The 72089-nt window shown below is 36.0% G+C and overlaps 1 protein-coding gene across 7 annotated transcripts; it reads right to left on the bottom strand.

The window, feature by feature from the left end:
* Positions 1–19790: 19790 nt before the first annotated feature.
* Positions 19791–57505, bottom strand: PGR3 (proton gradient regulation 3). 7 transcript variants are annotated; one of them, XR_016433238.1, is made up of 5 exons: positions 53950–57505; positions 49115–49242; positions 48734–49027; positions 48410–48477; positions 19791–20221 (listed from the first exon to the last, which is right to left on the bottom strand). XR_016433238.1 is itself a non-coding variant. In XM_090013509.1 (2 exons), the coding sequence occupies exon 1, from the start codon at positions 57417–57419 to the stop codon at positions 53994–53996; it is 3426 nt and encodes a 1141-aa protein (XP_089869635.1). In that variant the 5' UTR covers positions 57420–57505; the 3' UTR covers positions 19791–20221; positions 53950–53993. The 7 variants fall into 7 exon arrangements, 1 of the variants encoding a protein (XP_089869635.1); XR_016433239.1 differs by lacking the exon at positions 48410–48477 and having other exon boundaries at positions 48726–49027; XR_016433242.1 differs by lacking the exon at positions 48410–48477 and having other exon boundaries at positions 19791–20281.
* Positions 57506–72089: the final 14584 nt, after the last annotated feature.

Raw genomic sequence — 72089 nt, 5'->3', positions numbered from 1 at the left:
TGGTACCAAAAAGGACCTTGACTTTGACTTCAAACCCAACTAGGTTCAAGTCAAGTCAACTGGATTTAGACCAGGTCAAGTGGGTTCAGACCAGGTCAGGTGAGCTAAGACCAGGTCAGGCAGGCTCAGGTGGGCTAGGCTAGGTAGGAAAGGTTTGGAAAAGGAAGAGAGAGAGAGGGCTAGACGATTTTTCAAAGGAGGGGGGCTCCTTTATTTATAGATTCTGAAACTTGAGCACCAAGTTTTAGAATCTCCTTTTTGCCCTTGGCTCCGACGAGGGTGGAGGTAGAAGGGAGAGGATTTAACACAGAAATTGCGCCTCCAGGCCTTCGGTGATGCTGCTAACATGCTTCCCTTGCTAATCTAATGTTAGAAACCTAATAAATTTCTAAAAATCAAAATTAGAATGCCTACATAAATTGGAAAAAGACAACTATGCCCCCGTGCAACCCTAAACCCTAAATTATGATAGACTTCTAGAAAATGAACAGTGGACTACTCAACCAGAGTCCGATTGAAATGATTTTGGTGTTGTTGGATTCCTGACTTGATCACGAATCCAACGCAACTTTTGGATTACGAATATCAATCTGGGATCTCTGGACATGAGCGTCACAAATACAATGAAAAAGCATGAGATAGTCCTATAAAAAAATAAAAATCGCAAAGGGCAAAAACCACGATTAATTAAACACTAAACGGTTGCTGAAATCTAACTATACTCTGTATGATACTAAACACTCACTAACTGTAATTGAAACAGCTAAGAACACGAATCTAACAGCAAACTCTCAATCCTAGAAGACCCTTCAATCGACTAGACTAAATCTAGTCGATTTTTGGCCTTTGAACACGGAGAGGGCAACAAAATTAGGCTAACAATTACTCAAAATGACTAACCTCCATATCCAAACTAATTGACCTACTGTAGGCTGACCAATGAAACCTAAACACATGCTTCAGCTATAAATCTAATAGAGAATTAATAAAGCTAATTAGCTACACCATGCTAACCTCAAATATCTAAAAATCAATTCTAATCAAAGCTAATGTAGGAACTAGACTAATCACCCCTAGATACAACTCAGCCATCGGATGCTAACCTACTTTGAACCACTGTATTGACAACAAGTAAATGAACACACTAATTCTGAAAAAACAAGAATTAAAATCTTATCTCCTCTACCTAAGCACAATCCACAGATTAATTCATCTAAGAGGAAATTAATTAACCCGACGTAACATTAGAACTAAAGTTAATCTAAACTCCAAACAACAATCATAAAATTGAATTCACATCCTACTGAAATAATTGACTAATTAACTGTTTAAAACATCTAACTCTACTTCTAATACAACAAATCACACATCAATCACACTGTGCGTATTATAATGCACCAATCGGGTAGAGGACATCTACCCAATTTGTGGGCCTTTTTCATACATGCTAGAAGCAAAACATTGACCAGACTTTATACAGAACTAGAGCTAATTTGAGCACCCAGAAAATGCACTAATATATGTTATTTTACTAGACTAAAATCCAAAATAAAGTAGCTCCAGCCGGCTAACAGGGGATCTTCAAAACAGCAAATATAAACTAATACTAACTTGCTCAGATCTATACAAAACTACAGAAATTACAAAATCAAACATCTAGACTAAACTATTTATGCTAAATAACTAAACTAATGGATTAAAAGGGATTGCATCAGTCGGCTAGAGAGTAAACAATGCTATTATCGACTAGAATGCAATCAATAAAAATAAAAATACAAAAAAGAGATATACCTAAACTAGATTTTGGTGCTGGCTAATGCACCAACAGTTATGCTAAGGCTGAAGCATAATACATTCAGAAAAAGACGCAAAAACAGAAAACAACACACATGTATATTGGGTTTTATACTAGAAGAAGAGATGAGATGAAGACACACCTAACTTTGGCCGTCCGACGAGGGTGGAGGTAGAAGGGATAGGATTTAACACAAAAATTGCGCCTCCAGGCCTTCGATGATGCTGCTAACATGCTACCCTTGCTATGCTCTGATGTAGTGGGAAGAATGGGAGTGCATCGATTGGTGAATGCAAGAACCAAATGCCTCGGGTGGAAAGAAGGCCGGATGGAGGTGGAGCCGGCTTACCTTGGTGGGGCAGACAGCACCCCAGTCATGGTAGATGCCTCTATCTCATTTCCACACCTGCAAAACATCAACAGCATAAGTTAATACGCAGCAAAGAAGAAAAGCAATGGAAGATGTGAAGAAAAGAGATAAATTCGGGGAAGAGAGGGGCGATTAGGGTAAAGACGCCATGGAAGCCATGGGGAACCCAAGGAGGAAGGGGTGAGGCATGGTGGCTGGGAGGAGAAATCGTGAAAGAGGAGGTAAGTCAGAACTTGGGGGCACAAATCCCTATGAAAACCGAGTTTTAGGGGTTTTGAAACTCATTTTTATAAGCTTTAACTCATATTTTGGTTATTTCCCAAAAAAGGATTAAAACAGAAATATATGCTAGGCACCTACTTTGGAGGGGTTTTTGGCAAAGGTTTTCCAAATTCGAATTTAGGTTGATGTGGGTTGGATTTGGTATGTTTTACCCAGATCCAAGACCCAAAATGGGCATTTGAATCCGTTTTGACCCGTATTGTCCTGAGGTCTGACACGTTTCACTAAAAATACGACATCTTTCTCGTTTTAAGTCTGATTTGAATGACCGTAGCTCAATCATACCTAAATGCATCTAAGTGTGGGTTTTAAACCTATAAATGATATGTTTATGCAATAAAAATATATTATATTTATGAGTAATTAACGCATCATCAAATACCGCCATGCTAGAATAATTGCTAGTCCCTAGCAATACACCCTACCCTTGCGATGAAGATATGGACTACCCGAATAAAATACAAATTTTATTAAACAACTAACTCACTTTCGTAGGAATCACGGTTGCATTTAGCACATGTAACAAGCCCTTTAAACCCCTGGGTTACGTCAGTGGACGAGCGAGGTCTCGTGAGGGTTTGCAGAGATGCTACCCACAAACATAAAAAATAATGCAAAATTTCAACATTTTCTTATAAAATGCTAGGTGATTCCAGAAATCAAATTTAGCAGACATTTCATGTAATTTTTCACTTCTCAAAACATAATTAGAAATTTTATGCCTCCACGATAAAAATTTTCCTTTCACTCTTCTAAAAATCGCATTTATCTATGATTGTTTCTCAAAAGATCGTATATTGTCATGCTATTGTTCATTTTTCATCACTTGTATCTTTTTCTGCACAGTTTTTCATTCTACTTCTAAGTAATGAATTTTTTTTTTCATTAAGCTCTCAGTTTCTTTTTCATTGGATTTTCAATTTTTCCAATCTTTTAGATTCTTTTCTTTTCTTTTCTTTTCATTTGATAGCTTGCGTGTGGTCTGTTTTTGTGCCCTATGGAATGTTAATGCCTTCTTATACCACTATCTGTATGTTGAGGGCATTAACTAGGCACAAAAGTGACTTCCTTCATTTACCTTTTCGACATTCAGACACTTCAACTTGTATCTGGTCTCAGCTTCCGAGGCTCACAAAGTTTTCACTCTCCTTTTTGGGTGAAATTCAAACGCTTTAACTAACGTCTGAACTCATCTTACTCGGAATTGTGAAATCATCCAAACAACCTAACGTAGGCTCTTTTCTTTTGAGCTTGAGCTTTTTCTTAATGTTTTTCATTTACTTAGTAATTTATTTCAGACTGTGCTTACTTATACTTTGTGATTCAAAATTATCTTTTTATATTCGAATACAGTCTTTTCTTTGAACTTTACATAAACACTCACTCTTTTTAGCTTTGTTCAGAAACAATTTTCCTTATGGGGCTTCTAAAAATTTCTAACATGTCAGAATATGTCAAAAACATTCATATATGCTAAAAAAATTTTTGAAACGCCTAATTTATGAGTTTTAGTTCCTAATTTACAAGTTTTAGTTATCGAAATATGAAAAACATGACAAAATAGTGTGTATCTACTAACCCCCCCCAATGCTTGAATCACACTGTCCCTAGTGGCATACAAAGATATAAAAATGCAATGTAGATGCCCACTAACAAAACTTGAAATCAAGACAGGAGAACGGATAGATACAACCTAATATGCGGGGCCTCTTGAGTTGATTCTTGACTGGATCATGCTCCACCACTAAACATACACTGATGTTTAGTTTTTAGTTGACCTTGCCACTTATCTGCTTTGAAGGCCGTGTCCTGAATCTAGTGACCTATACTCACACATTGAATGTCAGATGAACCTGCATGAATCAAAGCAATTGTAAGCTCATATGAAATCAAATGACTGAACAAAAATAAATGCTACAACTGAAAAACCTAATTCTATTATCTATATATGATACATTTTTTTCGCTCAGACCCTATTCTTTTGCGAGATCCCAGACCTCGCACTCACCGGCCTGTAAGGTATCTGAAATGTAGGTCATCAATCTTTGCCCATTCACCTTGAATGTGCCTCTAGTACATGGGTAGAATAGCGTCACTGCCCCATGCAGAAATACTTCTCTCACAATGTAAGGTCCATCCCATCTTGACCTTAATTTACTTGGGAACATATGCAAACGAGAATTGAACAACCAAACTTTCTGATTCAGCTCAAACACTTTTCTGATAATGTGCTTATCATGAAAGGCCTTAGTGCGAGCTTTATATAACTTGGCATTCTCGTATGCATCATTCCTGAGCTCTTCTAGCTCAGTGAGTTGCAATGATCGCTCTTTGCCAGCCTGGGTGATGTCAAAATTAAACTTCTTGATTGCCCAGTAAGCCCTGTGTTTCAACTCGACAGGGAGGTGGCACGTTTTCCTGAAAATAACACGATACGGGGACATGCCAATGGGGGTTTTAAACACAGTTCTATATGCCCAAAGAGCATCATCTAAGCATTGGGTCCAAACCTTGCGGTCCAGGCGGACTATCTTTTCTAAGATCCGCTTGATTTCCCTATTAGAGACCTTGACTTGTCCACTGGTCTGCGGATGATAAGGAGTGGTGAACCGATGATTGACAAAATACAAAAATTTCTTGTTGATCTTATCCAGATGACTCACTGATCTTATCCAGATGAGTCACTGATCTTATCCAGATGACTCACTGATCTTATCCAGATGAGTCATTGATCTTATCATATGGGCCCCACCAGATATTTTCATGGGACATTTTGTGGGTCCCACCGGATATTTTTTGAGGAATATTTCTGTGGGTCCCACCAACATTTATGTGGGTCGCACAAAATTTTCTGGTTTTTGGCAATTTTTTTTCTGAAAAATTCTGAGTACGTCATTCCCTTCGTATTGACGTAACTAAGAAAGTTGGATCATGGAAATCTCTTGATTTCGTCCAGGTAGGAAGTTATGACTTCCAGAGTGTTTGAGCATATATTCGCAAAGCGACGAATATCCTAAGTATAATTGGTTCATAGAAATTGATTTGTTTCACATTCTGAGTGAAAATGTTATTTTTATCTATAAATGCCTCATAAATTTTATTCAGAACTTGTTTGAAAAATTACGGTTCTTACAAACCCGAGCTCCAAACCTTTGAGTGACGAGAGGTCCCTTGAACTCTTTGGTAAATAACATCATACAGGTTACTCAAGGTGGTACCATCACCGTCGTGCTACGGTGAACGCAAGTCCTTAAGGGGTTCGACGACATAATCTTTTTTATTAGGACGTTGAGTGCCATATAGGCAATCCAGTGCAATCTACACCAAGGAAATATGTTCCCCAAACCCCACTCAGTGTTTTGAAGCATGGGTCACCCGTGTGGTCCAACACTACAAGAAAAATGTTAATTAGCGACAAAAATTTATGACAGAAATAATTTGTCACAAATTTGTGATGGATTAGCTAGAGAAAACTAGTTGTCCCTAAAAATTGGAATTAGTTGCGGAATTAAGGACAAAGAAATTTTGTCTCAAAATTCGTTGCTAATTAGCGATGGAAACATTCTGTCTCACACTCTGTCGCAACTTCATGATGGATGAGCGACAAAATTTTTTCATCGCTATGCCATCATTAATTTGTGACAGAGTTTGAGACAGAATGTTTTCATCGCTAATTCATCACTATGTTTTGATAAAACCCCCCTTAAAACCCTAATGTGAGCCCCTTTTTGTTTCATCTCTCGCATGCAGTCGCCGCCCACCGCCCGTTGCTCGAGTTCTCTCCTTCACCTCTTCCTTCTCTCACTCCATCTCTCTCGCCACCGCTGAGAGCCCCGTCTGCGGTGCCACCTCCTCCCTCTTCGCTTTTTCCTTTCCCTGTATGCGGCCTCACTAGAGCAGCAGCATCCTTCCTTCCCCATTTGCCGATCGGCTGGAGCCGCAGTGCCAATGTGACCACCACCGTCTGCACGCCAGAGATCTCCTTCCTCTCCTCCACCCCTTCCCTCTCTACTCTCAGGACCAAGCCCTCTGGCTTCCGATGCTCCGTCTTCGCCGCTCTGGCGAGGGCCATGAAGAACAGCGCCGTGAAGTCTCACAGTGAAGTCTATGTACGCCATCACCATTATCACACACAGTGAAGCCACCGACCACCCCTCCGAACACCACCATCGTCTCCTTCTTCCATGCTGCCACCGACAACCACCGACTGTCGGCTACCCCCTCATCGATCGGACCCCCGAACCCTCTCCCTCGCTCGACTCTCATAGTCGAACCCTCACTCACCTTGCTTGTTGCCTACACCTGATGTTGGTGCTCTCCCTCTCGCTGACCCCTTTTTAGGTAACCTCTCACCCCCTCTCTCTTTCTTTTGTGTCTTCTTCTTCTTCTCCATCTTTTTCTTTTCTGGCGATCGGCAGAGGCCTGTCGTTCTTCTTTTTTGGCAAACCATGGCCTGCCGACAGGGGCTAAAGCCCCTGGCAGTTTTTTTGACAGGTCGGCAGGGGAGACACCCCCTGCCCCGTGTGACAAAAGAATAAGATAGGGGCTTTAGGTCCCTGCCTCGTTCCTTCCGGTCGACAGGGGCTTTGCCTCTATTGCCTGGGTTACGAGGGAGGGGTTTGGCCCCTCCCCCGTTCCTTCTTTGTTTTCATTCGGTTGGTAGAGGCGGAGCCCCCTGTCCTTGGTTCTTTCAGTCGACAGGGGGTGGAGCTCCTTCGCCCCCTGTCCATTTTGTTTCTTCGACCAACAGAGGCGCTGCCTCCCTATTGTTGTCTTTTCTCATCGGACAGGGAGGGCGAAGCCCCTACCTGAGTGGTTCTTCTGCCGACAAGGGGAGGGGGCTCTACTCATGGTCCCCTTTCATCAGGCAGGGTGGGGCGAAGCCTCCTGCCTGTGTCTTTGTCTTTGGCCAGCAGTCTTTGTCATTGCAGGTGCGTAGTAGAGCAAAATGCGCGATGCGTAATGCTAAGCATCGCATGCGGCTTAAAATGACATGCGAAAAGAAACAAGAAAACTGCAAATGCAAAAGCATGCAAATCGGGTAAATACCTGTGGTAAGTAAGTGATGCAAGCGCATCACATGTTATTTACTTTCTTAGATGCAATATTTTCTTGCTCACATACTCACTTAGTTGTGGATATCTAGAACTGTTTTGCTAGAGTTTGAAGATCATGTTGAGCATGATTTGAATGTATGGGAATAGAAGTGCTCTTATTTTTGTAGTTCGGAGACCATGCTAGTAATGGTTGTAGCTAGCAGAATATTGGAGTGTGTTTGTTGCAGGTACATGTTTGACATTATTGTGATATGAATGATTTTAATGTATTGCAATGTTTGACATGACTATCCATGCTTGTATGAAATTATTTTTTATTTGATTATGTATTCCATGTGAAATTGTATCATAAAAATATGCTTAAAATGAATATATCGTGTTTGTGAATGTGATTTCATCTTTTTAAATATCATTGTGATATGTGTAAATATGATGTGATGGTGTTACACACAAAAATATTAAATTATCAATGCATGCGTTCATGGAATTGCATTTTATGTTAAGAATGTTTGTGGTAGAGAGAGAAAGGAAATTTATGCATTAACTGAAACAAAAAAAAATGCTCACCAACAATCACCAAACAAGAATTATTAGAAAAATTAGATATTTTTTTCATCATAGCATTATTATGATTCTCTTTTAACTAGTTAAGATAATATCCGTAACATTATAGGATGTGATAGCTGTAAACCGTGAATGGATGTACCATAAATCAAGGTTTGGAACATATGAACCATTCATATTAGCATCGCAAGATCAACAAGTTTACTATACTTTATATCTGAATACAAGGAAATCAGATAGAAATGAATTATGAGTGGTTTGCAAGGTGAAGTCTAAACTATACCCCAAGTATTATCAGTTACAAGAAGACAAGATTGTTGAAGAGGGTGATTACTATCAATCAGATGGTATGTATGACTTCTCTTATAGTCACGATGTCACGCATGGTCTGCATGTCACATCTTTATTATTTGATGGCACACGTACGGAAGAATGTGATCCAAATAATATACCAAGTGGATGGCCGCCCAATGAAGAAAAAGACGAAGAAGAGGAGGAAGAAGAAGAATATGAAAGTCAAACAAGTGATGAGTAAGCATACTCGAGCTAGTGAAATACATCTTGTAATACATACTACATCACTTTCTCATATGCACCATCTATTTTAACATTATATCTTGCATATCATGTTACATTCCATGCAAACTTAGTATATACATGCACAATTCATGCATAGTTATAAAACGGATTCATGTAGGACCTTTAAATCTTTACATTTCATGCATATGTCATGTTCATGTTAAGATCAAAAGTTATGTAACTGATCCAAATAACATTTTTATTTGTTAGAATATGGTTCCTAGAGGTCACAGTGGTCGAGGACCAAGTGGAGGTCGTGGGACAGCATTAGGTAGATGTCTTTGTATTATATTTAAATATAGGCATTCATTATGTTTTTGCTTATATGTTGATATAAAAATTATTACTTGTTAATCGTTTTTATACGATCCCAGCTCAGTGATAGTCAGTCTCAGCCTTCGTCTTCACGTAATGCTTCAATAGGTATATCATTTAAATAATTATATACTTGATTAGTTTAAATGTGCATTGTGTGAATTTATAACTCATTATTTCATAGATGATGTTTCGCCTGCACATGACCCACCTATACCAGCTACTCCTACACATCACAAGACAACGCCGAATGTTGGGTCTTCTCAGTCTAACACACGATGCCTCATTGAAATAGTATATATCGATAGTCGACTGTAAGTATTTCATTGTCACTTGTCCAATACTTATCTTATAAATAGTGTATATCAATAGTCGATTGTTAATGTGTATCAATTCATATGCAGCACAAGGTTCGAGCTACAAGAAGTGATTCGAGAAATTAGGAAGTCACTAGTTCAACATCTTTCAGGACCGGTCACTCAATGGAAAGAGTACCCGAAGGAGGTGTTGGATAGATTATGGTTCTCATTCATGGTATATAATTATTTATCATAGCTAATGTGTTTCATATTTAATTTTTTGTTATAGTCATGTGTACTAACTTTCTGAAATTATTTGTAGGCTTCAAATCACTTCGCGACTGCGAAGGAGGAATAGGACACGAGGCTAGTGTGGCAAAAGGTGGTTGTCAGTCAATTTTTCAACATGCTTCATAATATAAAGAATGTAGCAATAAAAGCAGTTGGTGGGATAGATGATCCACTGCAGTGGAAGGGTCATGGTTCTTCTACTATCAGGTTAGATTATTGGGATGCAATGTGTGACAAGTAGGCGAGCCATGAATTTCGAAATCGCTCATTAAAGGTTGCACAAAATCGAGTGAAGATGCTCGATGCCCATCTACACACAGGTGGTTCTAGGACTTTTGGGAGCCACCAAAAGAAAATGGTAACTCATCAATATATATATATATATTCATTATCAAATTTATAAGTATTTTTACATACTTTCTAATTATTATTTTTATCATTTAACCTTGCAGGAAGCAGAAAAAGGAGGCCCTGTGCATTACAAAGATGTGTTTGTTGAAACACATAAATGTAAGAGCATGGAAGAGTTCGTATCAGAGAAGGTGAGAGCGACAACGGTATGTATTTATTGTATTAATAAACATTGTAATATATAAGTTACCATGAATTACATTATCATAAACATTGGAATTCTTAATTATTAATTCATACTGTAATCATTACTTTGTAAGAGTCATACGAGCAGCAGATGGTAGAGCGATATGGCGATGACTCTACTCAGCATCCACCTTTTGATCGTGCAGCTTGGGTGACTGCAACTGGTGAACCCAAAAAAGCTCGTGTGTTCGGGTTTGAGAGTAATATGAACACCATAGCAGTTGCTGCCTTCTGCAACCAGGGCTCTAAGAGTTCTCCCACCAGCATCAACTCCCAGTGTCTGATTGACCCTGCTATTTCTTGGGATGGTGTCTGCCAGCTTCTTCAAGACACAATGCGTGACTTTTAGCATAAAGTCATTCCCAACCTTTTTCATAATGAGTTATGCAACTTTTTTCGGGACAGAAGAACTTCGTCTGCCTTCAACATGAGCTCTGGTGCTCGTCAGGTATAAAGTTTCATGTCATTAGTTTCATGTTGTTAGATTTCAATACGTATATGCATGATTGAATACAAATATGTATGATTGAATCACTATGAAATTTTATTGATAGCATTAGAACACATGTATGCATGATTAAATCACTATAAAAAAAATTTAACAGCCTTAGAACACATATATGCATGATTGAATCACTATGAATTTTTTTGACAACCTTAGAACACATATTTGCATAATTGAATCACTATGAACTTTTATTGACAACCTTAGAACACATATATGCATGATTGAATCACTATGAAATGTATTTGATAGCCTTAAAAAACATATATGCATGCTTGAATCACTATGACAATTTTTTGACAACCTTAGAACACATATCTGCATGATTGAATCACTATGGATTTTATTTCACAACCTTAGAACACATATATGCATGATTGAATCACTATGAAATTTTTTTGACAACCTTAAAACACATATATGCATGATTGAATCACCATAAATTTTTTTACACCTTTTGAATACATATATGCATGATTGAATCACTATAAATTTTTTTGACACCTTTTGAATACATATATGCATGATTGAATCACTCAAAAAAATTTAGGACACCCTTAGAACACATATATACATGATTGAATCACAATGGATTTTATTTGACAACCTTAGAACACATATATGCATGATTGAATCACTATGAAATTTTTTTGACAACCTTAGAACACATATATGCATGATTGAATCACTATAAATTTTTTTGACACCTTTTGAACACATATATGCATGATTGAATCACTATAAAATTTTTAGGACACCCTTAGAACACATATATGCATGATTGAATCACTATAATTTTTTTTGACAACCTTAAAACACATATGTACATGATTGAATCACTATGTAATTTTTTTGACAACCTTACAATACATATATGCATGATCAAATCACTATGAACTTTTATTGACAACCTTAGAACATATATATGCATGATTGAATTACTATGAAATTTATTTGACAGCCTTAAAAAACCTATATACATGCTTGAATCACTATGACATTTTTTTGACAACCTTAAAACACATATTTGCATGATTGAATCACTATGAAATTATTTTGACAACCTTAGAACACATATATGCATGTCACTCTAAATTTTTTTGGCACCTTTTGAATACATATATGCATGATTGAATCACTATAAAAAATTTAGGACACCCTTAGAACACATATATGCATGATTGAATCACTATGGATTTTATTTGACAACCTTAGAACACATATATGCATGATTTAATCACTATGAATTTTTTTTGACAACCTTAGAACACATATATGCATGATTGAATCACTATAAATTTTTTTGACACCTTTTGAACACATATATGCATGATTGAATCACTATAAAATTTTTAGGACACCCTTAGAACACATATATGCATGATTGAATCACAGTGATTTTTTTTTTTTACTACCTTAGAACACATATATGCATGATTGAATCACTATATAATTTTTTTGATAACCTTACAACATATATATGCATGATTGAATCACTATGAACTTTTATTGACAGCCTTAGAACACATATATGCATGATTGAATCACTATGAAATTTATTTGACAGCCTTACAAAACATATATGCATGCTTGAATCACTATGACATTTTTTTGACAACCTTAGAACACATATCTGCATGATTGAATCACTATGAATTTTTTTTGTCAGCCTTAGAACAAATATATAAATGATTGAATCAATATAAAAGTTTTTTGACAACCTTAGAACACATATAAGCATGATTGAATCACTATACATTTTTTTTGACAACCCTAGAACACATATATGCATGATTGAATCACTATAATTTTTTTTTTACTGCCTTATAACACATATATGCATGATTGATTCACTATAATTTTTTTTTTACTGCCTTATAACACATATATGCATGATTGAATCACTATGAAAGTTTTTTGACAACCTTAGAACACATATAAGCATGATTTCATCACTATGATTTTTTTTTTACAACCTCTGAATTCTGTTAATGTCCTTCACTTTAATGTTAGTCCATGTGTCATTCAGCCATGTTACTTTGATTGCTTTAGATTAGGTGCATTGCATATAATTTATTTCATTATATTTTGTTTATCAATACTAACATTTTGGTTCTCTTGTAGGATGTTGGAGATGATCAGCGTAGAGGAGCCGATGGAGGCATGGATAGAGGGGCAAATTGTGACAATGAAGAGCTTCATGTGTTGAATTTATTTCACGTACTTGTTGTTTCAAATGAAACTCTTTGTATATGTTCACTTGTAACTAATTAGAACTTGGTGACGATTATACTGGGTTGTTAAATTTGTTTCACTTGTAACTTGTGTTAAATTTGTTTCACCTACTTTGTATATGTATTTTTTATGTGTACTTTGTTTTTTATACACATGTTATATAAATTGTATAACGAGAAATTTTTTCTCGATATTTATATTTCAAACAAAATTATTTTATTTTTTTTAAACTTTGTGATGGATATTATCTGTCGCTAATATTCAGCGATGGATTTTTCGAAGCAATTCAGTCGTAAAATGGCAACGATATTTGGCGATAAATAATATATGTCACCAATTTAGCGATGGATTAGGGATGGATATTTATCTGTCTCAAAAACTGAATCAGACGATGTTTTGTGATGGAATATAATTCATCTATAATTTGTCGCTAAATTGGCAACGAATATTAGAGACGAATACGTATTCGTCATTAAATTTTAGCGACGGATTAGCGATGGATATGTATCTGTCGCAAAACCAAATCAGTGCTTATTTAGCAACGGATTAGCGACAAATCATGGCATTCGCTAATCTATCGTGAATTAGCAACGAAAGTAGTGCCAGATCAGTTTAGTCGCTAATTAGCGACCAAGAAATTATGATGGATGCAATCCATCTCTAAATCGTTGCCAATCCGTCGCTAAACAATTCAACGACGGATTTGTGATAGATTACTGTCGGATAGCGTCCGTCGCTAATCTGCATAATTCTTATAGTGCAAGGACTATCGTTATGTTTTATTCATATGCATGCAGGATCTCGCTCTCAGCATCTATGGCCTTCATGAGCGTTTCACCCCTTTCGGGTGGACAACTAATTTTGGCACAACGGCCCTTACGAGTCTTATTGTAGAATAGTGTTTCACATGGGCATGCATAGACAACAATCACTTTGGATCGGTTGCTTGGCATATGTAGCCACAATGAGCACTGGCTTAATCAAGGTGCAACGACTACTCTGGCATATCAACCTTTACAAGTATGGTGCCCTTGTAGGTGGAAGTGGAACGAGCCATCCAAGTAGGGTTTCGATAATGAGGGCATAATCGTAACATTCATACTAGCTTAGGCAAGTATTTTGCCAAAATTTTTGGCAGTACTTCTTTTATTTGATGAAGAAAGCATGACATTTCTTTTTACTATGAAAGGTAATTTATCAGAATTTTGGCAGCACCTCTGTTGGATGGAGAAAGTGTTACGCTCTTTTAAGCTTAGTGACCATCTTTTAAGAAAATTTGGCAGCACCTCCTCTCTTTGATGGAGAAAGTTCTATGCACTTTTAAGCTCAGTGAGTATCTTTTCAAAAAATTTGGCAGCACCACCTCTCTTAGATGAAGAAAGTACTACGTTTATTGAGAGATAGATGCACATTGTTGTACATACTTTGCATCAACCATAGTTTGTTGGGAATCCAGGTCTTAGTTAGGCCATACGTAAGTGACTTAGATGTTTACAAAAAAATAGTTTTTTACAAATAGCAAAACCTTTCTAATAGGAGTTTCTTCAGCAAACGTCTTGAACGAGAATGGATATTTAGAATTGCTTTGGCGATAGGGAGCAGATCTCTATTTCTGTGCTTGCTTATGCGCAACTATATATAGTAAAGTGGGAACCTGTGCACAATATAGCGCATCATCAATATAAAAATATAAGGCTCGACGAGTAAAACTAGACTAATTAACTTGCAGAAAGCAGGAGTCTTGGCACCATTCGGTGCGATGACAATCTTAAATGCATAAGCAAAGTACATAAATAAATTGCAAAAAGTAGGAGCCTTGGCACTATTTGGTGCGATGTCAATAAAAAATACATAAGCAAATACATATATATTATGGAAAGCAGGAGCCTTTGCACCGTTTGGCGTAATAACAATACAAAATGCATAAGCAAATACGTATATATTAAGAAAAAGTAGGAGTTTTAGCACCGTTCGGCGTGATGGCAATACAAAATGCATAAGCAAATATGTATATATTGCAGAAAGCTAGAGCTTTGACACCGTTCGATGCGATGACAATCTTAAATGTATAAGCAAAGCATCTATCGAGAAAAGCAAGAGCTTTGACACTATTTGGTGTGCAAACCTACCAAGGCTAGGCAGTAGTGGCTCAACGAAGCATTGAGGCACTCCCAGGTCATGGCTGACACATCCTTTACAGTCACAACTAACAGTATCTCTTGCAGGATTCAAAGGTGCAGCGATATGATGAGGTTTAGACCAAAACTGGATTGGACCTAGTTTAGGTCCAACTGGGTTCGAACCTACCTGAGGTGCACTAGGCTAGGTCAGATGGGTTAGACCTAGTCAAGAAAATGGTATAGTAGGTCAAGCAGTCAGGGCTAAGGGGTTTTTCCACAACTGGGTTTAGTCTATGTAAGACCCACAATTTTTTCAGCAAGTTTCTTAATAAATCAACGAGGCATTTTCATGTGCAAATAGCATATGAACCTGAAATGTGAATTGAATTGATTTCTACGAACCAGTTATTTGTTCAATTGTTTCAACAATAATATGAATTATATACTTTTTGGATGTATTATTTATTAAACGATTGCAACGGGAACCATTTGTTAGATGGTTGTCTTTCATACATGATTCAGTTTTGAGATTATTTGATCAACTTTAATGTTATCTAGTCATGTTTTATTTTGTCAATGATAATATAAATTTTATATTTTGATAAATTAAAAAATATACATTTTCGCTTCATTTTTTTTTCCTACTCACTTTCCTTTCACTTTTCACTCGAATCTTAGGTCACTTCCTTCTTTATTTTCCCTTTGAATCCTTGTTTGCTTCTCGTTTGCTTCTGGTTTGCTTTCTAGGTCACTTCCAGTTTGCTTCCTCTCTCGCTTCCGAGACGATTCTCAAATTACTTCTAAGTCATACTACGCTTCCCACTTCTTAAAAATTTAGAAGTACCTCGCTTTTCGCTCCCGCTTCTTCAACTGGTAACTCTGGTTGAACACATGTTTGCGACGAGTGGAGCATCTGTTTATTATTATTGTTGTTATTGTTTTGTTCATAGTGTTGCATTGCACTTAATTTGTGATTCTGCCTTTGTTTGGAAGGGAGGTGGATTTTTCATTCCTTTGTTTAGGCGTTCAAAAATTTAGTTGACAAATAGCTCTTTAGAGAGAAGGTATTTGTTAATTCTAAGTTTTTTGGCAGAAACTCCACAATTCCCTTCTCCTCTTGGTTCTCAAGCATAGCCTTAGGGAACTCCAAAAGTATCCCTAAAAGTTTTCAAATTTTGCATAAGGCACATTTTCCTTTTTTTTTCCTTTTTTTGGAGAAATCACTGATATAGTTTAGACATCTCATTATGGGTTGAGAGGTGTCACGTTGACGATGCACCTAAGTCAGTATCTACAATGAAAAACTCCACGGGTACTCCCCTCTTGCCCACTGATAGGGCTGGTATACGATCAGCGTTTGTCCCATTTGAGTTTGGCTTGTTAAGAGTGAACCTCTGCTTAAGCTCGGCTTGTGAGTTCATCATGATCCAAGACATGGTCGAGCTTGTTGTGGCACATGCCTTACGTGCTGATCATGAGCTGGCCTATTTTCTTAAAAATTATTATTTTAAGAGTTTTTTATTTTATAATATATATATATATATATATATATATATATATATATATATTATACATGTGTTTTATAATTGTATTTATATAAATATTATTTATTTTTTTAAAGGCAAGCTGGGGTTAGGCAGACCCCACCAGTTATTAATCAACGTACCACTGGGGTTTGAACCTGCAACATCCCACCACACGGAAACATGCACTGACAGCTCCTACCAACTATACGGAGACCCGTTGGTAAATATGCAATATAAGTTATAAAGCCTAAACAAGCTGAGTTGAGCCAAGCTTTCCTTGTTCATTCCTGTCTCAGTTACCTAAATGAGCTGGTTCCTGGTTGGGGCTCAGGGAGACAAATACCGAGCTACTTTCCCAGCCCAACCCACTGAGAATAGTTTTTCATTTGGCTTATGCCTCGCGGCAAGGGACGCTTACCCTGAGTATCCAACTATCGACCTCCTGAACAAAAAATTCAAAACAAAAACCGGTTATTTAAAACAAAAACAAAAAGATTGAAATTCTTGGGGCCTGGATTCACCACTTTTAAAAATCAATTTTACAACGATGTGATTCTAATCGATCGATTCAAGCAGATGCAATTTGCTTTGGATTACGTTAGCAAGGACGCCAAAATGCCACACTATGTGTCTACTATAAAAAGCTAGGGGTGGTAAATGAATTGAGCAGCTCATGATTCGACTCATCACGACGTGATCGGTTCGTAAGCTGGTGAGCTTAGCCATCAGCAGCTTGTTTAGCATAAACAAGTCAAGCCTGAACACAAGGTGTTTGGCTCAGCTTGGTTTGGGAGAGCTCGTATAGATAAAAAATATATTTTCTTTATGTAAAATATATATTTTAAATATAATATATAAAAAATGCATAAAATATATATACAAAGAGAATGATGCATAGAAAATATATGAATAAAATATGTACTATTAAGTATAATATATAAAACATATATATCTTATTGTAATATTGATGCAGGGTTGGAGCAACATGCAATCTGGGTTTAAGGATCCATTTGGATGCAATTTTTAGTTTAGTTTTTTTTATTTGAGTTTTTTTTTTTTAATCTTTTCTATTGTAATGGTTTCATCTCAAGTCCAATTTAGAATCAAGGTTTTTGTTATTCTTTAGAAATACTCGCTATAGAGACTTTTGTAGAGGAATGGATGTGATTCTTCATAAAACCCTTTCTTTTCTATTTTCCCTATTGCCTATTTCCTTCTTGTTATTATTATTGTCTTCTTTAATTTATTGAATTTCTTGTTTCGTAGCATAATCATAGTATAGTTCCGTGAGTCCGGTGATGGATTTGCATCAAATATATAAGAAAAATATATATTCTATGTATAAATAACATGAAATGTTTTTACACGAGTCAGCTCATGCTCGGTCTCATTTATGGACAAGCTGAACCTGAGCTTGGCTCGGTTAAACAAGAACACAAGCCCAGTCATGAGCTCAATCAACTGGTAAATGAGTCGAGCCAGAACATGCCCCTATTCGGTTCGTTAGGCTCGTTTACCAGCCCTATCTCACCTTTTTCAGTCCAAACAAATGCATTCTAAAAGCGGGTTTGCCTGCCCGCATTAGAAAGGGAAGAAGGCCTTGCGTGGTTTTCTACTTTCCTTATTCTGCATGAAGTACTAGAATTTTCAATGTGTGGTGGCTACGTGAAAAAGGGGATATGTGGCTGCCGTATCCCTTCTTGGTAACACGATGCCTCTTATCTGCGTTTGGCTTGAATGACAATGTCTTTGCAAGAGCTCCATGTATTCGCACAGTTTCAGTTCGTACATTATCTTCCCATTAGTTAGCGAGCTTGGCCTGTGTCACAATAACACGCCATTTAGGGGGCATCTCATGGGTGACACGAGTCTGACACACTATGACATAACGATGCAACTATAGCACATACAAACATTAATTTAATATTTTAGAATATTATTTTAACTTTTAATAATAATTCAGCAAAAATAAAAAATAGTTTTTTAATGATTAAAATATTAAAACATCCGTGTCAATGTATCTTATTTTTGAAAAAAAAAATAATACGTATCAAACTTGAGTCACATGTCGCGTTGTAGCCCTATCTTTGTGACATAGATCTTGGCTTAGCGATCCTTTCTTTCGTGAAACACTTCTACCATGTTGGCAGCAGTTGTACATTTTGTCTCCTTAAACCAAGGAGACCACGTTCAACTGCTTTTAACCCTTGAAATTAAGGATGTAAACAGTTAGCATTCAAATCAGATGGGGCCAATACCATATTCAACTAATCAGATGTTGACTAAATGGATTAGGACTGAAATGGTGAAACGTTCATACCAAATCTGTTTTTAACATGTAAATGGATTCGGATATCCATCAAATTCAGATACAAAAATCAAAACCATATGTGCATCTCATTATAATGAATCATATGGTTTTGGCTTACCAAATGCAATTAAAAGGAATCAAATTTGGTCAGATATATTCATTGACATCCCTACCTGGAATACCAGAGACCAAACATAGGCTAATTAATAAGGCACATATTCCAACACTTTGTGCAAGTCCCAATTTCTGAAATTCAGAAGTACTGTGCAAAACAAGTCCAAGGATCCGCTCAACAAAAGAAAATATGGTTCTAGCTCAGCTCCGTCATGGCTCGCCATCTACAAGCTGAGACCGACGAGCTGTGAGACCTTGATTTGAACTAATAAAACCCAGCCAGGTTCAAGCCCAACATGCCTGGATTGAGCTCATCAAGAATGAAAGGAGACAGCATGCCCTTAAATTAGTTTAGTTTACCGGAAATGATGTAGATGATACTCACTTTTGGCTGGCACAATTCATTGTTTTGGCTGAGACTAGAGAAATGTCAGACACGTCCAATTCACAACTAAAAATATGTCAAGCATGGCCACTTGATTTTTTTTCTGCCATTTTAGCATTATGTTGCCTAACAAAATAGGCGTCTTGGACATGTAATTGTAGCCTGAAAAAATCAGGCACCATGTCAGTTATTGCCTAGAAAAATCAGGTGCCATGTCAGTTATTGCCTGGAAAAATCAGGTGCCATGTAGTCGCTTAAAAAATCAGACGCCTAAATTTGTAGGAGACAAAGGGCAAAAGTGTCAAGTAAACAGTAAATGTGCCATCTTCGTTATATTATATAACTTGCAGTTAGCAATGGTATTTCCAATAAAAACGAGGGCCATCTACATCATTGTCCGTAGACAGTTCAGAAAGGTACTTCTAAATGCAGAAAAAGCAGATTATCAAAATCCATAGTCTTGGAGAGTTTTTTCAAATAAAGAAAATTCACAAGATCAAAGATGCCTATAAGAAAAACTGACAAAAAGAAATGAAAATGAAGTCACCAGATAATCAAATTTGAAGAGGTTTTAACTGGATCTTGCACATCACCTACCTGAAGATCTCATGCGGCTTAGGTCCCTCTTTTCTCAGAACTGCACCGTTTTAATTACAAGTTCTCTCATTTTGACGAGCTCTTCACATTCTTGATTCCTCCGCCACTTTAACAGCAATGTTGCTAGATTCCAATGCATATATCATGTATCAACAGTTTTTTCACTTCACCAAGGTGATGACAGTGACTCCAGTGCTTTGTTCAGAGAAGTAATCAATTTGCATGTCTGCAATGTTTGAAGACAAAGATGTGACAAAGTCCACTCGGCCCTCTGTCAGACTAAACCCGCAAAATGAAACCCAAGTTAGCTTCTAAGAGACTTATCCTTCAGCCACATACCTAACAGAAAACATAGGAAGGATGTGCTCTTAACCAAGCAATGAAGCCAAGAAGTGTTAAGTGGTCAATACAAGCCAAGCATGAATTGGATGTTAAAATATGGGTTTTTATTATATATATTATTATATATATATTTGTGACTAATATGCTTCACCCTCCAGGGGTAATTTTTGTCTTTTGACCATTGTAATAGGTATAGCCCATTAGGGGCCTTTTTTATCTTCTTTATTTTTGTACTTTGTTATGTTGTTAAGGGCATTTTTGTCCTTGACAATGTCATATAGCTTTTGGGAGCTTCCAACGGTTAGATTTCTAGCTGTTGGGGAGCCCCCAACAGCCATATTTGGGGAGTCTCTCACTCCCCTCTTTGTCTATAAATATGGACCTTGAGCCCCTTGTAAACTAATGCATTTTGTGTGCATTTATACTGATAAAGACTATATTTTTACTTATTGTGTATTCTTTATTGGCTCCTTGTGTTCTTTATTGGCCCTTAAGTGGCTCTTGTGTTTTGAACTACTTATTTGTGATTTTGCCTCTTGCTTAGGTGTGTAGTTCTTGGCCCATAAGTGGCTTTTGTTCTTGGAACTACTTGTGTATGATTGTAAGGTGTGTGGAGGTTTCTTGATTTCATTACATAGTATCATAGGCATTGAAATTTTGATCATGGTAAAGCTTGTTCATGTGAATGTGAGATGGTGAACTCGTGGTGCCCAAAAGAACTCCGCTTGCATTCTCTCCTCCTCTATCTCTCTATATTTCTCTCTTTCTCTACTTGTATCTACGGAGGATGTACAAGAAGTGATTGTTACTATGCCCAGGAGACTCAATAACACAAACTATATAATGTGGGCATCCATAGTGAAACACAAAATTTGGGAAAAAGGTCTATAGGGCTTAATGGATGGATCCGAGAAAGAACTAAAGTTTATCCTTACCAAAAATAAAAGCAGCAAAGAAATTACACTAAGGAGAAGAGATGAATAAAGTCATTACTGACTATGAAAATAGATGGAATGAGTGGAGGATGGGTCATTCCAAAATCATAGAATACAACAACAACAAAACAACAACAACTACGCCTTCATCCCAAAACAATTGGGGTCGGCGATATGAACCAACAAAGAAAATCATTATGGGTCTTCCACATTAATCCTTCTCCTCCATTCATTTCTATCCAATGCAATGTCCTCGGTGAGGTTCAAAGCATTCATATCCTTTCTTATCACCTCCATCCATGTCTTCCTAGGCCTACCCCAACCTCTTTTAACTAATATATTTTCCCATTTCTCCATCCTTCTAACTGGAGCATCATTAGGCCTTCGTCGAATATGTCCAAACCACCGTAAACGATTCTCTCTCATCTTATTTTCAATGGGTGCAACGCCTACCTTCTTACGTATCTCCTCGTTCTGAATCTTATCTTTTATTGTATTTCCACAAATCCATCTCAACATACGCATCTCAGCTACACTCATTTTTTGAATATGATGTCTCTTGGCAGCCCAACATTCTGTACTATATAGTAAAGTGGGCCTAATAGTCGTCCTATAAAACTTTCCCTTCAACCGCAATGGCATTCTACGATCGCACAACACTCCAGTTGCACTCTTCCATTTCATCTACCCAACCTTTATCCTATGATTTACATCTCCATCAATTTCTCCATACTTTTGAATGATAGATCTCAAATATTTGAAAGAATCATCCACCGGTATTTCTTGCTCACCAAGCTTCACTACACTCCCATCACTACTTCGTTGCTTACTAAATCGACATTCCATGTATTTTGTCTTACTCTTACTCAACTTAAAACCTCTTGCTTCCAATGTCTGTCTCCATAATTCTAACTTAGCATTAACCCCAACTCTAGACTCATCAATCAAAACAATATCATCAGCAAACAACATACACCACGGCACATTTTCTTGAATTGATCTCGTAAGCTCATCCATCACTATAGCAAATAGGAAAGGGCTTAAAGCAGGTCCTTGATGTAACCCAACCGTTATAGGAAAATTGGTTGTCACCCCTCCACAAGTGCGGACATTGGTTACTACTCCTTCATACATATCTTTAATTATACTAATGTACTTGAGAGAAACACCTTTCTTCATCATTGTCCACCAGAGAACGTCCCTAGGTACTCTATCGTAAGCCTTCTCCAAATCAATAAAAACCATATGCAAATCTTTGTTCCTCTCTCTAAGAATGGCTCATTAATAGTGTAAAAATAAAAAATGTTCTAGTTTAACAAAATTTGAATTTGTGCTTGAAAATATTTTCAAGGTATGTATTCCTTAAAAGATGTAACTCATATATGTAATCTTCAAAAGAAATAAAGGACAATGACCCAAGGAGATATGAGCATAAGAGAATACTACAATGCTCTTTCTCTCATTTGGCATAAATTGTAAGTTTTGCAATGCTCGAGTTCTTCCACTCGTGAAGGGTGAGGAACAGTGGGAGAGAGGAGCTGCAGGAAAAGACGATTCCAATCTTAGGGTCGGCTGCTCTTCTAATTCCTTTATACTTACATACTAATACAAAATTTAGGGTACTAAAATACCCCTATTACAAAGAGAGGAAATTACATAATGTCATTAATGAAATGGCAATGACTATGGGTCTGGATCCCCTGACCCGTGACCCGTGACCCATAACAAGAGATACACGTCTTTTCACCCTCCCTCAAGTTGTGCATGGTCTTGAACCATGAACAACTTGCCTTTTAACATCCACAATTTGTCTTTTGTCAGTCCTTTTGTAAATATATCCGCCACTTGATCTGCAGTTCGTACAAATTCGGGCTCAATCTCCTTCTCTTTTACCTTTTGTCTCATAAAATGCTGATCTATTTCAATATGTTTGGCACGACTGTGATGGATTGGATTAAAAGACATACTAATGGCACTCTGGTTGTCACATAAAAGGAGCGATCGAGAGATCGATTCTCCTACTTCTGTCAGTAAATGCCTAATCCAGGTAGCTTCAGCAGTAGCGGCTGCCATTGACCTGTATTCGGCTTCTGTACTGGATCTAGCAACAGCCTTTTGTTTCTTACTACTCCAGGAAACCAAATTCATCCCAACAAACACACAATAGCCGGATACTGATCTACGTTCATTTGGGTCTCCTGCCCAGTCTACATCAGAATAAACAGTAATCTCATGTGCATTTTGCCCATTAGTCTTTCTCTTATATAAAAGACCATCCCCAACAGTTCCCTTCAGGTACCGAAGTATCTGTTTAACCGCTTCCATATGCCCTTCACATGGTGCATGCATAAACTGAGATACTTGATTCCCAGAGTAAACAATATCAAGTCGACTAAAAGTGAGGTATTGTAACATGCCCACTATGCTACGATATTGTGTGGGATTCTCGTATGGATCTCCATCTTGAAAACTGAGCTTTTGGTGAAGAACACTAAGAGTTCCCAAGGGCTTGCAATCTTTCATACCTGCTATATGGAGGACATCAATGGTATACTTATGTTGAGTGAGAGTCATCTCTTCAAGGGTTCTGTCGACTTCAACTCCAAGAAAGTATCGTAGTTTACCAAGGTCCTTCATTTTGAATCTCTGATTCAAGAGATGTTTGACTTCCTCAATATGCTCGTTGGAATTACCAATGATGATAATATCATCTACATATTTCAACAACAGAGTAACTGTGTCTTGGTTATTGAATATAAACAAGGAATGGTCAAGAAGAGATTTCCTAAAACCATATTTTTGTATTTCAAGAGAGAAACTATCAAACCAAGAACGAGATGCATGTTTCAATCCATATATCGCCCTTTTTAATCTGCATACATATTTTGTAGGATTGCCTTCTGCGTAACCAGTGGGTTGTTCCATGTATACTTCTTCTTTCAAATTTTCATGAAGAAAAGCATTCTTCACATCAAGTTGACTAATAGTCCATTGATGTTCAATAGCTAAAGAAAGTATGACTCTGATTATCCTCATTTTCACCACTGGACTAAAGGTCTCATCATAATCCTGTCCTTGCTCATGTGTAAATCCTTTGGCTACAAGTCTCGCCTTGTATCGCTCTATAGTCCCATCTGGTTTATACTTTATTTTGTACACCCATTTCGAACCAACAACATTTCTGTCAGGTGGTCTTGGTACAACATCCCACGTACCACATTCATGTAGAGCTTCCATTTCTTCATTCATTGCTTCAATTCATCTTCTGGAATTTGATGCTTGAGAAAACATTGTGGGTTCATCTTCCTTGCTCAAAGCTGTTAGGAAAAGTTGAAAGTCCAATGAGAAATTTTCATAGCTGACCCATCTTTCAATCGGATGACGAGAATGAGTGGATCTTCTAGCATCAAAGGTAGAAGTGGATGTAGAGAATGTGTCCATTTCTGGATTAACAATAGTGGGCGCCTCTCTTCCTCGTCGGGTGTAAACAAGACCTTTATACCTTTTTGGGTCCAAAGATGGCTCTGTATTCTCAGGTGCAATCATCTCATCAGCAAGTATAGATTCCTTATTCTTTTGAGCACAATCTGAAGGACAGACATCACTAGTTCCGGAGAAAAGTTCAGAATTCAACCAAGGATAATAAACCACAATTCTGGAATTTGATTCTGAAGGGCTAATGCATCGACAATCAAAATTCAATTCATCGAAGATGACATTTCTTGATATTTTGATGCGCTTGCTCATAGGATCATAGCACCTATATGTTAAAATATAGCTTGCGTATGGATCTGGATCCAGATCCATACGCATGGTATGTTAATGAAACACATGTTGTTTTACTCTCATTAATGGCATCCTTGTAATATCTCTGGTATTACAAGGATAGTTGTATATTTGCTGCATATATATATAAAATGGTTAGGGCTTGGAGGTCGAGCATCGTGAGCCGCCCCAGCCATTGTGTTCTCTCTCTCTCTCTCTCTCTCTCTCTCTCTCTCTCTCTCTCTCTCTCGCCCTGTTTCCTGTAGACGTTGTACCAGATATAAAATCTGATATGGTATCAGAGCACAGGCCATCCTGTGCGTGAAGAATCTTTGAAACAGCAGCAGTGTGTTCTTCCTTTCGCAGATCGTGAACTGCGTGTTCCTCCTTCAGCGTGTTCATCGAGATGGGGTCAGCGTGAACAGCAGAACTCCCTGTGCGTGAAGAAGTTCTGAAACAGCAGATCTCCCCCTTCTGAAACAGCGTACTTTCAGCGTACCAGATATAAAATCTCTGCAACAGCAGCAGCGTGTTCATCCTAACAGCAGATCTCCCCTTCTGAAAGTTGGTACTTTCAGCGTACCAGATATAAAATCTCTGAAACAGCAGCAGCGTGTTCCTACTTTCGCAGATCGTGAACTGCGTGTTCCTCCTTTCAGCGTGTTCCTCCTTCAGTGTGCTCATCGACTGTGTTCATCCTAAGTTCTCTCTTTTCTGTTACTCTATCATCTGTGTTGGTTCCCATTTTATTTTTTAACACATCACTGACTGCTGTTTCTCTTTTTTATTTCAAACCAGTTTTGATTCCACAAGTTTCCTTTCCTTCCTTCATTGCTATTTTAGTGTTCTTTGGGCAACATTTTGGTCGTACAAGTATCTGCCTTATTACAGTTTACTGATTAATTAAGTGATCTCAAATCTGTTTATTTCTTTTCATTCATCTTGTTTGCTTATTCATTATTCTACTGATATGGATTACTCTTTGTCTTCATCATCCGGTCCCTCTGCCAATTTCTTGAATCAGCTTGTTACAGAAAAACTTACTCATTCTAATTTTTTGACGTGGAAAAGGCAAATCCTTCCTTTTATACGGAGTCAGGATCTCGATGAACATTTGGATGGTTTAGTTCCTATACCACCACAGCTTATTTTGCAGGAAACCAAGGATGAGAAAGGTGACACAATTACCATTTCCATTAAGAATCCAGAGTATACAGTTTGGAGGAAGCGGGATTAGTCTTTAGTTGCTTATATTACGTCAACACTCTCTCAAGAAGTGTTGGTTACTCTTTTAGATGATTGCACTGTGGCGGATCTGTGGAGTAAGTTGTCACAGACTTACTCTCAGATATCAGAATCCCGAGTTATGTTCTTAAAAAATGAATTTCAAAGTTTGAAGAAAGGCTCCATGACAGTCATGGAATACATAGGCCGCTTGAAGAGTATTACTGATCAATTGGTTGTTGTTGAAAGTGCTATTGCAGATAAAGATAAAGTTCAACAACTCCTCAATGGATTGGGTCCTGACTTTGACATGTTTACCACAGCTTTATCATGCCTTCCTCACTTGCCCACTTTTGACGACCTCCAAGTGAAACTTCTCCAGCATGAGATGATTATGAAGCAAAGGGCAGAAGGAAATGAATCAGCTCGTCCTCATTCAGTTTTGGCCATGAACACTTCTGTAGGTTTTGGACGATGGAATGGAGGGCATCAAGGAGGCAGAGGCCGCGGACGTTTTGGGCAGGGAGGACATGGTATCTTGCCTACACCTAATATTTCAGGGGGTTTTAACATAGGGAATCAGAGGAGAGTGCCCACTTGTTTCTTATGTAACAAAAGAGGACATGTGAAAGCTGATTGTTGGTTCAATCTACAGAATAGAGGAAAAATAAACAAAATTGAAAATAAATCTGCTACTGCTGTGGACACAAAAGGGTCATCCACAGATGTGCAACAACTTTTGTTATCAGCATTGTCACAGATGACGATCAAGCAAAATGAACAAGGCGAATGGTATGTTGATTCAGGTGCCGCCACGCATGTTACGGGTAATGCGGGTAAATTATCTCACTTATTGCCTTATTTTGAAAAATGTAGTATAGTTACGAGAGATGAAACTTATCACTCCATTAGTCATACTGGCAATGCACATATCCCTATGTCAAAGTCCTCACTTCACTTGTCCAATGTCCTCCTTGCTCCTAATATTAAAAAGAACATTGTTTTTGTAGCTAAACTTGTTGACGATATGAATTCTTCCGTCGAATTTACTTCATCTTCTGTTTATGTTAAGGATCTACGAACGAAAGAGACGTTCGCTAAGGGGGAGCGACAAGGAAACATGTACGTCTTCAAGGAGATTCCTTCAGCGTCTTCGTCTTCAGTCTCAGTCCTCCAGTTGAAGTCGTCCAAGCATTCTTCAGTGTCTTCGCCTTCAGAGTCTTTGTTTTTTCCTTCATTGGCAGTTTTTAATTCATCTCATTGTAATAAGCCAGATATTTGGCATAGTCGTTTGGGACATTGTAATCGAGGTTTCGTTGAAAACCTTGTATCTGATGGTCTCCTTCCAGAGTCTAGTTTATGTTCATTTTCTAATAATAATAAATGTTCCTCATGTGAACTCTGCAAAAGTCATGTTCTTCCTTTTCATATTATAAATAAAAGAGCTTCAAAGCCATTTGAGATTATTTGTTCTGATGTTTGGGGACCTGCACCTATTCCTTCTCTTTCTGGCAGTCGTTACTATGTTATCCTTATTGATTCTTATTCCCGTTATACTTGGATATATTTCTTAAAACACAAGCATGAAGTTTTTCAAATATTTCGGGAATTCCATTCGATGGTCAAAACAAAGTTTGCTTGTGATATTGTGCATTTACAATGTGATGGTGGAGGAGAGTATTCATCGAACGAGTTTATTGCCTTTCTTCGGGATAAAGGAATAAGTCGACAGGTTTCTTGCCCTCATACTCCTCAACAAAAATGGGGTTGCAGAGAGGAAACACAGGCATATTGTTGAGAGCGCGATGAGCATGTTACATGATAGCAATGTGCCCGTTAGTCTCTGGACAGAAGTTTTTCACACATCTGTTCATATCATAAATCGTCTTCCTATGGCACTTTTGGATCGGAAATCTCCCTATTATACTTTATTCGGGCAACATCCCTCTTACGATGAGCTGCGTGTTTTTGGTTGTGTATGTTATGTACATATTGATTCATCTCTGCGAAATAAGTTTCAGGACAAGGCTGTCAAGTGCAAATTTGTTGGGTATGCAGATGAATACAAAGGTTATCGATGCTATGATCCTACTACAAAACGTATTAGGACCTCCAGAAATGTTTTTGACGAACGAAATTTTCAGGTCAATGACTCTGCAGCGTTGCCATCTCGAGAATTAGAAGTATATGATCCATGGATGAGCGCAAATCTTTTTGCTAATACAGGAGAAACATGTCAGACAAATTGTCCTTCCTTCGGCTTGAGTAGGGAGTTGAATGACTCACAAATACATGTTGAATCATCTCAAGTTGAGCCACCCCCAGTAGAACGCTTCTCTGGGCAGGTATACACTAGACAGGACAAAAATACAGAGCCGAGAAATGTGGAAAGCATCGCCAATGATCCGGCTCAAAGGCCGTCACGCATTAAGCATCCTATTCAACGATGGGTGAGTTATGAGACCTTCTCCCTTGATTTCCAGTTGTTTATGTCTCAGCTCACAAAACAGGCTGAACCCACTTGTTTTAATCAAGCTCTTCAATCCCGTCATTGGACTGAAGCTATGAATGAAGAAATGGAAGCCCTTCATGAATGCCAGACTTGAGAAATAATCCCTCGGCCAGAAGGAAAGAATGTAGTTGGCTCAAAATGGGTTTATAAAACAAAGTATAAGCCTGAATGAAGCATTGACAGATATAAGGCACGACTTGTTGCTCGAGGATTCACACAACAATATGGTGAAAACTACGATGAAACTTTTAGTCCGGTAGTCAAAATGGGTATTATTCGTGTCATCATATCCCTAGCAATCGATCGAGGTTGGAGCCTTAGCCAGATGGATGTTAAAAATGCATTTTTGCATGGAACTTTAAAGGAAGAAGTGTATATGGAGCAACCTCCTGGTTATGCCGAGAAGGATCCTACTGCCTGGGTGTGCAAACTAAGGAAATCTCTGTATGGGTTGAAACAGGCGTCCCGTTCCTGGTTTGAAAGTTTCTCTATGCAAATTCAGAGTTATGGTTTTAGAAGATGCTCTCTGGATCACTAACTCTTTATTTGCCAGAAGGCAGACATTGTTACACTTCTTATATATGTTGATGACATTGTGATCACTGGGAGTTCAGATAATCATGTGCAAGACGTGAAGCAGTTTTTAATGAAAACTTTCAAAATGAAAGATTTAGGGGAGTTGAGGTACTTTCTTGGTGTGGAAGTTGACAGACAACAAGACACATTGACACTCATGCAACAAAAATACACTCTTGACCTTCTGGAAAGAGCCGGGATGACGAATTGCAAACCAGTCAGTACTCCTAGTGTATTACATCAAAGGCTGAGCTCTGAAGATGGTCATCTTTGTGTCAACCCTACTATGTATAGAAGTCTCGTGGGAATGTTACAGTACTTGACCTTTACCAGACCTGATATAGTTTATGATGTCAATCAGGTATCCCAGTTTATGCATGCTCCAACGGAGGGTCATATGGAAGCTGTGAAGCGCATTCTACGTTATTTAAAAGGAACTATAGGAGACGGACTTGTTTATCGCAAGAACGATAATTTTCATAGAGGACATGAACTCATCACTTATACAGACGCAGATTGAGCAGGGGATCCAGATGAGAGACGATCTGTCTCTGGATATTGTGTATATATTGGACACAATTTAGTGTCCTAGAGCAGCAGAAAACAAAAGGCAGTGGCACGATCGAGTACAGAGGCTGAATACAGATCGATGGTTGCAGGCACGGCAGAAGCCACATGGATCAGACACTTATTGAGTGATCTTGGGGAGACAATTATTCGATCTTTTCTTCTATGTGACAATCAAAGCGCAATAAACATTGCATGTAATCCTATCCAGCATAGCAGAACGAAGCACATTGAGATTGATCAACATTTCATACGGCAGAAAGTCGAGATGAAGGAGATAGAACTACGTCATGTTCGAACAGAAGATCAAGTGGCAGACTTGTTTACCAAGGGGTTAACAGGACGTCAATTTTGGCTATTGAAGAGCAAGTTGTACATGATCCAAAATCACGTACAACTTGAGGGAGGGTGTTAAAATATAGCTTGCGTATGGATCTGGATCCAGATCTATACGCATGGTATGTTAATGAAACACATGCTGTTTTACTCTCATTAATGGCATCCTTGTAATATCTCGGATATTACAAGGATAGTTGTATATTTTTTGCATATGTATAAAATGGTTAGGGCTTGGAGGTCAAGCATCGTGAGCCGCCCTAGCCATTGTGTTCTCTCTCTCTCTCTCTCTCGCCCTGTTTCCTGTAGACGTTGCACCAGATATAAAATCTGATACTGTACCCTTTATAGTCATCGGCATAGCCCACAAACCTGCACTTCAAGGCCTTGTCCTGAAACTTATGTCTCATTGAACTATCAATATGAGCATAACATAAACAACCAAACACACGCAAATCATGATAGTTGGGATGGACACCAAATAGAGAAAAGTAAGGAGACTTGTTTTCCAAAATAGTCATAGGCAATCGATTTATCACATGGACTGCAGAATGAAAGGCTTATGTCCATAAAGTAATCGGAAGATAACTATCATGCTCGTCGCACTCTCAACAATATGGCGATCCTTCCTTTCAGCAATCCCATTTTTGTTGAGGTGTGTGTCGCAAGACACCCTTCTCCTTATCCCATTACTTTGACGAAAGTTAGTAAGGTCAATGGAAGAAAATTCACCTCCTCCGTCACATTAGAAACAAAGAATGTTTTCAGAAAATTGATTTTTGACAAAGGAATGAAAGTTTTGGAACAACTTGAAGGTCTCAGATTTGTGTTTCATGAAGAAAATCCAAGTATAACGAGAATAACTGTCAACAAATATAAGATAATATCTAGTTCCAGATACAGAAGCAACTGGGGCAGGCCCCCAAACATCAGAACAGATAATCTCAAAAGGTCTTGAAGCTCTTTTATTTATAGAATGAAAAGGTAAAACATGACTCTTACATAAGAGACAACTAGAACATTTGTTGTCATTGACCTTTATTCCTAAACTTGACTTGGGAATGAGGTTATTTGAAACAAGCTTTTCAATGAAACTACTACTGCAATGACCTAGACGACCATGCCAAAGATTTGGTTTATTGATTTCAGAAACACTAAAGACACATAGAATTCTCAGAAGGCAACGATGAAGAGAGCTTCAAGTTTGGGTCTACAGAACGAATATGTGCTGAAGGATCTTCTTGAAAAACATACATATTGCCTTGCCGTTTTCCTTTAGCGAATGTCTCCTTCGTGCAGAGGTCCTTGATAAGAACAGAAGAGGGAGTAAATTCAACTGAGGCATTGATATCATCAACAAGTTTAGAAATCGAAACAATGTTTTTCTTGATGTTAAGGGCATAAAGAACTTTTGAAAGGTTGAGAGAGGATTTCGACAAAGGTATAATGGAGTTTCCAATATGAGAGATAGAATGGTAGGATCAATCCCCAGTAACTATATTACTTCTACCAATGTAAGGAACAATGTTTAGGAGCTTACCAGCATCACCAGTAACGTGAGTCGCTGCACCAGAGTCCACGTACCAAGTACCTTGCTTATTCTGTTTCAGATTCAATCCTGCTAAAGCTGACAACAATAACTCCTTTACTTCTCTGTTGGTCCTTGTATTGTTTGTACCTCTCTTTGCTTAAGCTTGAGTTGATTTTCCTTTATTTAAGGGATTTAACCAACAGTTAGCTTTGATATGCCCATTTTTATTACATAGGAAACAAGTAGGAATTGGCCTCTGTCGTTGTGGATTGGTATATGTGTTGGGTGTAGGCAATAATCCATGGCCTCCTTGACCACTTCTCCCTTGTCCTCCCTTTCCCTTAATATCATAACTTCCTCGCCCTCGTGCATAAGCCATCCCTGTAGCAAGAACTTCTTGCGTCCCTGTATGCATAGATGATTCTTCAGAAAATCCCTTTAGGTTCATCTCATATTGTAATAATTTTGTGCGCAGATCTTCAAAGTTGGGCGGTTCAGGTAAACATAACACGGAAGTAACAATCATATGATAGTCGGGTCCCAATCCACTGAGAGTCTGTTGTACCAAATCTTTATCAGTCACTGCACACCCAACAACTGCTAGCTGATCTGTGATGACCTTCATTTTGTTTAAGTATTCCATGATAGTCATGGAATCCTTTCTTAACATCTGAAACTCTCTTTTAAGAAACATAATCCTGGCCTGAGAAACCTGTGAGTATGTCTAAACAAGTCTGTCCCAAAGTTGCATGGCAGTGCAATCATCTGGGATTGCCACAAGCACCTCTTGTGACAATGTAGATGTAATATAAGCAACTAGCGCCTGGTCTCTTTTCATCCAGGCTACAAATTCAGGATTTCTAACATATACCGTAGTAGATGCTCCTTTGCTGTCCCTTTTTTCTCGTGTTATGAACTCTGGAGGAACTGGAACGGATCCATCCAGATGTCCAGAAAGATCCTGACTCCTAATGAAATGAATGATTTGCCTCTTCCAAGTCAAGAAGTTAGAATTGTTTAATTTTTCAAACACAAGTTGACTGAGGAAGCTTGAAGAAAGAACAGGCTGAGTAGGGAATGAATCCATCTTTCACAATACTAAGAATGTGTCCAACACACAGCCTGTCTACAATTTCTGCAATTTTTTTTTTTGCTGATTGAAAGGTCACGCACCTGACTAATATAACTGTTGCACCTTTTCTCCCTTTTCTTTTCTTTTCTTTTTCTTTTTTTTTGCAGAGAAATACTATATCAGGCTATGTAAATGGCACTAGATAGAGATTTAAGAGAAGAAAACTAATTCGATATCTAATTCAAATCAATATCTGATTTAAAACAAAATATTGAATACCGATCCGATTTTTGATTTTCAGAAGATAATAAATAATAATCACTGAATCCGAAAACCACAACAAAAAAAGAATATGTGAATAGGAAATCACACCCGATATTAATGCAATGCTTTCAAGTATGAAAAGAAACAGAGGTAAGGAGAACGTCAAAAGAAGAATTCAGATCTGAGTCTAGAAGAATTCAGATCTGAGTTTGGTCAGATTTGATCAGGAATATGACTGGATCAACTGACACCGGATTGCGTGACTAGATCACGCTGATCGAAATTGATAAACAAGATATGTTGAGAACAGATTGAAGGAGAATGCTTCGGATCAAGATACCTAGACCGAGATGATTCAGATTTATCAGAAAAGAAAACTTGATCGAGATGCTAAGAGAAATATGGGACGAGATGAGAAGTCTGAGAGAAAGAGTATTGAGAAAAGAAATTTTCTTGACTTAGAAGAGGAAAACAATGGGATTCAGATCTTTCAGACATACCTTTGGAGTCAATTCCAGGTCCTGCTGTAGCGTGGCTCTGATACCATGTAAGTTTTGCAATGCTCGAGTTCTTCCACTCGTAAAGGGTGAGGAACATTGGGAGAGAGAAGGAGTTGCAAGAAAAGCCGATTCCAATCTTAGGGTCAGCTGCTCTTCTAATTCCTTTATACTTACATACTAATACAAAATTTAGGGTACTAAAATACCCCTATTACAAAGAGAGGAAATTACATAATGCCATTAATGAAATGGCAATGACTACGGGTCTGGATCCCCTGACCCGTGACCCATAACAAGAGATACCCGTCTTTTCATAAATTACCTCTCCTAAAACCTAAGTGACATTGTCCACTTGACATAGAGCTTCGAGAAAACAAATCAACTCGGAGTACTTTTATCATTTTATCAATGGAGTTAGACCCAAATTTGAAGGGACTAAATCGACCCTTCTTCATAGAGGAGGTATTCTTTCCATAGTAGAAACTCTAGAAAAACTAACTATGGAAAAAAATATATTGAAGAAAACCTCATCTACTAAAGATGATGAATCGGTGTTGGTTATATCAAGGCCCGGTAATCACACAAGAGCATATAGGCCTCCTCACTTTGGAATAAACAAAAATGATTATGAAATGAGCTCAAATGACTATGGAAAGAGCTCAAATGACTCTGAAAGAAACTCAAGTGACTATGAATATAAAAAAATGGTAAGATAATATGTCACTTTTGCAATGAGCCAGGTCACATTAAACCATTTTGCCCAAAGAGAAGATCAAAGAGATATAAAGAAAGTAGCCTTTATGGAATCATCAAACGAAAGGGGTGGTGTAGACGAAGGTTCTAAAAAAGTCTCATTTGCTCAACTCATGAAAATCCTTCAACCACTACTGAAAGGTCAATCTTCCTTTCGCTCCGGTATAGTCATCTCAACATGCGTGGACCCAGTAAGAACTCTTGGATTCTTGATTCTTGTGTCTTTCCATATGACTCCTAATGATTCCATACTATCTAAATGTCTCATTAACCCCAATGATTCTTATGTTTCATCCACCGATAGAACGTCTTTGAAAATTAAAAAATTTGGTACTTTGAAAAACTCTTCTAAAATTAATCAAATTTTTTATGTCCCAAAACATTAGAGTAGTACCCAAACTTAACCTAAATCTCTTATCCGTTTATCAAACTACCGATCATAGATATAGTCACATTTCATCTAATGATTATTTGGTAGAGGATCTCCAATCCGAGAAGCTGATTGGGTCAGGCCATAGAAGAGGAGACCTTTACTACATGGACAATTTGGAACTATCCAATCAAGTTTTTTGTAATTTTATTGAAAACAAAGATATTGAAAATTGGCATGGGAGATCAGTATGTCAAAAATGTATTTATTCTCCTTTCTTGAAAGTTGTAATGAAAAGGATTTGATTCGTGAATATTGCATTCTTAGAAACATGAAATCATTACCTTTTGGAACTAGCCAATTTGTATCTAAAGAACCATTTGAGTTAATACATTCAGATTAACGGGGACCGACACCGGTTATGTCTAAAGGAAGAGTTTCTTATTATGTAATATTTGTGGATAATTATAATAGGCACACATGGATTTATTTTCTTAGACTCAAATTTGAAGTATTTGAGTGTTTTCAAAAATTTCATAGTTATGTCAAAAATCAATTTAAAGACTCCATTAAAATATTTAGATCTGATTCCAACGAAGAATTTTTATCAGATGCTTTTAAAAAATTTCTTGATCAACAAGGGATTATTCATCAAAAATCTTATCCCTACACCATACAACAAAATGGATTGGCCGAAAGAAAGCATCGGCACATTATTGAAACTATTAGGATTCTTCTAATATCCAAAAATGTTCCTAAAAGCTTTTGGTCAGAAGTCACCCTTATGATGGTTTATTTAATTAATATAATGCCTTCTACCATTCTTGAAAATACTTCTATTGAAAAATTATTTAAAATCTCTCCCGATTATACAAGATTAAGAATCTCTAGTTGTAAATGTTTTATTCTTTCTAACAAAAACGATAAGCTTTCTGCTAAGGCCATTCCTTGTGCTTTCTTAAGCTACGGTGAAAGCCAAAAAGGATTTAAGTGTTATGATATTGAAAAGGACAAATTTTACATTTCAAGGAATGTAACTTTTCTTGAAAAAAATGGTTTTGAAAAAATTGAGTCTAAGAAACCATGTGAGCACTCATTTTTGTTTGATCTAATGCATGAGCATGATAATGATATTGTTGATGAAAGTAATGATATTAAAGAGAATGAAAGTAATGATATTCATGATATGCATGAGTGTCAATGGCAACACTCATGATGCTCGTGAAGGTGATATGCCTATTGTTGAAACTCACAATAAACATCAAACGTATTCTCGTCGTACACAAGGCCAACCACCATGTGCATTAGAAAGGTATTCCCAAAGTCAAAATATAGATCAATCTAGTATTAGAAGATCTACGAGAATATCACAAGCACCTAGTAGATTCGTATCCCGAGTCATTTGAACCCAAGTATATAGTATGTATTATGGCCATTCACTCCTATATCGCGCCATCCTCTTATAGTGAGACCAAAAATCATCATGAATGAATTGAAGCCATGAATAATGAATTAGAAACTTTAGAAAGAACCAAAACTTGGGAGATTCAATCATTACCTATAAGAAAGAAAACCATGGGGTATAGATAAGTAAAATCAAAACAAAAAATGAGGAAACACTAGAAAGATATAAAGTTAGGGTAGTAACTAAAGGGTATAGTCAAGAATATGGAATAACCTATGAGGAAACGTTTGTCGTGGTAGCTAGAATGACTACAGTTAGAACTCTCATCACCATAACATCTATTTGAAAATGACATATCTTTCAAATGGATGTTAAAAATGTCATTCGAAATGAAACCCTTAATGAAAAAGTCTATATGAATCCTCCTCTCAGGTTAGATTTGGCACATGAAAAAGTTTTCCGTTTGTGAAAGACTTTGTATGGTCTAAAACAAGCTCCTAATGCTTGGTATGATTGTTTTAGCAATGTGATGGTTCAAATAGGGTTTATATTTTGTTATTTTGATATTGCCTTGTTTGTTAAGTCTGTAATGAAGCAGATAAAATCTAATACGCATGCAAGAAGACACTTTCAATCAAGTAGAATACTTGATTGAATCACCGATCCACCCACACAAGGGTCTAAAGAATTGTTATTGCATATATTTACTCATAAAAATGAGTTGAGAAACTACAAGGCCTTCAAGGCCTATTTATAATACAAAGCCACATGGGGAGCAGCCCAAAGTAGTTGTTGGGCTGCTCCCAACAGTCATAAATATGACTGTTGGGAGCAACATCTACTTTGAAGCTGCTCCCAATACTTCAAAAGTTGAAAAAGTAAAAAATGAAAAACAGAAAAAAGAAAAATAGATTGTCAGCCCCTAATGGGCTAATGCCTATTACAGTGAAAATACTGAAATACCCTTGATGGGTATTTCGGTTTACAGTTAAGTACATATACATATATGTATATGTACATATATATATATATACATATACATCCATGTATATGTATATCTTAACATTCCCCCTCAAACTGATGGTACAACCACCGAGAGTTTGCCAAGTAGGAAGTGGAATCTGGATTACGGTAGCGCTTTGGTGAAGAAATCCGCAAGTTGATATTCTGATGGAACATAAGGCAATGTGATAGTCTTCCGTAGGAACTCTTAACGAACGTAGTGGCAATCCATCTCAATGTGTTTCGTTCTCTCATGAAATGTATGATTGCTTGCAATGTATACAGCGCTCTTGTTGTTACAACACTATTTTGAAGGTTCTGCAGTATGAACCCTCAAGTCTTCGAGAAGTTGGCTCAGCCAAACTAACTCTGATGTAGTAGTCGCTATGGCACGATACTCAGCTTCAGTGGAAAAGAGTGACACCTTCTGTTGCTTTTTGCATCGCCATGAAATTAGAGTCACCTACAAATACACATAAACCAGTGGTTGAGCGTCTATTATTGACATCCGCTCCCCAATCAGAATCAGAATATGCAATGACTTCTAATGAGGAAGAGGATGATAAAAACAAGCCAAGATTAATAGATTTTTTAATATATCTAACAATTCTCATTACAACGCTCATATGCACTGTAGTAGGAACATGCTAAAATTGACTAACAGAATGAATAGCATGGGATATATCAGGGTGGGTAATAGAAAAATAAGATAAAGCCCCAATCATCTGTCTGTAGGGCGTTGGATCTTGCAAGGGCTCTCCATCATCTTTTTTTATTTTGGCGTTTATGACTTCCGAAGTGTCGACCAATTTTTAATCCGAGAGTCCTGATCTTTCAATGATCTCTGTTGCATATTTAGTCTGTGATAAAAAATAACAACGATGTGAGTAACCAACTTTTATTCCAAGAAAGTATCGTAAAAAACCAAAATCTGTCATATCAAAGTTGGCTTTAAACACATCTTTGATATGATTAACTCTCTGCTTATCATCTCCCGTGATTTTCATATCATCTATATATAGTAGTAAAATCACCATCCCTATATTAGAAGACTTAACAAACAATGCAGTATCAGTAAAACAAGATTTAAAATCAAGTTGTCATCACATCACTGAACCTATCATACCAAGTCTTTGAAGCTTGTTTTAGACCATACAAGGTCTTACGCAATCGGAGAGTCTCCTCATGTGCTAAAGTCAGGTCAGGTGGAGGATCCATGTACACTTCTTCATCTAGATTACCATTTAAAAATGCATTTTTGACGTCCATTTGAAATATAGGTCATTTCTTAATTGATTCTATATCAATGAGAGTTCTAACAGTAGTCATGCGAGCAACTGGGGCAAATGTCTCATTATAGTCAATCTCATATTCTTGACTATATCCCTTTGTTACTAACCTAGCCTTATATCTTTCTAATGTTCCATCGTACTTAGTTTTTACCTTGTAAACCCATCTAAATCCTACAGTTTTTCTTTTTTTAGATAATGTTTGAATCTCCTAAGTTTTTGCTCTTTCTAATACTTCTAACTCATCATTCATAGCCTTAACTCATTCATGACGATGCTTAGCCTCATGATATGATTGAGGTTCAGCATACGAGTGAATAGCCATTAGGCAAGATCTATATATTGGTTCAAAGTAATCGTATGAAACAAATCTACTAGGAGCTTTTGAAATTCTTATGGATTTTCTAAGGCTAGAAGGGTCTTCTTCTTGGCTTTGAGAGTATCTTTCTAAAGCATATGGTGGATGACCTTCGGTACGTCGAGCACATGTTTATAAATTATCGTGAGATAGGTCTATATTGTCAAGACTTCTACTCACATTCTCATTTGCCTCGTGTATGACTTGGCTTTCATGAATATTTTCACATTTATTATTGACTAGATCAAAAAAGAATGAATAGTCACAACTCTCTTGGATATTATCCTTGAAAAAACCTTTCACTTTCGAGAAACGTAACATTTCGATAAACATACAATTTGTTTTTTTTAATGTCATAACATCTATATCCTTTTTAATTTTTGGCATAACCCAAAAGTACATAAGGAATTGCTTTAGGAGAGAGTTTATCATTCTTGTTGGTAAGAACAAAACATTTGCACCTGAATACCCTCATCCCTTTGTAATCGGGAAACGTTTTATAAAGCTTTTCAATAGAAGAAACATTTTCAATATTTTTTTAGGACATTCTATTTATCAAATAGACCGTCGTAAGAGCAACTTTGGCCCAAAAAACTTTAGGAACATTTCTAGATACTAGAAGTGTTCTAGTGGTTTCAATAATGTGTCTATGCTTTCTTTCGGCAAGACCATTTTGTTGAGGGATGTACGGACATGATTTTTTATGTATAATCCCATTTAAGTCAAAATAATTTTCAAATTCTTTTGACATAAATTCTCCTCCGGAATCAGTTTTAAAGATTTTAATATTAGTTTTAAATTGATTTTGTATATGACTATGAAATTTTTTAAAACAATCAAATACTTCCGATTTGTGTTTTAAAAAGAATATTCAAGAGTGTCTACTATAATCCTCCACAAACAAACACCTCCTTTGAATACGACCGGTGGAGGTCCCCATACATCCGAATGCACTAATTCAAATGAATTCTTAGTTATAAGATGTCTTGTTCCAAAAGGTAAACACTTCATTTTGCCAAGAATGCAATCTGCACATACAAAATTTTTCCTTTTACAATTTAAAAGAAATAAAAACAATTGTAGTTTGGTCACACTAGGATGTCCTAGTCTTTTGTGCCAAATTTATATATCTTTCTTTTCTACAAAATTACAAAAAAGTTGTTTTGGCAATTCAAGATTGTCCATAACATAGAGGTCTCCTCTTCTATGGCCTTGTCCAATCGGCTTCCCGAACTAGAGATCCTGTATTAGACAATCATTAGATGAGAAAACTATTTTGCAACCATAGTCCGCAATTTAAAAAACGGATAAGAGGTTTAAGTTCAATTTTGATACTACTCTAATATTTGGTATGTGAAAGATAGGTGTTTTTTTATAAATACAAAAACTTTTGATTTTCAAAGATGTGCCATCGGCAGTAAAAACACAAGAATCATTTGAGTTAAACTTGCATTCGATCAATATGGACTCATTAGAGGTCATATGAAATGAAGCACCGGAGTCTAAGATCCAAGAGGTCTTACCATGGTTGTCACTTGTCGATATGGCCGCTCCCGAATAAAGAGATTGAGATTTAAGCATAGGTTGCAACGCCTCCATTAATTGAGCTAAGGAGAGCGAACCGATGCATTTGGAGTCGTCAACTTCACTTCTTTCAACCGAAGTCACTCTTTTGTCTTCTTTATAATCCTCCTTTCTTTTGAGACAAAAAGATTTGATATGTCCTGGTTCATAGCAATGATAGCAAATAATTTTTCCACCTTTTTTTGAATCATGATCATCCCTCTTTTCATAGTTGTTGAGGTATCTATCATTCTCATTTCTTACAAAATGAGGTGGTTTATAACTCTTCGTATGATTTTCGGGCTTTGACATAGCAAGAACGGAGTCTTCATTCTTAGAAGCAGACGGTCTTTTCAATCTATTTTCTTCCATAGTTAATTCTTCAAGTGTCTCCACTATGAAAGGAACCCCTCCTCTATGAAGAAGAGCGGATTTAGTTCATTCAAATTCGGGCCTAAGCCCATTTATGAATTGATAAAAATGCTCCGCTTTGATTTGATTTTTGCAAAGCTCAACATCTTATGGGCAATGCCACTTTGGCTCAAGAAGAGTCAATTTATCCTAAAGGAGAGAAAGTGCATTCTAGGACTTTCTTATGCTCATGTCCCCATGAGTCATTGTCCTCACTTTATTTTGGACATTACAAATATGTGCAATATCCTTAAGACTATACATGTCTTTAAGGTATTTTCATGCATCACTAGCGAAGTCAAACTTTGCCAAACTAGAACATTTGTGAACGTCCACACTATTGATGAGCAATCCAATAATTTTGGAATGACCCATCCTCCATTCCTTCCATCTTTTCTCATATTCGGAAACGGCTTTAACCATTTCCTCTCCTTGAAGCGCAACTTCTTTTTCATTCTCCAATTTTGTAAGGATAAGTTTAGGCTCATTTTTTGTGCCATCAACCAACCCCCAAAGCCCCTTTTCTCATATTTTATGTTTTACTATGGATGCCCATATCACATAGTTGGTGTCATTTAGGCGTATGGGAATGAAAACTATCACTTCTCTCTCATTCTCCATTTGCAACAAGAGAAAGCGAAATAGAAGAAGAGGAGGAGAGAAAGAGAGAAAAGGAATGCAACACAAGACTTTTTGGAGATAGTTCGCTTCCCGATGCAACAATCGGAATTTCGATGTATTTTGCCAAGTCCATGATCCTCCTCTTGATCACGATCCTTCTTCTAACAAACGCCCTTTAGAACATCAAAGCTTTGATACCATGTAATGAAGCGGATAAAATCCAATACGCATGCAAGAAGACACTTTCAATCAAGTAGAATACTTGATTGAATCACCGATCCACCCACACAAGGGTCTAAAGAATTGTTATTGCATATATTTACTCATGAAAATGAGTTGAGAAACTACAAGGCCTATTTATAATACAAAGCCACATGGGGAGCAGCCCAATAAATATGATTGTTGGGAGCAGCTCCAACAACTACTTGGAGTTGCTCCCAATACTTCAAAAGTTGAAAAAGTAAAAAATGAAAAACAAAAAAAGTAAAAAACAAAAAAAAAGAAAAATAGATTGTCAGCCCCTAATGGGCTGACACCTATTACAATTAAGTACATATATGTATACGTATATCTTAACAAAGTCTTCTGATGCAAGTATAGTTATTTTAGTCCTTTATGTGGACGATATGATTATCACAAAAGGTGATAAACAAGGAGTTAGTCATATTAAAGATGTTCTCAAAAGGAACATTGATATGGCAGATCTTGGTTTTCTTTGATATTTTCTCAAAATAGAAGTTTATTCACCCTGAAGGTATATTTTGTCTCAGACTAAGTATGCAGTCGAGATAGTTGAAAGGTCAAGTCTTACTAATGAAAAGAGAGTTGACACACCAAAGGTCATCAATGCAAAAATGAATAAAGATAATGGATAACCTTTGAAATATCCAACTCCATATCGCCAAATGATTGGTGCCCCAACTTACCTTTCTATTACTCATCCTGATATTGCTCAAGATATTCATACTTCTAGTCGATTTCAGCATTCTCCCACTACAGTACATATAAGTATTGTAATGAAAATAGTTAAATATGTTAAAAATATCATTAATCATGGTCTATTTTTGTCAGTTTCATCCCCATTAGATGTTATTGCATATATTAATTATGATTAGAGAGGAGGTGCAAATGATCGTCGCTTAACCACTGGTTTTTGTATTTTTGTAGGTGATTCTTTGATATTTTTAAGGTGCAAGAAACAACAAAAAGTGTCTTTGTCCTCCACAGAGGTTGAATATCATGTCATAGCACTACGACTTTTGAATTAGTGTGGTTGCGACAGTTACTCGAAGACTTGGGGGTTTCATATCTGAACCCTCAAGATTATGCTGTGATAACAAGAGTGTCGTGTATATTGTAAGTAATCATACATTTCATGAGCGCAAAAAGCACATCGGAATGAATTGTCATTATGTCTATGAAGAATTTGTGAAGAATACCATCACTTTACCATTTGAGTATCAACTGACAGACTTCTTCACTAAGGTGCTACCATCTCCCAGATTTCACTTTTTTCTTGGCAAACTCTTGATTGTGCTTCGGTGAGTTTGAGGGGCAAGGTATTAAAATGAGTTCTTATTATATATATATATATATATATATATATATATATATATATATATATACATGACTATAAGATGCTTTACCCTTTAGGGGTATTTTTGTCTTTTGACCATTGTAATAGATATAGCCCATTATGGGTTTTTTTTATCTTCATTATTTTTATACTTTGTTATGTTGTCAAGGGCATTTTTGTCCTTGACAATATAATAGTCATATAGCTGTTGGGAGCTTCCAATGGCTAGATTTTTAGCCATTGGGTAGCTCCCAACAGCCATATTTGGGGAGCTTCTCACTCCCCTCTTTGTCTATAAATATGGGCCTTAAGCTCCTTGTAAAACTAATGCATTTTGTGTGCATTTATGCTCTTAATAAAGATTATATTTTACTTGTGTGTTTTTTACCGTCCCATAAATGGCTCTTGTTCTTGAAACTACTTGCGTGTGATTGGCCTCTTGCTTGAGGTACGTGGAGTTCTTGGCCCAAAAGTGGCTCTTTGTAAACACCCCAAATTTTCCACCTTCACTAACAAACCATTTCCTCTTGTCATTGAGACCCGCTCTCTAAATCCTTCAGGGAACCAGTTGGTCGACATCTGATCCAGGGCCATCCAGAGCCCAAATTTTCCCCAAATTCAAATACTTTAAAATTTAATCTTAATTTCAATCATCAATTTTTGCCTTCGAATAGAAATGTTCAATTCTTTGTCTCTGTCAGGGGTCCGGGACTTTAAATCCCTCATCCAGGGTTTGCCTTTTGCATCTCATTTTATATTATCTCATATCATCATTTTGTGTCATTTCATGTTATCTCATCACATTGCATGTCATTTTCGAGATCCAGCACTCTGGTTTTTCAAAATCTTCAAATCCAGATTCGATTTTAAAATCCTATTTTGAAATCAATTTCAAAAAACATGGGTTTTTAGATCAATATTTGTCATTTGTCAACTCCCAAGATCTTATATTTCTTTATTTCAAAATATTTTCCTTAGAAAAAGCAATCTGAATTCATTTTAAACTCAATTTTTAATTGATCTCAATTCTCAGATGAGACCTATCTAGGTGGTGTCGCTTCTGGATTCCTTCATTTCTCAAATTTCAGAGTTTTAGTTGATTTAAGACTGTTTTTTTATCTCTTTAAACCTTTTCAAAATTTTATTTTGGTTTTAAGTCAGAGGTAGTCCTATCCCTCGTCAATTTCTTTCATTTTGGCCAAAATCTCAGATTTTTAGTCGGACTAGGACTCTATCTCAGAGTTTCAGTCGGATTAGGACTCTATCTCTCACTTATATTTTTACCTATTTTCAAGAAAATCTTTCAAAATCTTTCATTTTGGCCCAAAATTTTAAAATTTTAGTCGGAATAGGACTTTGTTTCAGAGTTTTAGTAGGATTAGGACTATATCCTGATTTTGTCCTTTATTCATGTTTTTCACTTGTTTTCAAAAACCTTCTCATCTGACTTTCAAAAGACAAAAATTTTAGAGTTTCAGTCAGACTAGGACTCTATCACAGAGTTTCAGTCGGATTAGGACTCTATCTTTCATCTCTATTTTCACCTATTTTCAAAAAAATCTTTCTAAATCCTTCGAAAGAAGTTAAAATTTTAGAGTTTTAGTCGAATCAAGACTTTATTCCAGAGTTTCGGTTGGATCATGACTCTAACCATGACTTCATTTTTTTAGAAAATCTTTCAAAAACTTCTTTATTTATCTTTCAAACAATCGAATTTCAAAATTTCAGGACTTCGTTGTAGAGTTTCAAAATTTTAAGACTCTACCCCGGAGTTTCAATCAGTCCAGAACTCTACTCTGATTTCTTCTTTTTACTTTTGTTTCACTTATTTTTTGAAAACAGACTCAATTCTTAGAGTTTCAAAATTCTGGGACTCTATCCTAGAGTCCCAGTTGATTAAGACTCTAACCTTGGTTTCGTCTTTTGTTCATTTTTACTAACCTCTGAGAAGATCTTTCAAAATCTCTTTATTTTTCTTTCAAAAACTAAAATTTAAGAGTTTCAAAATTTTAGGACTCTAGTCAGGAGTTTCGGTTGGTTCAGGACTCTAATTTTCTCGAATTTTATCCTTTGCTTTTATTCTTATCTGCTTAAAAAACTTTTTTTAACCTTTAATTTTAACCTATTTAAAAACTCAGATACGGGGCTCACACACCTGGCGCCACATCCGAGAGATTTTCAATTCATCTAGGACTCTAGAGGATTTAGAACTTTGATTTTCATCTTTTGTTTTAAACCTTTTTTGAAAATCTTGTTTTTAACCCCTTTATTTTCAAGTTTTTTTAAAATTGTTTTCAGAAAAACAAGTGAGGCCCACACTAAGTGGTGCCACATTTGAAAATATTTTGGTTAACATAGGATTAGTCAATGTTCTAGTTAGGCTAGAAGTTTAAAAGAGTCAAAATTGATTTCAAAAATCCATTTTCACTTTAGTGTTTTTAACTTTGTTTTTTAGGGTTTTAAAAACCAAATGTGGGCCCACCTATGTGGCGCCACATTTGAGATATTTTTAAAAGATCAATTAGAACTCAATTAGGTTAATTAGAGTCTAATTGAGAAGGTTGAAAAGTCAAACTCAGCTGGAAAAATTGCCCCCTTTTATTGATTTAATTAGAAAGAGTTTTAAAAAATAAAAACTCTTTAATTAACCCTAATTAAGGAGGTTTTGAAAAACTATAAATAGGGGACTCTAGGGGGGTCAAAGATACTTTTTCTCACTCTCTCTCTCCAAAAATTTGTGGCAATCTCTCCTTCAAGCCTTCCTGCTTCCACCATTATTGCAGCCCCCAAGGTGAGTCATCTTCTTCTCCTTTTTTTATTTTATTTATTTTTTTATATATTTTTGTCATTGCCGCCCCTTTTAGCATGCTTTTCCCTTTTTTTATTTCAAAAAAAATCATGTGAGGGCCTCAAGATGATGATCAGCTGATGTTTGATGGTCACTTACATGTTTTTTATCCATTAATAATATTTTTTTTATTATGTTAAACGCCCAAAAAAAATTGAGATTCGATCGTTCAATGGATCGAATCCCTCTTTTAATGGCTAAATCAAATTCCAACCGTGTTTTCCCTAATTTGTTTTGTTTATTTTAGCATGTTAATGTTTATTTTATGTGTTCAAGCATTAAAACATGATTCGTTGTATTATTTGTATTTTTAATGATTTTTACATGCGTAAATTAGGTTTATTCATGCGCTTTATTGATAATATGTGTTCTTGATTCCGAGCATGCGGGAACGGCATTATTTCATGTTCGTTTTTCTGTCATTAAATTCTGATTTTCTTAGGGTTAAACTGTGCATGTCTTAGTGATTTCCCATAAAAAATTTGGATTATTTTGAGTTCTGTAACCCTACTAAAAAAATAAAAAATCGAACTCTGATTCTGGTACCATGAGAGTGTTGTACAGAATCAGGTACGGTTTGTCGAAGCGATATCTCCCTCATCGAAGATCCGATCGACGATCTGTAAGTTAAGTGTGTTCGTTATAATGTCTAGTATATCCTGTGAAATTTTTAGAATTTTCTATGGTTGTTTGCTATTTTTCCTCTGTCATAAATCAAAACTTATTTTATAATAACCGTTATGCACCGTTTAAGCCCTAGTTCAACTTGCATGAATCGTATTTCCCTAACCGGAGATCCGATTGACAATCCGTAAAAAGTTACGAATTCAGCAGCATGTCTAATTTTATGAGTGTGGTTTATGTGATTTTTTAACACTTTCTGCTATTTTTAATTGAGCCAAAATCAAAATTGTCTTTTCTGGAGCAATTATGTATTCACCGGAATCAAGCGTATATTTCTGAAATGATATCTCCCTAACCGGAGATTATTTTTTCGATCTGTAAAAAGAAATTTTTTTGTTAATCTGTCTAGCATCTCTTTGTAAAATTTTATACATTTCTATGGTGGTTTGATACCCGATTTGAGTCTGACACTGTGACAGGTACGTGCTCGGGGGCAAAATTGCATATTTTTAAGTTTTATTTAATTTTCATATCAAAATAATACCAAAAATATATTTTTTTATTATACTTTAATTTCAGAGTTATCATAAGTGTCCATGTTGATTTTTGTGAATTTTGGAATTCATTTGATGCATTATTTGATTAAATTATGAAAACAGGATGCCCGTAGAATCTCGATTCAACTGAAACATATGCAAAAATTGATATTTTTATGATATTTCAATTTTTTTATAAAAAGTTTGATATTTTTAGAGTTTGATCATGTTTATAATCATGCTAGGGTGCTCCACACCCGATTTGGTGTTGATTTGAATCTGTTTGATCCTTGAATTAAAAGTTTTACAAAAATCTTTTCTGAAAACATTGATTTTAAGGCTATAGCCTTGCTTTCAGGGGCATTTTGGTCATTTTTCTCAAAATTCTAAATTTCAAAGTTGTTTATTTTTATTAGTTATTCAATTTTGCATCATTTTTTACTATATTTATCTCAAGAAAACATGAAAAAAGGCTTATATCCAGATAAATCCAGCAATTTTCAAATATTATTGGATAAATTCAGAAAATCCGACATATCTTCACTAACGAGTTTACTAGTTTTGCAGGGAGATTCAAGATTGTATTTTTTTTATTTTTCTTTTATTTATTTCAAATTAATATTGATGTAAATTGTAAACATTGAAATAAGAAGTTAATTTCCTGCTTAGAATAGGGTTGCATTGCATATAGTTTATTTCTTTAAATAATGTCAATGTGTGATGGATGATGATTCATGCATATTCAAATCCGTCATGGTTTACACAAATGGCACATGCACTAGCTTCTAAGGAGTTGATAAACTCGGTGGGTTTCGTATTTGTGGTCATAGTCAGAATACGAACAAAACTCAAATTTATCATCTTCTTCTAAGTCACAAATGACCTACACTCTTAGGCATTTTCAGAAATCATAGCATATTTTCTAAACTTTTCTAAGTATTTACCCCTTTTAGAATCAAATGAGATATATTTAATACGTATTTGTGATCATAGTCAGGGATATGTAAAGAATTTATTTCATCTAAATTCTATAAGGCACAAAATCTCTTTTTCAAAGATTTGCCTTAAATTCTTCATAAAATACTTTTGCAAATTGCATTCATACATCATCTAGGTTAGATTGCATCATGAATAGTTTTTCACAGGGCCACACGCCCATTCTTTTGATCAATTCAAGGGTTCAATCTAAAAAAAATCGATTTTCTTAGTCACCTGAATTTTCCTCAAAATCGATTTTCTAAAAAATATCAGGATTTCTTCAGAAATTGATTTTCCTTTTCTTCAAAAATGTTTTCCAAATGCAATTCATGATTTCCAATCATTCATTTTCCAAGTATTTTCCAATATTTGAAGCAAACATCATGTTTTCAATCTGCATTTTCCAAAGTTCATAATACATGCCTGATTCCTTGTGTATTTAGGAATAGAACATCGATTTAGACAAGTTGAGCAAAGCAAAGCACATGATTGATCCTTGGTTCGATTACCCCTGGTTAAGTCGCCAGGAACAGTTGAACCTCGTACCAACAGGCGAGTCCCATACTTCGGAATTATCCTGCATTTTAAAACGGAGATGAGTTATTTTCAAAATCTTTTTCAAAGGTCAGTTTGACTTGCAAAAGTAAAATTTTGCAATGATAACACTCTTGTTCTTGGAACTACTTGTATATGATTGTGCCTCTTGCATGAGATGTGTGGAGGCTTCTTGATTTCATTTCAGATGTTAGCAAAAGATAACTCCTTGCATTCAATCTTTGGCATTTGCTTGCAACTATATGTCTAGTGCTGTTTTTTTTTGCGAACCTTTTTACCTGATCTTCAAATGCAGTTGGCCATCACTTTGGACCCAAGCAGGATCAGAGTTCTGTTAGGCTGGGATGAAACATCAACTCTGCAAATGGCCTTGCCCATAGTCTATGTCAATATGGTGAACACAAGTAGCCCGACATAATCAGGTCTTGTGCAAGTGTATAGTAAATGTAAGCCCAATGCCTGAGTCTCTACAGCCAGTAATCTGGACACAAAAGCGACTGGAATTGTTGTCATCCAATAAAGCCAATTAAAAGCTCCAAACCATGGCTAAGACTCAACGAACCACCAAACCCCTGCATCCAATAAATTAAAATGGTCAAGAGATGGATCAATGCTACTCATTAGTCCCTGCTAAAAATCATCAAATTCATGTTTATAACCTGCTGAGAGTCCACATCCATGCAACAGAAAACCATGACCATGGTAAAGTTAGGCAACTGCAGACCATTGTGGCAAGTTCTTGTTATGAGCCTATCATGCCAAATTTTGATCTGCTTATGAGCTTATCCTGACAAATTTCAACAAGAATAATGGTTAGCTGAATTTTACCAGCTGCATTGTGATTATATGCTTGAACAGTAACAGTTGGTTCACCATCAGAACATGGACTATCTGATTTCCACATTTATGGGTAGCGTATAACTCATACCCAAGTTGGATACAAATGGAGAAAGATAATCACAGAAATAGCAATACATGAAAAGGAGTAGGGTGTAAACTGCTGGGACAAGCACCTTTTAATAACTACTCATCAACATGCACACTCGTGCTTCAGAATGTGTTTGTGTACAAAGCAGAAGAGCAAGAGATATACCATCCAAAGTCTTATTTGTTCAGGAAAAAATAACCAAAGTTATTTCGATATAATTTTTATCTTATCTAGTCAAAAGAAAGCTTGGGCTCATTTTTGGGAATTAACCCTATTAGAAACCAACACCCAAGTTGAATGGGTGACAAAGATTGAGCATGGGAGGTAACTAACCCTCCATCCATGGTAATATAACAATGGGATCATGGTCATTAACATATACAAATAAACCAAGATAAAAATATCAATGGTGCACATGAAATGTAAGACTTTTTGTTTTTTGCATAATGCTGAACTGCACAGCAAAGCTAGATTCCTCAAATCAAGTTTACCCTCAAGACTATTACATAGTTTCTAAACTCTATTTTTGAGTTTTGGGTTTTAAAAGCCTTTTTAGGGCCGACTTCTCTGTTTCTCTAGAGGTTGTTAAAACTTAAAAGGGAACTCACGCACCCTACGAGCCGTGAGATCGATTTGGGGGCCGATTCATGAGCAAAAGAGAAGGATTTTGCGATTTTCTCAAGTAGGAGTGCATTTCCACCCATTTTTCCACTCAAGGAAGTGGGTTGAGCTATGTCACATAGATGTGGGTGCGGATGTGGCGATGCGTCACTTTAAAAAAACTTGGGTGCGGGGGTGCGGGGAGGGTATATATAATTTTTAACAATTTTAAGTTAACAATGGATGTATGTGTGTATTTATGTATTTTATATATAATATAGATAAAATTGGACTTGGTTAGGGTTAACTGAATTTACTTTTAGACAGAAATGGACCTCAATGTGGTTGACTTCACCTGACACAAAGGAATCCATGTCCAAGTGTCGCACCCGCATGGGAGAGGGTACGACGCGTGTGCGATGCCCTGCTAGAAGAGTCTGTGTTACATAGGGGTTAAGGCAAAAAATCTCTATTTTTTGCTTGTTATTGTGTTTTTTGGAGAAGATGGCATCAGAAGATCCAGCATGGTAATAGTGCACTCAAGTAACAAGTGGAAATCGATTAAAAATCAAATACAACTATTGGCAAAATAGTTTTTCGGATGGTATCCCTTGGTTGAAGCATCATTTAGCCGGGACACATCATAATGTGCAAGCATACATGTCAAGAAAATTGCTGGATGCCGTGAAATGGCAATGCCAGCAATTACTTGATGATCTGAGAAGAAAAAGACAAGAAAGAGAGATGAACGAGGCAAAAGTAGAGTATGTGGAGCCCTGAGAGGATGTGCATTACGAAGATGAGCTCCCTACTTCTTATCCTACAGTCTCTAACATAAGATCAAAAGTAGAAAGTTTTACAGCGAAGAAAAAAGGTGTAGTTGGTAATTGAATCAGATATAAAAAATGGATTTGATTCCAGTGAATCCGAGAAATAACTGGAATTTTGATTGAAATTGATTCAATTTACTCGGAAAATAGTGATCAGGGGCAAAAAAGAGAATATTTACAAAATTTTGAAAATTTTGGGGTGTTCACATTGGTGTCAGTAGTAGTGCCGCTGCGGGCACAAAATGAAAAAGAGGAGGGAGTTCTTCGAGAGGAGGTAGAGCTAGAGGCTCTATTAGGAATTTTTTTTCTTCCTAGGACTGCCCCTAGGGCGCAGCCCAATATTCGTACTATTATGACTCCTCAGCATTTAGTCGAACAGGCGAATGTCGTGGTTGGGAGATGGTTCTATGATACCTTCATTCATTTTAATGCGGCAAATTCCTTTCATTTTCAGGCTATGGTAGATGCCATAACCAGTATCAGATCATGCTTTGAGAGAAAAAGTTTTAGATACTAATATGAAAGAAGTGAAGGTATATTGTGAGATGAGGCAGTTAGAGAGAGAAACTATGTGTAGCATCATGGCAGATGGGTGGACAGACAGAAACTCAAAGACCTTGATAAATTTTCTTGTTTATTGCCCTAAAGGAACTATGTTTTTTAAGTCAATTGATCTTTCTGATACACCCAAGACAGGAGATATATTGCTCAGAATATTTTATGAGGTTGTGTAAAAGGTTGAACATCAAAATATTGTGTAATTTATTACTGATAATGCAGCAAATTATAGGGAAGCAGTTAAAAAATTGGCAAAAAAAATTTGGTCAGTCTTTTAGACCACGTGTGCAACCCATTGCATAGACATCATACTTGAAGACATCGGCAGCGTGGATGATGTATAACAGACAGTTGGATGCTGTCAAGAAATTACTAAATTTATTTACAATCAACCACTAGTGGTGTTGGGAGGAGAAGAAGAAGATAATGATGATAAAGAAGAAGATTATAATTATTGAAATTATTTAACACTTAATTGTTCATAAACTTGGTTACTTTGTTTTTGTTTATATAATATGAAAGTATGAGTCTTGTGACATGTTCTTAATTGCAAGATATTTAATGTTTTGCATTGTTCTTGTGAGATATGCATGCAATGTTATCTATGATTCTATATTAATTGATGTTTGATGATGTCTTATGTGGCTTATAGAGACATAAATACTTCATATGTGATTTTATGATTGTATTTTGTGCAATTCATCATTGTTTCATGTGATATGATTTTTTTAGAATTTTTGCTATTTTTTCCGTTTTTTCTTGATTTTTTGGATTTTTTTAAAAAAAAATACTACAAATTTATGATACGTTTACGATACGATATAGTGTTACTATGGGCCTGACCGATACAGGTTACTATATAATACTTACAACTTTGGTTTAAATTAATACCTTCTTGTTTCATCGCTAAACTTTTTAAATATATTTAAAAATGAGGGATTTCTAAACAAGTCATATGTGCTGTCATAATTTTCTCTTCTAGAATGCTTAAAGCAGGAAACAAAGATAAAGTTTCAGCCTCTTAAACCTAATTATTTTCCCATGTATTGTATTTGTATTGGATTTGATCTAGATTAAAAAGTTGAACTATTTGACTTATTAGAGTAAAAGAATACATTTCCCATCTTTTCTCTTCCTTGACGTCAGGAAAAGGTAAGTCCCATCTCTGCCAACTTACCTTTCTTAAAATTGAAAGAAATTACTTAGATAAACAATAAGTCAATTTTATTTATTTACAATAGTAATAGGAACACATTCTTTCGGTTTTTTTGTCTTTCTGTCTTCCCACTTATAGGAAGAGACAAATAGTCATACCTTAAAAATTAGAAGATAGCCCTTTTAATTTTTACACAAAATGGGGACTAAATGAAAAGAATTAAGGATAGGAGGATAGCCTTACACCTCTTAAGAGGCATATGCATTCTATAATTGGACCCCTGGGTAAGGCAAAAGTTGGTACCCCAACCTTGAAGCGCACATATCTCACCTCCAGTAGAGTGCCTCTTAAACCATGTTCCACACAAGAATGCTCTAGAACATCGGAAACCTGAGTGCTCGCCTCTTATAGGTCTCGTTCTTGCGTATATGGCATGAATGTACTACTTTGCTAATTAATTTTGCAAAATAAAGACAAAAATGAAAACACATAATCTGATAATATTAGTGATAGAAGTTAGTTCTATGTTAACATCAAGGGATAAGAACATAATCTCTTTTCCTCCTCTTTCTCTGCTGTGCTCTTCATCAAGAATTCTCAGGTAGTCTTCTCAATAAAATCTTGTTCAACAGCTCTGATCAATTGCTTTGCAAACGAGTGATACTTCCTCTTCTTATGGGCCTTCTTATTTTCCCTAAATATATATTTACATCCCTCAACTCAACTAATATCTGGAAATTTACTTTTTCCTGTTTTTTAAAGAGTGCCAAATAAATATTGTAAATGCATGATGAGAACACCCATTTAGCAAACACAGAACATGGCATAATATCAGGTGAAGGGTACTCAATAACCCAAGTTGCTGCTTGATAATTAATGCAAATAGATTGTTGTGATTATCTAGAAATGACTAAATTGACCCAAAAAAATTTATAGAAATAAGATGATAAGGAAAAAGGGTACCATAAAGATCAAAAACTCCAGATGTCAATGCAAATTCAACATAAAATAACCACAAGATTGAATAGACAATTTCCAGTTTATAAGAAAATTCCAATCTGGCAATTATGAAGCGCAAAAACAATCTAAATTAAACAAGTGACCCTATTCTACCTGTACCATAGTATATAAGTTCTTGCAGTTTATCCACATACAAGCTTACTCTCTACTATGAAAAAAGTGAAGAATCACTAAAATTCAACATAGGAGTACACAGGAAAAGTTGAAATGCAAACCAAAGGACATAGTGCGCCATTGACGGCATGGTATGGAAATTGACCATTTAGTCCAGGTTAAGTTCCACGTATATTTGGCAGTTTTCAAGAAAACAGACGGACAAAAGAGAGATTCTAAAAGAACTAGTAAAATGCAAAAATAATCATGAACCAAAAAGAATATGATGTGAACTATAGAATTGCTCACATTGGGTTGTCATGGCTCTCAAGCAGCAAGTGGATTTATCAGGACTAGTTAGGAAGTTGGGCAAATGTTCCTGTGTTAGGAATGCATCCACCAATCATCATCCTTTTATAGATTTCGTAGGCATCATCAGCATTACCTGACATGCTATACCCTCGAATTAATGCATTATATGTAAAAACATTAGGTTCATGCCCTTTGAGTTGGAGCTCTTCATATAGCTCTCCAGCTTCTCTCACCATTCCTACTTTCCCAAGATTGAGTATCAAAGAATTGTAAGTGTACAAATCAGGAGAAACTCCTCTAATTTGCATTTCCTTGAAAAGTGAGAAGGCCTCCTGTAGCCTCTGTGAGGTGCCAAGTCCACTGATCATAAGATTGTAAGAAACCAAGTCAGGTTCAAGGCCTCTCCTTTTTAGCTCTTCAAAATACTGTAAAGCATCATCTACCCTCCCCACCATACAAAGGCTATCCACAAGGATGGTGTAAGACTTGACGTCAGGAATTATACCTTCTCTTAGCATTCTTTCAAATAATTCACAAGCACTTTCTACATCCCCTATCTTTCCAAATCCATTCATCAAAATATTATAAATAGCACAATTAGGCTTGCATCCATACTCTAGCATCACCTCAAAGAGTTCTTTGGCTTCGTCTACTTTCCCTGCCTTTGAAAGCCCATCAACAAGAGGACCATAGGTGCAAGGGGATGGAGAAAAGTCCCTGCTTATCAGATTATAATAGAAGTCTATGGCTTGATTCAATCTGTTAGACTTGACCAGGCCAGAAATTACTATGTTATATGTAGCTATATTAGCAAAGCATCCTCTAGAATGCATCTCCCTTAGCAGCTCCAATAATTCATCTGCCTTCCCAGCTTTAGCAAGTGCATCTAATAATAAATTGTATGTACAAACATCAGGTGTACATCCAATCTTCTTCATCTCTTTGAGTAACATAAAGGCCAACGAAGAAAGATTTGCTTTGAGAAGCCCGCTAATGAGAGGATTATATGTGTCCACTGTTGGTGACATTCCATATTTCTTGACATCCTCAAACAAGTTATAAGCATCAACCACCTTGTCACACTTGCAAAGATAGACTATAAGGGGGCACAAAAGAGAATCATCTCTCAAGATACCATTTGCAACCACCATCTTAGAAAATTGAATTGATTCATATATTCCTGCTACACCTAGAATCCCCTGCATCAAATTTATCCATGAAGAGCGATCAGTTTGATTATTTAAGCTGAATTGCTCAGCAATCCACAAAGCGTCCTTCACCTGCCCATCTCTTATGATACCAGGAAGGAGACTACACAATGTTATGAAATCAGGGATAAGCACTTTTCTCATCTGATTGAAAAGCCAGAATGCATCCATAGCTCTCCCTTCTCTAACTAAACCGTATATGATTGTGTTGTAAGTCAGAACATCAGGCCTGCAATCATTCTCTGACATTTCAGGCATCATGTCCAAAGCCAAATCAACTTTACCATTTTTACAAAGACAATCAAAGAATGTGTTATATGTTATCATGTTTGGAGTACAACCATGAGTCTCCATTCCTCTAAATAGCTCCATAGCTCTATCGATTTCACCCTCTCGACTTAGACCTGCTAATAATGTGTTGTAGGTCACAGCAGTAGGGGAAAGATTCACCCTCTTCAATCCATGAAACATTTCCCATGCCTCATCTGACCTATTTGATTTGTAAAGTGCATCAATCAATGAATTGACAGTAATAACATCTGGGTCACATCCATTTACCTGCATCTCTGAGAAAAGGTTAACAGCTTCATCAATTCTCCCAGCATTGCTGTAGCACTTAATCATCATGCTATAGGTGATAGCGTCTGGGGAGAGACCACTACGGCTCAGATCTCGAAACATATTTTTAGCCTCTCCAAGCCTTCCAGATTCTGCAAGAGTATAAAGACACACATTGCATGCCACAATGTTTGGAACAATACCCTTACTCTTCATATTAACAAAGATTTCTAGTGCTTTCTCAGTATTTCCCAGCTTTCCGTAGTGATCAATGAAAAGAACGTAAGTGTGTGCAGTAGGTTTAGGTCCTTGAACATTCATGTCATCAAAAAGCTTTTGAGCATCATCTGCTCTATTGGTTCTAAGAAGTCCTCCAATCAGAGCATTATAAGTGCGCAAATTAGGAGAGATTCCCTTCTTCTCCATCATATCCAAATTGTTCAATGCCTCAGCAACTCTATCAACTTTACATAAAGCATTAATTAGTATCGTATAAGAAACCACATCTGCAACATAACCATCTTCTTCCATGATATTCCACAGCTCCTTCACGGCATCTAAGTCACCAGAGTCACCAAATTTATCCATCAATGTTATATATGTCACTAGATCTGCTTTCTGATTACTCTCTCTCATTCGATAGAACAACTCCTTTGCTTCCTGATATCTCTCCATGCTGCAAAGAGCATCCATCAGAACTGTGTAAGTAACCACATCTGGCTTGCATCCTTCCTTTTCCATTCTACTCAAAATACCATATGCTTCATCGATTCTGCCTGATCTTCCGAGCATTCTGATGCAGATGGTGTATGTGTAAACATTGGGTTTCAATCCCAGAGTTTCCATCTCATGCAGAAGACCCATTACAGTTTCGATATTCTTACGCTTCCCCGATGCAACCATGAGGGCAGAGTAGGTTTTTAAACTGGGTCTAATCTTTTCGGAGACCATTCGCCTGTAAATCTTCATAGCTTCCTGAAGACACCCAGACTGAAGCAACAGATGTATCAATCCATTGTAAGAAAAACCATTTAGGACAAACCCAGCTTCACTCATCAACTCAAGGGTCAAAGGTGCTTGCTTAATTCCTCCAAACACACTAACACCCTTGAAAATGGTCAAGTAAGTCTTCAAGTCTCTCTTGATTATCTGTTTCTGCATAAAATCGAAAACAATTGCCATTTCTTTGAGCTTCCCATTCGCCCTCAAAACCTCGAGCATGAAATTGCACGTTTCAGTAGTGTGAATGATTCTTGGTTGCTGGGCCAAGGATCTAAAGACTGATAAGGCCTGAATTGGGTCTTTGAAGGATCTCAAAATCTCGATAACACCATCAGAACTCAACCCATCTTTCACCATTCTCTTGATCTGAGAGCCACCATCACTACAGTTCAACCCAACCATACAGCGACCCGCACAGTTTCTCCTCTTCTTCTTCAATGTTTTGAAATCCCCATCCTGAAAGACGCTAATAAATGTTGTCTCTTTCGCCGTTCTCTTAATCTGAAACCCCACATAGTTTTTCCTCTTCTGCAATCTTTTGGAATCCCCACCAGGACAAACACTAAAATTCCGATCTAGGAAAGAAAAACTCCACCTCTTATGCTCTCTGGGACCAACGGTTCCTACAGAAACGAGCTTTTTCCATTGATCGACATGAGAGGGACAAGCAGCGCAGCATCCCCAAGAGGAGAGATCCATTCTCCAAGAGGACAAACGGTGTATCAACAAATGAGTGAATGAACGAATCAGAAAGGCCTCTGATGAGAGAGAGAAAGAGGGTGATGGTCGTGTGGCTTCAGTTGGAGACCAAACACAACCGCTGGAGTTGCGGCTTTATGTGGCCACCCATATTCTTCCCGTTCATGTCCACCATATCAGCTCCTCCCCACGAGGAGAATATCTCCGTGTCCAGTGTGTTCAAACTTCAAAGTAGAACTGTCAATGGTTCGGGTTTGTCTCATATACTTCCCGAACCTGGATATCAGGGTACGGGCATCAAAAAGCCAACTCAAACGTTATAAAGTCGACCCGAATCCGATCCAAATAATATTTGAATAGGGTTTGAGAGAAAACAACCCCATTGATCCGAGTGTTTTCTTATATATTTTTGAGTAAAAAAAGGATATTCTAAAATGTTATGTTGGATTAAGTTTATAGCAGAGCTTAATCCAGATTTTTGCAATGGAAGTTCGGATCCTAGTTAGCAAAACTCTGAAACACACGTTTTCTGTAAAAGTTTGAAATTCCAAAAAATAAACGAAACCTCTTTTTTTTTACAAAATATCAGCAGAGAAAATAGTTCTTTTCAAAGAAAAATTTAGAACACTAAAATTTATAATTAGAAAAATATTCTTCAAAACAATCAAATCACAAAGAGTCCAGAATTTGAATCCCTAGTTCTAATTACTTGATATTCATGGCGCTCTTTCTTATACCTGACTTTATAAAGCTAAAACTGAATTGCATTTGTACAGCTATTACCTATTTTTTTAGCTCATTTTTTGTCATTTGTCTTTTTTAATGTAAAAATTGCAATCATGCAATAATTCTTTATCAAAATTTTCCCATTTTACGTATTGCTAAATATGGTCCAAATTTGGATCCATACTTGGCTCGGAACTCATTATAAGGCCAATGTATGGAATTGAGAAAAGATAGGAAGGGATTATGTACGAGACATGCAAAAAGAGAGTCTTTCCATATCATTCCTGAAAAAATCGATAATGTCAAGAGACAAACCACAAACACACGATATTTTAAAGTGGTTCGGTCAAATATGACCCAGTTCACTACAAGAGCTCTCTCTCTCTGACATGATAGAGTCTTTGAGTCTCCTTTCTTTTTATTGATTTTTCAAGATTTACATGTTCTTGTAGGACTGTAACACATATAGATAGTCTTTTACATGGAAAACAGCTACATTTGATTTTAGAAACTCCTTCAAGACTATCCTTTTCAACACATGAGAGTCTGTTAGGCTGGTTTCTTATTCGATCACCTCTAGGGTCCTCCAAGCTGGATTTTCCTCGTTGACTACGTCTAGGCTCATGCACACGTAATGGCATCTTTCCAAGTTTGGACTCTTCCATTCAGATCGGATTTAGTTCCAGAATCTTCACACTCTTGCTCAATCCAATCTCCATAAGTTTGAGCATGCTCCTTAGCTGACTAAATCTAGCCCCTAGCAGAACCCTCCTTGGCACTTTATAGGTTTTCTCCCCTTTCTTAAACCTTCGTATTTCCTCTAAAATCCCAGCCCAAACTTTTTATGTTTCTTTTTTCTAGTTTTTTTTTTCTAAATTATCTCTATTTATTTTTCTTATTTCTACTTACTATATTAAGTAACCATATATATTAAATTTTATATAGTCACCTTAGGTAGTTATATAATATATTTCCTAAAGTCTAAGTAGCACATGGGGTCTACAAGCATGGGATGCCCCCTTCTAGTGCTTTCTAACTTACCAAATTCTAAAAACAATTAGCGTAAGACACCCACTTATTTGGTAAGTTTTGACCTCTAATATTTTTTTCTCTTTTTCTTTATATTTTTTTTATTGCCTATTAGTTTAGCCATGAGTACCTTCTAGGATGGGACGTCCCACCCTCAAGGATGTCCTCTCTTAGTCAAAAATCAACACAAGTTCCCTTGTGTTGGTTTTTGACAAGTTTTCAAATTTATTTTTTTTTATATTTCTTCTTTGCTTGTTTTATTTTTAAGAAACTTTTGAAATATACTTTTCTAGAGTTTTTAATTTACAAATTTTAAAATTTAATTTCAGCATAAGACGTCACATAGGATGGGCCCACATATGGGGACGCTTCACCTTATGGACCTCTACCATTTTATTAAATTTCATTAATTCAAGTTTTTCATTTCATAGAATTCCTTATTTAATATTTTGTATTATTTTAGATTTTTGGATTTCAAATCCATATAAATAAAATTATAATTTCATAGAATCACATTACATGCATATCAAATTAAACTTAAATTCATCTGAAATCCTTTTTTACTTTATTTTAACAAAATCTGTCAACTATTCCATTAAAATTTTAATTTTTCATAAATTCGATTTTGAATGCAGATTTCACTAAAATCAACTTTAATTCTTCATAAAATATCTTTTAACATTCAACTTAGACTAATTTGTATTTTTAAATTTCTTTCTCATAAAATTTTTGTTATTTATTATTTTATTTGTTAAAAATACTCTAAAAAACACAAGTGTTACACTTATCTCTGTGGTGAGGAAGAAGCAACCTTCCAATAAATGAATTCATTGCCCAAGAAGTGGTTGAATCTTTATAACGGATTCATTTATAATGTTGCATGTAAGCCATTAAAGTAATCAAGTTAAAATATACGTAATTAAAGTAAGGGCTTGTAAAGAGAGGGCAAGCGGTACATCTGGCTTCGTGGAACTCTATTTGAGCACGGAAGGTTGTTTCTCCCCACCCACGAAGATAGAAAAAACCTCTATAATAAACTGCAACGTAAAGGGTAAGAAACTCATGAGTGAAATTTTGATGCATCAAAATAGGGGTATTAGGAGTCTCTCTCACTCTTGTCGTCCTACACTCGGGACTCGTAAAAGGTGCTTGGACAGGCTAAAGCCACCCTTGTATGTAAAACACCGCTTGTCGTGGTCTTGCATCAGGTTTTTGCCTGTATTATACCCATGAGGTTAAGAAGTGAAACATAAGATGTATGTGCATTAGTTAGGCATTGCATGCATCATTTAAGAAAGAACACCTAATTAAAGATAAAAAAAAAATTGCACACATTCAATGGCTTCTGCATATGGTAAGTTCATGCATATTTACTGCTCATGCATTTTATTTGCTTCGGATGAATGAATTGGTGCATACTTATTTAATTTAGCGAATTAAATACACATGTCAGTTGTACAAGTGTTTCAGTTAATTTTAATTCATATATATATAATATGATGAAATTTCTACTTCATGTTCTGTTTTACAAGTTTAGTATATTTCACTCTACTGAGACATGTTATGGCTGACCCTATATGGTTTAATATTTTTCAGGAAGTGAGTAGATACTTGCATGTGAAGGCAAAAGGTTGTGACGGGTACTGAGCCTACCTTTCCTTTGTCTTATGGATGTTTTGGACTCTGATAAATTCTAAATTTTGAGTTAAGGTTGAATGTAATTGATTTTGGACATGCATGGCTATTGAAATTTTATTCTCATATTTAACTTAAAATCTATTTTAATTCCACAATTATACGATTGCAAATGATTATGTGAAGTAGCACGCCAAGTTTTAGACCTATTAAATTTTTTTGTTGTTATTTGTTAAAGTATTTCAAAAAAAATTATTCCACTATTTTTCAGGTTATAAAAATTGGGGTGTTACACCTTGTGTACTGATCAGACCATAGAAAAATATAAATTTTTTATCATAAACACACACACATGTTAACTTTCAAATGCAATAAACCTTTCTCAAAATTTGATGTCAACAATTTTCAAAAAAATTAAGAGTAAACCTCACTCAAAAATTTTGACAGAACCTAGTTTCTACAGAAAATTATAGAACTTTTATGAAATTATAGGAATTATAGGTAGAGTGAAAACTTCTAGAATTTTTATCACATGTGTAAGACCCATAAAATTTTTGAAGAAAATTCAATGGCACGATGGGACTTCAGAAATTCTTATATATATATATATATATATATATATATATATATATATATATATATATATATATATATATATAGAGAGAGAGAGAGAGAGAGAGAGAGAGAGATCCTTAGAATAAATGCATATAACCATACAAGTCGAATCTCTGAAAATTTTAAATGCTTAAACCCAATGTATTTTAAGACATTTTGACAAGAAATGAGGTTTTAAGAAAATTTCTTAAGTCTTCGCGTAAAATTAGAAAACTTCTTTCAAAGAAACAAGACCTATGTGTAATTTCAAAAAAAAAATGTGTTTGTGAAATGATAGAACCCAGAAGGGGCATGTTTTGGCATTTAGAGAACATTAGAATGAAGTGCAACATTTGGGCAAGGGCGCGCTCTAGAGTGCAGCCCACGCCACTTTGGTTGACAAGACTTCAAAAAAAAAGGAATTTAAAAACAAAGCATGTGTTAATAGTGCCCTAGGGGTAGAGGGGCATTTTTAAAAAGATTTTTAAAATAAGAAACCCTAGAAGGGCGTGTGGGGGTTGTATTGGGGTATTTATGAGTATGCCCTCACCTAGAAGAGCATGACACTTGAGTGAGAATAACCTCAGTTGTCCATTCTATTGATTAAGTCCTAGCCATCCATCTCACTTCCAACCCTAACCCTTGCTTATTTAAGGGTTTTGAAAAGAGGAAGAGCGAGAAAAACTGTAAAGCCCCAAATATTTACCTCAAAATTTTTGGATTTTTTTTTTAAATCAACAGCAGAAATATTTTATTAATCCCTCTGTTAAATAATTTGGGCGGGTTACAGGTGATATCACAAACTCAATCTCATTAGGTGCATTAAAGCCATGCCTTTAAATATATTACAAGTCATAAATAATATAATTAATGAATTTAAAGTTAGAGTTCCTCAGGACATTGTTATCATCGAAAAAATTTTCCTTCCCTCTACGAGAGAGAGAGAACGATTCTGCGAGTCAAACTCGACCAAAGTTTTGAAAATGGTTTTTGAAGATTACTCGCCGTCATTTTTGAAATTTGTGGAAAAATTCCATAGAATGGGATCCGCCTTGTCAGTACGAGGTTCAACCGTTCCTGGCGCCTTTACCAGGGGTAATTGAACCAAGGATCAATGTGTGCTTTAACTAGGTTCAAATATCTCAATCATGCTCTATTTTCCTAAAATGCACATAGAATTAGGCATGTGCTATGAGATTTTGAAAAATTCAAGTTTGAGAAATATGATGTTTTGCTTGGAATATTGGAAATATACTTAGAAAAATGCTTGAAAAATACTTTGCAAAAAAATGATGATTCTAAAAAAATCATGAATTTCATTAGAAATCAGGAATTGCATTGGAAAATAACTTTTGAAAGGAAAATTGATTCTCAAAAAATTGGAACTTTGAGAAAATTGATTTTGAGATTTGGATTGCTTTTTCTAAGAAAATTGATTTCTAAAGAAGATTTGGGAATTCTGAGAAAACCAGTTTCAGATGTAATTCAAGGATTTTGAGAAAATTGATTTATGAGCTTTAAAGCTTCAAATTGAGAATGTTAAAACATTGGAAAATCATGATTTAAACTTGAAAAATATTTGAAATATCATTTGAAAGCTCAGAGTTTTGAGAAAATCATTTTCTGAGAAAGACTTAGAAAATTTTGAGAAAATCGATTTCTCTGAAATGAAATAAAAGCATATGATTGTTTGAAATAATTTCACGATGCAAATTGAATAAAATGAATGAATGAATATGGATTTGAAAGATATTTTCTGAGAAAACTTGAGAAAATCTTTTAAGAAATGCAATGCATTTTTGAAGTTAGCGTAAGAGTGTAGGTTGAATGTGGCTAATACGAAGATCACAAATCTGGGTTTCATTCGTATTTTGACTATGACCATAAATACAAATTTCACCGAGTTTGTCAACTCCCTAAGAGCTTGTGCACGTGCCATTTGTGTCAACCATAGTGGATTTGGAAAAGTATGCATGAATCATACATCAGATATTGAAATTACGAAAGCAAACTATATGCAATGCATCCTATTTTATGCAGAAATGTAAATCTTATTCGAAATATTACATCTGATATTTATATTAAATTGAAATAAAAGAAAAATAAATGAAGTCTTCTTCCTGAATATCCCTACAAAACTAAAAAATAAGTTAGCACAAAAATGTAGGTTTATTTGGATTTATCCAAAAATATTAAGAAATCATCGGATTTTATCCAGATATGAACCCTGATTCATACCTCCCTGATATAAACATAAGAAATAAATGATGAAAATGGATTGAAAATATGAAAATAAGATTTGAAAATTCGAAATTGGGATAAAATTGACCAAAATGCCCCTGATAGCAAGATTATGGCCTTGAAATCAGGGTTTTTCAGAAAGATATTTTATAAAAATGAGATTTTGAAATTTAAATGAAGATAAATCAAACATAATATGATATGACATGATTTTATGCATGAAAATATGAAAAATGAAAGTTTGGAAATTCAAAATTAAGGTAAAAATGATGAAAATGCCCCTGATAGCAAGACTATGGCCTTGAAATCAGGGTTTTTAGAAATAATTTTTGTAAAAATACAAATTTTGAAATCCAAATAAATGCAAATGATGTGAAAATCAACTATAGCATGATATGAGATGATGATATGCATGTTAAAACCCTAAAAATGCAAAAATATCAAGAAAACACTGAATTTCGCCTGAATTTTGCCTAGATTTTGCTTCTACTTTAGCAATTTAACTTACTTACATGATAAATGACCTTGAAATTGGCTTAAATTTGGCATGGACACCAAGACTAACCCTAAGAACAGAATGGAATCCAAAAATTATTTTTTTGGCATTTTCTAAGATAGAAATTAGTTAAAAATCCTAGAAAAATAAGATTTTTGCCTTCTAGTCTAGACCTATCCTAATGACAGCAGGGTTTTGGGTACTAACCTACTATAGAAATTCACCAAATTTTATGGAGTGATAGAAGACAGTTAGGCTAGGATTTTTGCCTTTTACAGATTTGGGATTCGACCTATGGTCGGAGATTTACAACTCCGGCAAGATCAATCGGAATCCGGTAACTCTAGAACTTAAGGCAGACTGGCAGGTTTTCACAAACAATCGGGGAAAAATGGCAAACAATGGCCAAAACCTCTGAAATTTTAGTAGGATCTCACTGACAAGCATATGAACAATTATTCTTTTGACATTTTCGGCATTGGACCTATGGTTACAAAGGACACAAGGGATTATCAGACCTCTAATTCTAATAAAATTAAACTAACATGGATTTGACAGACAAACTTCTAAAATCTAGAAAAAATAAAAATCTAAGTTTTAAAATCCTGAAATTTTGGAAAATGACAGCGGATGTTCTGAGGAACAATTCCTCTTCTGACAGTTAAAGCATACAACCTATGGATTGGAGTGTCACAGCAAATTAAGGTCGGTCTAGACCCTGACATGCCTATAACAAGCTTGTCACAGGGTTCTACAAAACCCAAAATTTAATAAACAGTAAAAATCTTTATAAAAATCCCATAAAATACAGAAAAATAGTAGATTCCATCACAGATCTATAGAAAATCGGATCTTCCATGAGGGAGATCCAAGATCCACAAGTCTGCTACAGGGAGATCCCAAATCTCCACAGGGTTAAAAACCCAGTTTGGTTTACGATTTGTAAAATGGAGTTGTAGAACACAAGCAAACCTAAATTTTTTTAGGGGGTTAATAACATGTAAACCTATCTAATATAAAAAAATTAAGATTTATTGAAATGAAATTCCTCATAAAATAATGACTGTGATTTATGCTAAAACTAAAACCTATGAATCTTAATGCAAATCTTAATGACATTAAACAAACTACCTATAAAGCAATAAAACTAACTTAATAAAACATCTAAAATGCAAATTTAATATGAAAAAAATAAATGCAGGGAGATATGAATCTTTGGCTATGAGAAGGGAGAATATGGTCCATTGATTGGACAGATCCTTTTCTCTCAATAGCAAGAGCATGCAACCAGAAAAACTGGAAAAAAGCAAAGTGAATATCTTACCTTGGGTTAGCTTGGAAGGGGCTGCAACAGGGAGTCACTGCTACTAAGTGGAGGAATCAGCTGCAATGGAGATGCTGGAGATGGAAGTCGACTACTTGGAGATTGAAGGAGGGGCACCAATGGAGGGGGTGCAGCCAAAGGGGAGTTGATGTTGATGGAGGTTGGTATGAAGGTTGAACTGAAGGCTTGGAGGAGGGTTTGAAGTTGTTTCTATTTGAAAGTTGGGAGTGAACCTGTTGATTGTCAACAAGGAGGGAGTTGGGGAGGCTACAAAGTGTCTAAAGGTTGAAGGTGGTGAAGATCCGGCTAGAGGAGCCCTTGGGAGAGGTGGCGTCCGCTGGAGGTGGTTGTAGCTGGAGCTGTGGTTGATGATGAAGGTTGGCTGCAGTCGATGGTGGTGGTGTTGCTTCCAGGTGGAGGAGCTGCTGATGGAGGTTGGTAGTCGGCTACCTTGATGTGGCTAGACCGATTGTCACCTTGTGTGGTGGTTGAAGCAATGGAGAAGGATTTGCTGGAAGTAAAGGTGGTGAAGGAGAGAGTTGGAGGGATAGGGTTGAAAGAAAGAGGCTATGTGTGTGATTAGAGAAGAGAGACTTGGAGGGAGGATTAGGTTTTAGAGAGAGAGGTCAATGTGTCCACCGTATGGTGTTCTTGTGATTTGGAAAGAGGAGAGGTAATAAGAAGAGAGGGGGAAAGAAAAAAGAAAAGAAAGGGGAAGAAAGAAGAAAGAAAGGAAGAAAGGGAAAAGGAAAGAAAGAAGGAAGGGAGAGAAGAAGGAAGAAAGAGGAAAAGAAGAGAGAAAGAGGGGGTCGACCAAGGGGAGGAAGCAAAGAAGGAGAAGGAAGAAAGGAGGAAAGAAGAAGGAAAGAAAGAAAGAAAGAAGGAAAAGGGAAAGAAAGAAAAGAAGAGAAGAAAGAAGAAAAAGAGAAAAGGAAAGAAGAAAAGGGAGGGAACATGAAGAAAGATCTGATTTTTTTTTTCTTTTTATATTTTTTTTATATGTGGCGCCACCTTGGAGTGGGGCCCACATGATTTTTTAAAAAAAGGTTCTCAAAGTGGGCGCCACTTTGGAGTGGACCCACACAATTTCTAAAAAAGGAAATGTTAAAATAAAAATCAAAAGCTTTAGTGTGACACCACTTAGAGTGGGTCCCACTTGTGACACAAGCAAAATGAGTAAAATGATGTAAAATTTCTCAGAAAAACTTTTGGCTATTTTTGGCAGTTTTTAAATAAGCTTAGAATTTGAAGTTCTGTACCCCTTTGTCGAGCAAATCCAGTTTAGAATTTGAAAAATCAAGTTTGAAAAGAATCCAAATTGTTTTCTCAGAAAAATATTTTCAATTTTAGAATCTTGGGCGTAAAAATATCAATTTTAGAAACCCAAGGCTTGAAATTGATTTTGAAAAGCTTTAAAATTTAAATATGGATTGAAATTTTCAAAATTGGAGTTCTGGATCTCAAAAATGAAATGAAATGTAATGAAATGATATGAAAACATGATAAGAAATGATATGAAATGCCATACGAAATGTAGACCCTGGATAAAGAATTTTGGATATTAGACCATGATTGACAGTTGTACCAGTTCAAAAAGTGGTAACATTGATAAAAATAGGCAAAATGATTGAAGAAATGGTTTTTGTCTCTGTGAGGCCAGGAGTGATAATAAAAATTGAGGTTTGAGCTGGTTTGAATTGAAATAAATGTTGAGAAACTCGGTTTTGATGTCACATAATATGATACACTGTCTTATTTGATTTTATATGATATGATAATATGTTCTCTTGAAATAATGTTATATTATGACTGAATATGTTTTGCCTTAAATCTAACGAGTATTTGATGCAAGGATATCTCACCCAATAAGGATGGAGACTTCCTGTTCAAGTACAACTGTGGTGCAATCATACTCCTTGAAGAAAAAGCTTGATGAGCCATGCTTTCCTAAAGCTCAAATGAAGAAATCGGCTACCTCAAGATGAAGATTTTTTTCTACCTTAGAGTCATATGTAACAGAACCTTCAGGAACTTGCATATTGCATATTACATACTCATTCATAAACACTATATCATAAAAGTATACAATAGTTTCAAAAAGCTCCTTTTTTGAAAACCAATAAGTGTACCTTCTTACAACCTTTTATGAAAAAGATATTTTGTCATATAATAATTGTACCTTCTTACAACCTTTTATGAAAAAGATATTTTGTCATATAATAATTGTACCTTCTTACAACCTTTTATGAAAAAGACACTTTGTCATTGTACCTTACACTATATACAAGACAACATAAAAAAAAGGAATGTAGGAAAAAGACAAAAACATAACATCGACTACATGGAGAAAACAAATAAAATATGTTTTTGAAAAGACTCTAGTTTTCCTCTTTAAAGAAATATTTTTTATAGGAAGAAGACAAAAACATAAAATCAACTACATAAGAAAAACAAATAAAATATGTTTTTGAAAAGACTTTAGTTATCTTCTTTAATGAAATGTTTCTTAATACAAGAAGAAGACAAAAACATAAATCGGCTACACATAAGAAAAACAAATATGTTTTTAAAAAGGACTCTAGTTACCTTTTTCTCATAACCATAGAATGTCGACTTACTTGAAGTCATCATTCTCTCTACAAAGCATTAAATGCCTTCTGTAACAAATCCTTGTTAAATATCCTTCTCAAAGAATGTCGACCTTCTTTTTGGTCCTCATTCTCTCTGGAGACTTTGAAATACACTACATAAAGAATACACTTGACATGACTATGTACAAATAAATATCTCAAAGCACTCATAGTACTTACACTCATTTAAAGTAAAGAAGTACTAATGTACCTCAAATCATTAATTAGAATAAAGACAAAACTACAACCCAACGTTCAAATGTACTATTGTAAGAAATAGACTTTTTACATAAAATATGTATTACCTAAAACAATACAACGACTAGTGTACCCTCTATTTCACCTTTATGGAAAAAGGCATTCTCGAACTTCTCTAAAAGATGGTTTTGAAATGACCTAACATTTCACATTTCAAAAAGTTACAATTCCAAAATGTAACGACTACTTTTTATAAGCTATATAAACACACACACATAAACTATTCAAAAAAAGAGGAATGGAATAGACGTGTGAGCTTACAAAGAGAAAAATTTCTATTCGTGATTTAAAAAGAGAGCCTTGAAAAAGAAAGAGAAAAAGAAAAAGAAAGAAAAGAGAAAAAGTCAAGTCCAGCTCTTTGACAAAGAGTATCCTCTGAGTGACAAACAGAACATTCTTAGAATCCTTCATTCGTGCATTCATATCATTCTAAAGGTTCTATAGGAAGTATTGTAACTCTGTTTATTCACTGTATTCCTTCTTTAAAGAAGTAGACCTCTTGGGAAGAGGGTGTTGCCCTTCTCTGTTGAGAGAAGAAGACCTCTTGGGAAGAGGGTGTTGTACTATTTATCCGGTAACTCGGATGTTATAGTGGAATCTCAAGTGGTTTGCTTGGGGACTGGATGTAGGTCTGGATATTGACCGAACCAGTATAACTTCTGTGTTTTATGTGTTGTGCCTTATTGCTTAATTAGTTTATTTTATCGATCATTATCATATTTCACTATTCACCCCCCCTCTAGTGGAATTTCATTTGGTATCAGAGCAGGTTTGCTGGTTTCAACGTAACAAGTCTTCCAGCACAAATAGCATCTACCTCTTATGCTCGTGATATTGAAGGTCAACACGCATCTCGTCCTCCTTTCTTCAATGGCTCCAACTATGGATTTTGGAAGTGCAGAATGACTATCTTTCTCAAATCCATAGACTTTGCTTATGGTCTGATGAAGAAAAGAAAATGGCAAACCTAAATGCAAAGGCTATGAATGCCTTATATTGTGCCATTGATCAGAATGAATTCAACAGAATATCTATATGTGAATCTGCATATGACATTTGGCATTCTTTGGAGGTTATTCATGAAGGAACCAACAAAGTTAAAGAAGCCAAAATATCATCTCTTGTTAGAAAATATGAGTTGTTCAAAATGAACAAAGATGGACCCATCATAGAGATGTTTACCAGATTCACCAACATCACCAATGATCTGAAATCTCTGGGTGTAACATATTCCCAGACTGAAAAGGTGAAGAAAATCTTGAGATTTCTCACAACTGATTGGGAGAAAAAGACTACTGCTATTGAAGAAGCTCAAGATTTATCTAAGCTTACATTGGACGACTTAATAGGCAATCTTATGGCCTATGAAGTCCACATGAAAGAAAGAAGGGAAGAAGAGCAACCAGTAAAGAAAACTCTAGCTTTCCCAGCCCTATCTGAGAATGAAGACTCAGATAAAGAATCAGAAATTGCGCTACTTACCAGAAAATTTCAGCGCTTCATGAGAAGGAACCGACTTCCAAACAGGCACAAGGAAAGAAAAGATCTTAAAGAAGATCCCATGTGCTTTCAGTGTAATAAGCCAGGCCACTTAAAACGTGACTGTCCCCTTCTCAAAAGAAAGTCCAGGACTGAGGAACCAAAGAAGAGGTTCTTCAAGAAAAAGGCTCTGCATGCTCAATGGGATGATTTCAGAACCATCCACTAGTGAAGAGTCAAGTGATGATGAAGCCGAAACTGCAAATATGTGCTTCATGGCAACCGAAAGTTCGGTAAGTGAAATCTCTGATTTTTCCTTTGAAGAACTTCTAGATGCTTTTCAAGAACTATTTGAAGAATCTAGAAAATTGAGTTTCAAAAATAAAGTTTTAAAATCTGAAAATTTAGAGCTTTCTCAAGAGAATGAAAAACTCAGCAGTGAAAATTCTGAGTTGAAAAAGAAAAATCTTTTGCTTATATTTGAAATTTCTTCTACTAGCTCCAAAACTAAAAATATGCAAGTAGAAATTTCAGAGCTAAAAAGTAAAACTGAGAACCACATGAAAACGGTTTTCAAGTTTACTAAAGGTAAAGAGAACTTGGATAAACTCTTATCCTCTCAGAAGGTCTCCTTTTACAAGAATGGGATTGGCTATTCTCATTTCAAAAAACCTTCTTGTATAAATCAAAAGACCACGTTTGTGAAAAGTTCATCTGAACCAAATAAGGAGTATTATATTGATAATCTTTTTAACTCCTCTAAAGAGATAGACAAACCCAAATCCAAATGGATATGGGTTCCAAAGTCTAACAAAAAAGGACCCGATTGGGTACCAAAAAGAAGATTTACTTAATGTTTTGCAGGCTCCAAAGAAGAAGAACAGATGGATACTAGATAGTGGATGTTCAAAGCACATGACAGGATATCCAGACCTTTTTGCTGTTCTTCATCATAAAGAAGGAGGAACCGTCACCTTTGGAGATAACAACAAAGGTTTGATAATTGGTATTGGAAATATTGGTAACATAGACAAACCTCTTATCAAAGACGTTCTCCTTGTTAAAGGCTTAAAACATAACCTACTAAGTATCAGTCAAATGTGTGACACAGGTTATAATGTTAGCTTTAATCATGATGCATGCCTCATAGCTGACACAAATGAAAACATCATCTTAAAAGGTATAAGAAAGAATAATATATATGAACTATACCTAGAAAACATCACAGAACATTGCCTCATAGCTAATAATGACACTCAACATCTATGGCACATGAGAATGGGCCATGTCAACTCTAAATACATGTCTAAACTAGCTAAAGATAAGTTAGTACGTGGGTTACCCAACATATCTTTTAAAAAGGATTATTTTTGTGATGCATGTCAATTAGGAAAATTGTCAAAATCTTCTTTCAAATAAAAAAATGTCATTTCAAGTAAAAGACCTTTAGAGCTTCTCCACCTGGACCTTTTTGGTCCTTCTAGGGTAGCTAGCCTTAATCATAATAGATATGCTTTTGTCATTGTAGATGATTACTCAAGATTTACTTGGGTAATATTTTTGAAAAACAAAAGTGACACGTTTTGTCAGTTTGAAATCTTATGTAAAAAATTACAAAACGAAAAATCATGTTCTATTGTTAAAATCCGTAGTGACCATGGAGGAGAATTTGAAAATGAACTCTTTGAAAATTTTTGTAACTTGCATGGTATTTCTCATAACTTTGCCTTTCCTAGAGCTGCACCTCAAAATGGCGTAGTAGAAAGAAAGAATAGAACCCTTCAGGAATCTGCCAGGACTATGCTCCAACACAATAATCTTGCAAAATCTTTTTGGGCAGAAGCTGTTAATACTGCATGCTACATAACAAATAGAGTTCTCATTAGACCCTTATTAAATAAAACTCCCTATGAACTATTCTATGACAGAACTCCAAGAATAGACTACTTCAAAGTCTTTGGATGTAAATGCTTTATCCTAAACACAAAAGATAGCCTGGATAAGTTTGATGCTAAATCTGTTGAAGGCATATTCTTAGGATATTCAAGTCATAGTAAAGCATACAGAGTTTTCAATAAGTGTCATAATACTATTGAAGAATCTATGCATGTTAGTTTTTGTGAATCTATTGATCAATCTGTTCATATACAAACTAATGATGATGATGTTGAAAGTACAGATTTATTTTTAGATAACACAGCTAAGTCTAATGAAGATGATCACCAAAGAACCTTTGTCAATATCAAAGATCATCCTCA

This window comes from Nuphar pumila, chromosome 1 (genome assembly GCF_984573655.1).
Source record: "Nuphar pumila chromosome 1, dmNupPumi1.hap1.1, whole genome shotgun sequence".
NCBI classification, from domain to species: Eukaryota; Viridiplantae; Streptophyta; class Magnoliopsida; order Nymphaeales; family Nymphaeaceae; genus Nuphar; species Nuphar pumila.
The sequence above is the reverse complement of the archived record's forward strand: the minus strand, read 5'-3'. Positions and strand labels throughout refer to the sequence as shown.

Bases quoted from the DNA above. Each gene is read 5' to 3' on its own strand.
- PGR3 (XM_090013509.1), bottom strand. From the start codon at position 57,419: ATGGATCTCTCCTCTTGGGGATGCTGCGCTGCTTGTCCCTCTCATGTC.